This window comes from Phaseolus vulgaris, chromosome 1 (genome assembly GCF_051622355.1).
Source record: "Phaseolus vulgaris cultivar YP4 chromosome 1, ASM5162235v1, whole genome shotgun sequence".
NCBI classification, from domain to species: domain Eukaryota; kingdom Viridiplantae; phylum Streptophyta; class Magnoliopsida; order Fabales; family Fabaceae; genus Phaseolus; species Phaseolus vulgaris.
In genome coordinates, this window is record NC_143498.1 from 38,663,367 (window position 1) to 38,735,455 (window position 72,089).

General features: G+C 32.5%; 6 protein-coding genes and 3 pseudogenes across 7 annotated transcripts in view; 6 read left to right on the forward strand and 3 right to left on the reverse strand.

Annotated features, from left to right (window-relative positions):
• Positions 1-6,275: 6,275 nt before the first annotated feature.
• Positions 6,276-12,655, forward strand: SSL2 (strictosidine synthase-like 2). Its single transcript, XM_068616500.2, has 3 exons — positions 6,276-6,723; positions 10,501-10,803; positions 11,924-12,655. Exons 1-3 carry the CDS (start codon positions 6,440-6,442, stop codon positions 12,498-12,500), a joined length of 1,164 nt encoding a protein of 387 aa, XP_068472601.1. The 5' UTR covers positions 6,276-6,439; the 3' UTR covers positions 12,501-12,655.
• A 1,314-nt stretch (positions 12,656-13,969) lies between these two features.
• Positions 13,970-14,728, reverse strand: LOC150029611 (secreted RxLR effector protein 161 pseudogene; annotated as a pseudogene).
• Positions 14,729-16,785: 2,057 nt separating this feature from the next.
• LOC150029612 (uncharacterized) lies at positions 16,786-17,680 on the reverse strand (annotated as a pseudogene).
• A 1,932-nt stretch (positions 17,681-19,612) lies between these two features.
• On the reverse strand, positions 19,613-23,326 carry LOC150029613 (uncharacterized; annotated as a pseudogene).
• An 11,810-nt stretch (positions 23,327-35,136) lies between these two features.
• Positions 35,137-35,769, forward strand: LOC137815939 (uncharacterized). Its single transcript, XM_068619047.2, has one exon. It carries the CDS (start codon positions 35,137-35,139, stop codon positions 35,767-35,769), a length of 633 nt encoding a protein of 210 aa, XP_068475148.2.
• A 1,797-nt stretch (positions 35,770-37,566) lies between these two features.
• LOC137815940 (uncharacterized) lies at positions 37,567-39,045 on the forward strand. The gene is made up of 2 exons (XM_068619048.1): positions 37,567-38,569; positions 38,789-39,045. Exons 1-2 carry the CDS (start codon positions 37,567-37,569, stop codon positions 39,043-39,045), a joined length of 1,260 nt encoding a protein of 419 aa, XP_068475149.1.
• A 5,822-nt stretch (positions 39,046-44,867) lies between these two features.
• LOC137813988 (peroxisomal nicotinamide adenine dinucleotide carrier) lies at positions 44,868-50,140 on the forward strand. Of its 2 annotated transcripts, XR_016520895.1 has the most exons (12): positions 44,868-45,159; positions 45,223-45,324; positions 45,405-45,479; positions 46,186-46,316; positions 46,446-46,500; positions 47,007-47,159; positions 47,371-47,425; positions 47,637-47,705; positions 47,789-47,896; positions 48,039-48,107; positions 48,517-48,571; positions 49,407-50,140. XR_016520895.1 is itself a non-coding variant. In XM_068616501.1 (11 exons), the coding sequence occupies exons 1-11, from the start codon at positions 45,073-45,075 to the stop codon at positions 49,595-49,597; spliced, it is 1,095 nt and encodes a 364-aa protein (XP_068472602.1). In that variant the 5' UTR covers positions 44,868-45,072; the 3' UTR covers positions 49,598-50,140. The 2 variants fall into 2 exon arrangements, 1 of the variants encoding a protein (XP_068472602.1); XM_068616501.1 differs by lacking the exon at positions 47,371-47,425.
• A 5,186-nt stretch (positions 50,141-55,326) lies between these two features.
• Positions 55,327-59,482, forward strand: LOC137813989 (Haloacid dehalogenase-like hydrolase (HAD) superfamily protein). Its single transcript, XM_068616503.1, has 6 exons — positions 55,327-55,712; positions 55,828-55,934; positions 57,192-57,300; positions 57,406-57,567; positions 58,137-58,310; positions 59,256-59,482. Exons 1-6 carry the CDS (start codon positions 55,485-55,487, stop codon positions 59,283-59,285), a joined length of 810 nt encoding a protein of 269 aa, XP_068472604.1. The 5' UTR covers positions 55,327-55,484; the 3' UTR covers positions 59,286-59,482.
• An 11,349-nt stretch (positions 59,483-70,831) lies between these two features.
• The window catches only part of LOC137813990 (transcription factor ORG2), a 2,277-nt gene continuing 1,019 nt past the window's right edge, over positions 70,832-72,089 (forward strand). Inside the window, exon 1 of the mRNA XM_068616504.1 lies at positions 70,832-71,174. Within this exon, the coding sequence (XP_068472605.1) occupies positions 70,866-71,174 (309 nt within the window). The 5' untranslated portion in view covers positions 70,832-70,865. The remainder of the gene's footprint in view (positions 71,175-72,089) is intronic.

The window sequence follows — 72,089 nt, forward strand, 5'->3', positions numbered from 1 at the left end:
ACCTTAGGTTGCCAAGATCTATCAAGACACTTGAGAATCTTGATGTTTAGCTCCTCTTTATCAAAGTTTTTTCCAAGGCTCATTAGATGGTTGATGATGTGAGTGAATCTCTTTTGTACTTCAGCAACTGATTCTCCCATTAGCATTCTAAACATCTCATACTCTTGTATTAGAGTATGTTTCCTAGCTCTCTTTACATCATTTGTTCCTTCATGGGTGACTTCTAGAGTATCCCACATTTCCTTAGCCGATGCACATTGTGAGATCCTGAAAAATTCATCTGAATTCAAAGCAGAGGTTATGATATTCTTGGCAATGCAATCAAACTTGGCCTTTTTATTTTCAGCATCAAACCATTGTGACCAAGGTTTTTCAATAGAAGATCCATCCTTTTCAAATTTAGGAATAAAAGGGCCATTTTCAATTGCATCCCAAATTCCTTTACCAAGAGATTCAACAAAGATTTTCATTCCAAATTTCCAAAATTGATAATTCAAACCACAGAACAAAGGTGGCCTGTTAATTGAGGCACCCTCCCCAAAAGGTAGTTTTTCAGCCATTGAAAAAAGATTTTAGGATCAAACTTGAATATTTTTCAAGTACCAAGCTCTTGATGCCAATTGTTAAAATATATGGCCTTAAACGAGAGGGGTTGAATTGTTTAAGAGAGGTTTTTGAAATCTTTTTAAAGTTTAACAAAATTCTTTGTATGAATCCAGAACAAAAATCAGGTTAGCCAAGAACAAGAGCAATAAAACAGCAAAGCAGCAGAAAAACAATCAGTTGTTTCTGCGAAACAATCGGTTGTTTATACCAGTAAAGCTAAAAGCAGAATGTAAATGAGTTTAAGGGTAAGAGAAAGATACACCGACAGTTCATACTGGTTCACTCTTAAACCAAGAGCTACATCCAGTCCCTAGAAAACCACTGGGTAATCGACTAAGTAATCAAACCATATTACAACACACAATCCACCAAAGTAGTGACCTTGAACCCTTCAAGAATCACACCCACTTTGGCAAATCACACACCAAGAGTATTGATCTTGACCACCTCAAGAGCACACAACACTCCTTGGAAACACAACACCAGAAATAGAGAAGGTTGAGAAGAGATTACACTTGTTTACAGAACAATCTAAAATCAATACAAATGCAATCTTATTCCACTCTCTTAGAAAACCCAAAGCTTTGATGTGAATGTTCAAATCTTGAATCAATTCTTTCTCAACTGAAAAACTCAAATTTGTTTCTCTCCTTTCTTTGAAAACATAAACAAACTATTTATATTTTCTAAAGATTGGACAAAGCATTTAATGAAGGAGCGTATTCAGTTGGAAATCATTTAAAGAACATTCAATCACCAAAACAGAATTCTGTTAGGATTTTCAAAGAAACAATCGGTTGAAACCACGAAACAACCGATTGTTTGGTTTGGCAGTTAAGTCAACCAAACTTAAACAGTTTTCAATCTTTTCAAAAACTCCTAAGAGTAAAACAACTAGTTGATTCGACAAAACAACAGGTTGTTTTTCACTTAGTTGGAAAAACACTTTATTTCAAAAAGGATTTAAAACACATTAGCTTTAGATTCAACAAAGGAGTGGATTACAAATAAAACTACCCAGATCCCTCCCAAAACACAACAGCAACACAACCTTGCATCAAACACATAGGATTTGGATTCTTCAAAGCACAATTTGAATTCTTCAAAGCACTTGATCATTCTTGATCAACAACTTCCCCTAGTTGCCTTGACATGTGCTCCATCAGGGGATCCTCCTCCATGTTTTCCAGCCTCCCTTTGACTTTGGCGGAGAGCAACATCTTTTGTAGGAAGGAGGCTGGGTCTGAGGAGGAGTCCCACTGGTCTCCCTTTGAGGCACTCTCACCTCTGCCCTCCTCTACCACAATTTCCCGAGGAGAGGAGGTGCTAGGTGGGCAGTCCCGGTAAGAGGGAGCTCGGCCATCCGATTCAGAGGGGACAGAGATGGCAGCATCAGCTTTCGCTTCCTCTTGAAGACGAGTCCAGAGCAAGTCTCTTCGTCTTCAGAGGGGGCGACCTCAGCCACCGCTTTCAGCTTTTGTTCCTTAACAGAAGGAGCTAGAACGGATTTCTTCTGCTTGGCCAAGGCAGCTAGGTTCCTTCTCTTTTGGGCGTCCAACATACTATCTGCATGCAAAAGAAAGCAAAGAAGAGTTCAAAAAACACACACATGCAAGATATCACTAGCAGGAGTAAAGGGAAGGGGGATACCAATGTACGCCTTAACGCATGAAGGGTTGTCTCGTGCTTTATCAGCTCGGCAGTGCTAAACACTGTCTGGAGGTTGGAGAGGAAGTCACACCCCTCTCATTCTCGTGGGGTTAAGTCTTCAAGGCATTTGAGTTTTTTGAATTTGGGTTTCTGTGTCCAATACAAAGGGAACCCATCCAAATGACTTGGATCGTTAGCATTGCAGCGAATCTTGAAGAACTTACTCTTGAAGCCTTTGCACGATTGCTGGAAGAGGGTCAGCAAAACTCTCCCAGCAACCCCGTTAAAACTCACCCACAGTTTTCGACCTAGGCTTTTGGCTTCGAAGAAATAGAGGAATACATCCACTGACGGCAGATGGCCGAAGTAGTGGCACAAAATGGAAAATGCCCGAACAAACACCCAACTGTTTGGGTGTAGCTGGGCAGGGGCGACATTGACCTCAGTAAGGAAGGCTCTCTTAAAACTGGGAAAGGGTAGGCGGAGGAAGAGTTTTTTGAAGATGGTGGAGTAAATGAAGCAGAACGGGCCCTCTAGTTCCGATGATAAATCATAACAGACTGGTTCATTCTCCCTATAGGGTACAACCTTCACAAATTTGTCGTGTTCTTTGCCAAAAATGCAGTTTTTTTTTTTGGTACTCGCTCTTCCTATACGTTACTATGCTCGCGCGGGTGGTAAAATCGGAGGTTTCCCCTAAAAGGTCACTAGAAGCCTAGGGGTATAGGGTTTTGTAATTCGGGGTTGGGCGATCCATCTTATAGGAAATCTAAAACAGAGAAGAAAACAAATGCAATACTTAGAAGAAGAAATGCATGTTTTGGAAGAACGAAGCAAGCAAGCAGAAAAACAGAGAACAACGACAGATGCGAGAAATATAAACAGTCTCAACGCAGTTATAAACAGATTAAAAGCATTGAAATGATGGACCAAGGCAGTCACAAGATAAAAAATGTACCTTAAGTTGATTGATGAAGGAGGGCGATGAGGCTCATTTGGAGAGGAGGAAACAGGGAGTTCATAGCAGAGTGTGTGAAAGAAATCGTGAAAGTGGAATGGAACAGTGAAGGGAGCGTAAAATTGAAGGTTTAACGTATAAGGGGAAGTGCAAGCGACAACGTTTTCCAACCGTTGATGTGGCCACGTGTACGCTGGTGAGGGAGTATGGTGAAACGTCACCTCAAGGCACTGTGCACGTCGCGTCACTCACAAGAAACGTAGGTCGCCGTAGGCGAGCAGTTAGCCTCTTCATTAGAACAAGTTCTAGCTCGAGCCTGGGAGGCTTATGTACTGGACCAGAGCGCTGGGCTGGGTGCTTAGGAGATCGGACATCGGCATCTGTATGGAGCAGGTAAACTCGGTGGTCTGGTCGATATAATGGGTCACGTAAGTGGGCCCTCAAAGATACGTGTATTGAAACCCGTATATGTAAGGGTTGATCAACGAAAGTGCATGTCGTGTGTATACTACATTCGGGGTCTAGCACAAGTAAATACCCACTGAAGACGCCTAGGCCCAAGAGCGCTAGGGTTTCCAGGGGTAAGCTGCATGCATGATACGTAAAGACTAGAGCGCCTACAGTGACAAATGGGCCCCATAATGCTGGTACATGAGTTGGTACCCTGGCGACCATGCTATTAAGATTATGCACTCCATGGAAGAAGATTTTGTGCGGTTGTTACACTAAGATTGTGTGACAACGTAACAGAATGTCTTCCCATCAAACCTACTTTCACTCGAGATAAGGTTCTCGTGAGAGAGAGGTTGTTACAATGAGGCAACCTAAATAGTCTATAAAAGGGACTTGAGATCCCTGGTAAAGGTACACCCTTTCAAAAACTGAAACTATTTACTTACTCATTGTTTCTTAGCCCAGTATTGACTTGATTGTCGAAATGCAATTAACAGGTAGGATTCGCGTTCCAACATCCCAAGAAAAGAGCAAATTCCAGCATTGACAAACAGAATCACGACCTGCTCCCAGAGTCAATCGACGACCAGGTCAACCGACAAGAACATTAACTTTAGAGAAATAACAAATAAAATTTAGTTATTATATATAATTTTTTTAATAAAAAATATAATTATATTTTTTTTATCAAATTTAAAAAACTGTCTTTCAGGACCCATGAAACCCGGTCCAAATTGGTGTTTTCTCAATTTCATTGGTTTATTGTGTTTTAGTGTCTCGGGGAATGTGGTCCATGCCAAACTCAAACGTAATTCCATTCCATGATTAGTAAAATGATTCACAAATCTATTCTGAACACATGTTGGCCAAAATATTAATTTGTTAGTTAAACCTCTTATCAAACATGACTACTAACAGCACCAACTGCGTCTTCTTTCTTAATCACTCAAGACACAATCTAAATTCAGGGACGGGTGGCAAGAGTTTTATGATACAAGAGGCTAATTATTAATGAAAATTAAAGACTTAATTATGATTTATATTTTTTTATTTTGATCATTTTATCAATTTAAAGAGAAATTTATCTCTATTATTTTAATTTATAGGTTAACTTGAAATTTAAGGGTTAATAAGAATACTGGCAAATTCTTATATGAAGTGTAGTTAACAAGTTACTTTAATAGTTTATAAACTAGTTTAATTAAAATAAATTTATTTATTGTACAAGTTTATTTTACTAATCCATTTTGTGTTGCTTTTTACTTGTTCTTCAATATTGAATAAATAATAGAATTATCTAGCAATTCAATATAATCATGTAGAAGTCATTTTCCATTTCATGCTTAAAATTAGTTCGAATGATTAGAAATAGTTATATATATATATATATATATATATGGGAAATATGTTACTGGTTGGTTTTGTATTATATGAGTGTTAGGTTGGTTGTTCAAGCAATGTTGAAGATGTGATATTTATTATAAGCTTAGAACATTATATTTGAGATAGAAAAAAAACAAATTTAAAATAACCAAAAAGGGATTATCATAAGAAGTTTTGATATAAGAGAATTTTTAATTTTTTCAAAATTTTAAAACTAGAAAATTATGTTTCTTCTAATTGGTTTATCTCTTTAAAAAACGGAATATTTTAAGAAACAAGGTGTTTTTGGAATGAATTTCTTGTTAAATTTTATATGAGAATATTTCATTGAAGTAAATTATATAAATTTTTATTAAAAGAAACTATGTTACTCTTATCTCATAACACGGAAATTACTAGGCATCCTCATATTTGTTTGTTATAAAAAGAAAAGAATTACTACGATGTTGGCTCATAGGTTAGGCAAAGTGGACGCATCATGTGTTAGTATTTTATTTTGTGTAAAATTATATTCAAAATAAATAAATAACTAAAATAAAACTATTAAAATAACAAAAAAAATTAAAAAAATGATAATTTATTTTACTATATTTTTATTCTGAAATATATTTTTTATTCATAAAAATTTATAATAATTTTGTATTTTAATTTATATTTATTTTAACTTTAATTTATATATTAAATTTTTTAATTTCTATATCAAATTATTTAAAATTTTATTTCATAATTTTTTTTAAATATATTAATATGCAACTAAATTTATTTTATCACATAAATCGATACAAATTTTCACCTTACTTTTCACTTATTTGTTTACTCACTTTTTCCTATCTTATTCTCCTCTCCATCTCACCTAAACTCCAACCACCCAAATATAATCTCTCCAGCCTATAGGTGAATAGAGTTGTAAACCAAACTACAATAATCACAAAATCTATAAAGATAGGTATTATACGTGGATACAAGACAACCTTAAAAACATATTGAAATTAATTTCACTGTATAGACATAAAATATATTTTCGAGATAATTCTGAAACATGTTAATGTACAAGTATTATAGTTCAACATATTTAAAAGGAAATTTTATTCCATGAATAATTTAAAAACAACTATTCTTTTTCTTCGTCTTTTATTTTTATGTAAACTAATATAATTCTAAAAAAATCACTTTAAATCGGACAAAAAATAAGACGTAAAAATAGATACTTAAATTTTTTTTATCGGAATAACTTTATTCTGGCTTATATATAATTTATTATATACATGCTTAAATCCAAAAAGAATGTAGTGAATTATTTTGGCATTCTATCTCTGAATTCAATGTTAAAAAACCATCAGTGGCACACAAACCAAAACTCATCTCCCACATCTTTTTCTCTTCTCTCTCATGATGAAACTTCCCCTGCACTTCGCGGTGGCCATGGCGGTGATTGTGGTAACCGTTTGGGTGGTGAACGTGCGCAACAGTGTTCGAAAGTCGGAGAAAGATGTGGAAGGCATGAAGGATTGGCAGTACGAAGTTCTTCCAATTGATGGTGGTATTGGACCGGAGAGTTTCGCCTTCAATCATCATGGTGAAGGACCTTACACAGGCATTTCTGATGGACGAATCATCAAATGGCAGCGTTCTGAGAATCGTTGGCTCAATTTTTCCTTCACTTCCCCACACAGGTGCGCTCTCCCTCTGTCTCACTTCATGCTGCATGTGTACAAATTGGAGAAAATTCAGCTTTATCCAAACTCTTTCATCTTCTAAAATCAAACTTTTATTATTATTATTATTATTATTATTATAATTATTATTATTATTATTATTATTATTATTATAATTATTATTAGGGATAAAATATACCCAACATGTTTCTACAAGCTTCAGCTGTAGCGATTGGTTTATAGGTTTGCGAAAATGTCAAATCTTGTGTTTAGGATACGAAGAAAGTGAAATAAATACGTGAGAAAGGAAAAATAAATAAATGAGAAATAGAATAGTGCTCGTTTGCTTTAAGGGAAATATAAGCAAAATATTGTAAAAATAAAATTATAAACTTATTTGTTTTAACAAAAGGAAATAAGAGAAATAATTATTAATGAAATCAATGTGTTTCTTTTTTCATGTAATCAATCAAGCTTTAAAATTGATTATTGATTATCCGTGATCAGTTATTGTTTAGCAAAAATTATTATACATATTAATTAATTATTTAAAACTTAAAGTAAAGCATAAAATTTGGCTGTTTAATACTTATTTAGTAAATATATTGTGATCAATTTGATTTTTTTCAAAACTATTTTATTTGGTTCTAAGCACTATACATATATTGTATATTTAGTTAAAATATTTATCAAATTTAAATTTAGTTAAATGTTTTCTTTGTTATAACTAATTAAAATATGAAATGGAATTTTAATTTTATTAAAGTGTAAATAATGTGCTTTAGTCAAACACTAAATTAATATCTGTATGAATATGTATTCAGAAATTACTGTTTTCCCTAAATACTCATACACAAATAAGTTCTACAATAATGATGTGAGAATCTTTTACACAACCACTACTAAAAAACATTCAAAATTTTAATATATAATTTACATTAAATAATTGGAGAAAAATAATAATAATTCTATCCCATTTTATCAAAAGCACTTCCCCTAAATTAAATATGTAGCTTCTATCTAAAGTAAATCCCACCTAAACCGTATTCATCATGGTCCAAAATTGGAGAAAAATTAAAAGGTATCATTAAAATTATTTAGTGCAACCGAAACTTTTATCCATTATGGTCCATTTTAGAGAAAAAAATTGAATAATTGCAATCGGTCGTAGAAAAAGTTTTTTCCATATAACATAGATTGATTTTTTTTCCCACATAGCACATTGTGACTTATATTTACACTCTTTAGGTTAGAATTCGCTTCCTAAAGAGTCTTATTCTAACCCCGAGGAACTGAATTTTGAAAATAAAAAATTATAAGAAAATAATGAAATGTATGTGATATAATGAAATTCATTGAGTAGCATAAAATGTATTAATTTAAAAAAATAAGTGTAGTTAACGTATAAATTCAGAGAAATAAATTGTTCATAAACAATAAATTTAAATAGTACACATATTTTAAGAAAATATAAATTAAAAAATATGTAAATAAGTATAATTTATGAATAAGTAGAGGAAAAAACTTGTAAAAAAATATTGGAAATTTTTTTATATAGTTGAAATTATTGAGTCGTGTATAATCAACATTTCAAATGAAATATTGATGAATTGAAAAAATTATTTTAAAATATTGATATAAAGGAAATTAGAAATGAATAGAAATAAATTTTGAAGTAACAAATACTTGAAGTAACATTATTATATGCTTACATTAGTGAGGTTGATGAAGGTAAACTAAATTGACATTTGTATAATAAATAAATTAAAAATTGGGTAAAAAATATATTATTGTAAGATTTAATTTAATTATATTAATAATTTTTTCATGTAAAATTTTCATTGTCTTGGGTAATTTAGTCATTTGCATACAAAGTAGTGAGATAAGAATTGAAATAATTTTCAATCTATGAGATGTTTAAGTGTTCCATTTGAGGATGAACGAAGTTCAACGGTGATGATATGGAGAGAATGTATTTGTTTTGATTTTCTAGGAAAGTGTTATTGTATCTTTATGGTATTAAATTGGTATATGACTTTTTCGAACTTGTACCTCAAATTTTTTTTTCAAACAACCCTGTCATAGTCTTCTTTGACAAAATTATTATGTGAAATGCACTTTCGTAAGACCCATTTGTGTATTTAAGTTCGTATTTATATGCAACAAAAGTGATATGATTATAGGTTAGACAGTAATGACTTTTTTGTGTTTTTGATCATGTGTTTTGAAGTTGTACCTCAATATTTTTTGTTCAAACAACTTTGTCATTGTCTTTTTAACAAAAATATTAAGTAAAATGCATTTCCGTAAGATCTATTTCTATATTTAAATTCAACTTTAGGTGCGATAAAGAAAGACACTTGACAAGATTTTGGGTTGGAAACTAATAATTTTGGTGTTTTTAACCAAATTTTTTGAATTTGTACCTTAGTTTTTTTCAATTACCAATGTCAGTCCCCAATGACAAAATTAGTATGTGGAATGCACTTCCTTAATACCTATTGTATATTTAAGTTTGTCTTTATGTACGATGATGTGAGACCGTTAACATGACTATGAGTTAGATAATAATATTTTTTTTTATGTTTTTTACTAAGTTTCTTATCTGTATCTCAGTTTTTTTTTAAACAACCCTGTCATTATGTTTTTTGCCAAGCATACTAAGTTTGTTAAGTGGAACGAATTAGGATACATGATTCTAGATTCTAGACAAAACAGTAATAAATTAATTTAGTGTGTTTTTGACCAATTTTTTTAACTTGTACCTCAATTTATTTTTTAAACAACTCTTTCATAGTCTTTTTTTTAAAAAAAAAATATTAAATGTGATGGAATTTCTTAAAAGTCCATTTATGTATTTAAGTCAGAGGATAGATGTGACGAAGTAAGATATTTAACATGGTTATGGACTAATCAGTAATGATTTATTGTATTTTTATTAACCTTTTTAAACTTTTAGTTGAATTTTTTTTTAAACACTGTCATTATCTTCTTTAATAATAATATTAAATGAGATACAGTTCCTTAAAGTTCGTGTATTTAAGTCTGTCGTTATATATAACTAAATATGTTGCCGATTAAAAAAATAAAAAATAAAATAACTAAATATGTTACTTAACATTATCATGGTTGGACAAATGCACTGTGGGAAAAAAAAATCATCACTCATAATTCAACTTTTAGGTTATTTGTTCGTACCACGTATTTGATGATCAGGAGTGGAAGCGTGAATGGTTGACGTGCATTTGAATTGTCTACAGCCGTGCACCCGCTACAGCAGCACATCAAGCTTTCATAATTAGTTATACGATCACCTTTTTTCACATTCTCACTTTTAGTGACCATTAGATGTAAATGTATGGCTAAGATCACTGCTGTTGACGTAGTATGACTGTAGAGGATCCAAGCACTGGTTTGGTGGGAACATTTGGTTTGGTAGGGAATACTGTTGTACTGCCTGTTCAAGATACCGTGGGCCAAACAAAAGCATTTTACGATCAAATTGTTATCCAAAATACCATATATATATATATATATATATATATATATATATTTTATTTTATTTTTTTATTTTTAATAGCAAATGATTATTAGTTCAAATTAGTTGAAATTTCACTGTAACTGAGATATGAGATATTATAATAATACCTAACATAAAATTTTTATTTAAAAAAAAATATAATAGCTATATATAAAAAAAAAAGTAGTGAGATTGAAGTGAAAAGATGAAATATGTGATTAAGAAAAGTAGTAAAGAAAAGAGCGTTTGAAGGTTGATAAGGTTGTGTTTGGCAGGAATGAAGAGTGTGGAGGAGCATATGAGGAGCATGGGAAGAAAGAGGAGGTGTGTGGGCGTCCTCTTGGGTTGTGCTTTAGCATGGTATCCAATGAACTTTACATTGCAGATGCTTACAATGGCTTAGTTGTTGTTGGCCCCAATGGTGGCACTCCCTTAAGACTCATATCAACTCTAGTAGATGATGATGAAGAAGAAGAAGAAGGAGAAGGTGAACCCTTGACATTTACTAATGGTTTGGATGTTGATCAACGAACTGGAGCAGTATACTTCACCACCAGTAGTTCTAAATATCAAAGGAGGTATTATATTCTCAAATTATATCATAATAATCTTCTATACATTTTTTAATAAAACGGTAAATTTTTTATTTTTTTACGAATGAAAAAAAAATTATGGTAAAATTATAAAAATAAATGTATTTGAAAACACGATATTTTATTTTAAAATCATATTTTCAAATATAATTTATTCATATCAGTAAAAAATAAAAAAAAATTAACCAAATATGATTTACCCATATCCATAACAAATAAAATAAAAATTACCATTTTGATAAAATCACGAAACAATTACACCCTTTTATAAAAAAAAAACATTTTCCATCATCCATCACTTAGATAAATGATATGTTAGACCATCCACTGTCCCCACAATATTTAAAATATTAAATAAATTTTGTACTATTAATATATTTTGTACTATAAATATGTTAACTAAAAAAATATTAAATAAAAAATAAATTTAGAAATAAAAAATAAATAATTATTATATTTAAGGTTAGTAGTTAAAATTTTAATAATTAATTAAATATTGATTTAAAAACTATTTTTTATTAATAATAGAAATTAATCTAGATATTAATAATTTTTTTAGTATTAAAAATAATATCTATTTTACTAAATATAATAATTAATTATATTTTTTAAAATTATTTTATAATTAATGATTTTTTAGCAGTGATTATTTCTTCAAATTAGATAGAAAGTTAAGTTGTTTTTCTTGAATTTCCAATGTTGTTTTTGTTGTTTTATTTTTTTTAGTTAAAAAAGGTATCACATAATTTAAAGTGTGAGAAAAAATAGATATATTTGATTTCTTCTATTACTTATATTGATAAGATATTTTATCATACTATGAAAATATATTGGTTATTAAAATAAAATAAAAACATAAAAACATAAAAAAATCTAAAAATCTTCCGAAATTACTTTAAAATATTTGTTTCAAGGACTTAAGTAATAAAAATTATAATTTATTATATATTTAATTTGAAAAGAAATTGAATGACTACTCAACACAAACTATATTAAGAATTCAAAACTAATGAAATTCTAAAAACAAATCACCTTTCCCTTCTATGATATTGAAAATATTTTATTTAAAGTTTTAGCATTATATAATTTGAATTGTGAAATGCAGGAATTACATCTCTTTGATCCTGAGTAAAGATAAATCGGGGAAGCTAATGAAATATGAGCCAGAAAGTGAAGAAGTTAGCATTGTTGTAAACAATCTCTCATATGCAAATGGTGTAGCATTAAGCAAAGATGGTGACTATATTCTAATAGTAGAGACAACAACATGTAGAGTACTAAGGTATTGGCTACAAACACCAAAAGCTGGAACATTGGAAGTGTTTGCAGAAGTACCAGGTTTCCCAGACAACATCAAACGAAGTCCAAGAGGGGGGTTTTGGGTGGGAATTTACTCAAGAAGACAAAAAATTGTCCACTGGATTCTATCATATCCATGGATTGGAAAAGTTTTGCTTAGATTTCCTTTGGACATCACAAAAGCTTATTTATATTTGGCTAAGCTAAAAAGGAGTAGTGGATTGGCAATTAGGCTAAGTGAGAATGGAGATATATTAGAAATTGTTGAAGACAAAGAATGGAACAAAGGGAGTTCTATTAGTGAAGTGGAGGAAAGAGATGGAATATTATGGGTGGGATCCATAGATGCACCTTTTGTTGGTAAGTATACTAAGAACAAGTAAAGAGGATTTGAAGATATACTCTCTTTTTTCACTGTTTTTCACTTTGTTCTTTCTTGCTTCTCAATATCTTTTTAGTGTGTGTGTTTTAGATTTCTAATTTGAAATATCAATATTCAATCCTTGCACTAAATTCCAACACTCTTGTCTTATTGGAATATGATTTTTTTTTTGTCATTCACCAAGTGGTGGCCATACCATGGCTACACTTCTCTTCTGTTTATCTAGTTTTTTAATCTTTAAGAACTTTAATAAATATTTTTTATCAATTAAATTGAAAACAAATCTTAAATTAAAAAAACACATTAAATTAAAAGCAATGAAAAATAGTGATGTACATTTCTACTTTCAAATTTCTTGTCATTATTTTTTTAATTCGTTTATGTTTTAGGAACGAAATATGTACTTTTTTTTACATTTGAGAGATTTTTTTACTTAATTTATTAGACTAAAAATGTATTTTTAATTTCAAAATTGTGTCGACGGTTAGAGCATAAAATCTTTTTTTTCGAGTTTAACAACATAAAGAATTTCACCATATAATACCGTTAGAAACAAATGATACCAATTTTACAAAAAATTTATTGGTGCGTCAAGAGGTAGAGTAGAGGTTTTGCCATTCACGTTTGTTTAAAAAGTCCATGCCTAAACCAAAACGTGGACGTGTTAAATGAAGAAGAAAAGACATAAAATTTTAAAAGAAAAAGAAAATTAGATTAGATTAAAGTGAAACCTTTCTTCTTTACATCATTTCTTCTTTACATCATCTATAAATGAGCACTACTAAAAAAAAGGTACAATAATGACGATTATAAAAATATATAAAAACAGTTCTCAAATCATCTTTATTACAGATATCATTATAAATAAACCACTTATAACAACGGAAAATCATCGTTATAAATCAGTTATAACGACGATCTTCAACTGTCTTTGTTACACTGTAAATAAGTTTTTTTTTTTTAAAAAAAAATTAAAGATTGTCGTCGTTGTAAGTGTGTCTAATTTAAAAAAAAATGTTTTTGAAGACGGTTCCCATGTGGAACTGTCGTTATATGTAATTTGTTTTTTTTAAATGTTTTATATATATATATATATATATATATATATATATACACTTCAAACCTGCATAAATATCCAATATTTAGAAAATAAAAACATTTAAAATCATAATTTAAATATAGAAAATATATATACAACAAATTATAACATTCTGCAAAAAAAATTACTAATATATGAAAAAGTTTTATCTCATTCTAATAATTTATACATCTTAAGGTGATATACATGGTTACTATTAAAGAAAAAGAAAGAATAAGGTAAATTCCTTGTGTATATTGAACACATAAAGTTATGTTTATATAGGAAAAGAAACATATGGGCTAAGCCCATTACATAAATATGAAATGTCTAACAATATTTATAATATCTCATAATATCAAATAATATCTAATAATATCTAACACTCCCCCTCAAGCTGGTGCATATAGATCATATGTACCTAGCTTGTTACAAGTGTAATCAATCCTAGGCTCTCATAAGGGTTTAGTAAAAATATCTGCTAATTAATTATTTGAATTAACAAACTCAGTCTTGATATCTCCCGATATAATCTTTTCTCGAATGAAATGACAATCAATCTCAATATGTTTGGTCCTTTCATGAAGAACTGGATTTGAGCTAATATGAAGAGCAACCTAATTATCACATATAAGTGTCATTTGAGTGACATCTCCAAATTGCAATTCTTTAAGTAATTGTTTAAGCCAAATAAGCTCACAAGTAGCCGAGGCCATAACTCTATATTCTGCTTCTGCACTAGATCTTGCCACACCACTTTGTTCCTTGCTCTTCCAAGAGATCAAGTTATCACCAATGGAGATATAATAACCGGAAGTTGATCTTCTATCAGATGGAGATACTGCCCAATCAGCATCTGAATAACAAACGAATTTAGTATGGTTATTATGACCATATAACAAACCTTTTCCAGGAGAGCCTTTAATGTACTTCACTATACGAATGATTGCATTTCAATGATCTTCACATGGAGAATTAAGAAATTGACTCACCACACTGACTGCAAAGGAAATATCAGGACGAGTAACAGTGAAATAGTTCAATATTCCAACTAATCTCCTGTACTTCTCAGGATCTGAAAGAGGTTCCCCCTGATTGGGTAGAAGCTTGACATTGGGATCCATGGGAGTATCAACAGATTTTGAATTCATCAACCCAATTTCCTTAAAAATATCCAATGCGTATTTTCTTTGAGAGATAACAATACCAGTATTGGATTGTGTTACCTCAATCCCCAAGATATATTTGTGTTTGCCAAGATCTTTGGTCTAAAAGTGTTGACAAAGGTGTTGTTTTACTTGTGAGATGCCATGGTGATCACTGCCTATAAGAACAATGTCATCAACATATACAACAAGATAGATACACCCAACACTTGAGTGACGATAAAAAAACTAAATGATCTGTTTCACTGCAAGTCATACCAAACTATTGAACAACATTGCTAAATTTTCCAAATCAAGCCCTAGGAGACTGCTTGAGGCCATATAAGAATTTGTGAAGACGATATACCAATTCAAAAGACTCCCCCTGAGCAACAAAACCAGGAGGTTGTTCCATATAAATTTCTTCCTGCAAATCCCCATTAAGAAAAACATTTTTGACATCCAGTTGATAAAGAGGCCATTGTTAAAGAACAACCATAGATATGTATAAGCGAACAAAAGTCATATTTTCCATTGAAGAAAAAATATCACCATATTCTAAACCAAAACTTTGGGTATAACCCTTAGCCACAAGACGAGCTTTGAGACGATCAATAGTACCACCAAGACCAACTTTGATAGCAAAAATCCACATGCAACCAACAACAGATTTCCTAGATGGTAAAAGAACAAGTTCCCAAGTTCCATTATTCTGAAGCGCATTCATTTCATCAAGCATGGCCTGACGCCAACCAGGATGAGCTAAGACATCACCTAGAGATTTTGGAATGGATACAAAAGAAATATACGAAAGGCAGGTATAAAAGGGTTGAGATAGTCTATGGTAACTCAAAGCAATATAATGTGGAGAGGGATTACGGGTAGAACATATACCTTTACGGATAGAAATTGGAAGATCAAGTTCAACTGTCAGAGGTTCAACTGTAAGAGCGGGATGGGGATGAGGTGTTGGCACCAGAATAGAGTTAGCTGATGGATGATGAGACAGTTGACGACGACTATACACCTAAAGAGATGGTGACGGTGGTGAATCATTAGGTGCACTAGACACAATAAGAGGAATATTAACTTGATTAGATGAAGACATTGAAAAAGAAGGACAATACTTAAAGTAAAGGGAAGAATCACTGAAGGTGACATCTGCTGAAATAAAATAACAGTTTAAAGAAGGTGAGAAACATTTATATCCTTTTTGTGATCTAATGAACCCTAAAAAGACACATTTGTGTGACTTAGGCGATAATTTATCAAAACCAAGACTACAATTATGAACAAAACATGTAGACCCAAAAACTTTGGGAGGTAAAGAGTGGAGAGGGTCATGTGAAAATAAAATAGCATGAGGAATTTTGTTATCTAAAACTGAAGATGGCATGCGATTAATGAGATAACATGCACTAAGAACAACATCACCCCAAAAACGCTAAGGAACATCACCTTGGATTAAAATAGTACGAGTTTTTTCAACAAGATGTCTATTCTTGCGCTCCGCTACCCCATTTTGTTGAGGTGTATAAGCACACGAAGTTTGATGAAGAATACCATGAGAGGCCATAAAATTTTTAAAAGAATGAGAAAGATACTCACGTCCATTATCACTGCGTAAAATTTGAATAGAAATTTCAAATTGATTTTTAATTTCATTGTAAAATATTTGAAATATATAAAACAACTCAAAATGGTTTTTCATTAAAAATACCCAAGTACATTTGAATAATCATTAATAAAAGTAACAAAATACTGAAATCCTAAATTAGACTTAATACGACTTGGTCCCCAAATGTCATAGTGAACTAAGGCAAAAGGAGATGAAGCACGTTGTGAGACATTACTAGGAAAAGAACTATGAATGTGCTTCCCTAATTGACACGACTCACACGATAAAGTAGATACATTAGACAACCTTGGAACAAGTTGTTGCCTCTTGGCAAGACTAGAATGACCCAACCGAGCACGAATGAGAGATAGAGAATCCATAATTGTGCCAACATGTGCATAGATCTATAGTTGATAAAGTCCATGAGACTCACATCTGGTGCCAATCATCCATCCCGAACTCCGGTCCTGTAAAGTAACAAAATCTTTGGTAAAAGAAATAACACAATCAAGGGAACAAGTGAGACGACTAATGGATAATAAGTTAAATGGAGACCCAGAGACATAAAGAACATTATCAATAGATAAATAAGGAAAAAGATTAATAGTACCAGCACCATGTGATGGTACCCTATATCCATTGGCCATGGTAACAAAAGGTAAATAACCTGTAGTAGATAGGGAAGAGAAAAAAGATTTATTACCTGTAATGTGATCTGTGGCATCTGAATCTAGAACCCAAGGGCCAAGGGAAGTGGAGTGAGTGAAGCCAACAAAAGTTGTGCCTAAATGTGCAACAGAAGTTGTGGAACTAGGGTTCTGATGATCCTCATACCATTTAAGAAATTCATTGAAAATAATAGGTTGGCCTAGGGTATCAATTGAAGTATGGTCAACAATAGAAGGTTGCACAGGGTCAGTTTGAGCAACCACAACAGATTTAGGAGGACGACCATGTAAGGCATAACATCTGTCAATTTTGTGGCCAAGTTTGCCACAATGGTCACACTTGTGACGCCCTTTGCGTGACTTGTGAGGGCGAGTACGATTATTATGCTGAGAGACAAAAGCAGAAGAGTCATCAACCTGAGACGTTATAGCAATGGTGTGTTTACTTGGCATACACAAAAGGGTAGAACAAATGTAAGTAAAACTGGGCACGATAGGAGATCCCAAAATTTGATCACGAACGTGAGAATAATCATCAGGAAGGCCATGTAAACCCAATAACATGAAGAACTTAGATCTTTGTTCTAGTTCTTGAGAAGGATTGGGGGCAGGAGGTAATAACTCATTAAAATCATGAAGAAGAGCATGACGTTTACCCATATATTCCGCCATTGTACCATCAAGACGTTTGGGAGCAACAATTTGAAAAGATTTTGACACACATCATAAAGACGCTGCGTATTGTTTATTTTTCTCAACAAGTGTACCGAATCAACTGGAATATAATACTCTTTAAAGTACGAATGTCGAACCCACAGGGAACAATTCTAATTAATATGTTCTGTTATAAAACTCATTAAGTATAGAAAATAATTTTGATAAATTGTTCATAACCAAATTAATGATTTTCCAGAAATAACTCAATGTTAAGATTTGATTCAAGACGTAACAAAACTAACTTATCAAATATAGATAAAGATACTTGGGATTGATTTGTGTCTATCTCAATCATTTGTATTTTGGAATAATACAATATATAATACTCAAAACTACTTATTTTTTATGCTTAATTTAAAGTCATTCACCTTGATTCCTCACAGATGAAATTCATAAGATAATTTCTCAAACACTGATTCATTAGATATTTAACAAATCATCTAGCTTTGTGAACAGAATTTTGATGCAATTAATAACTTGAAATCTATTCCTAGCATTACAAGTTATCAAGTATTTTCGTCTATTTCAGATCCTTAAAAGTACTTTCCAGTTAAATTGAAGGATCAAAATCAAGACTCCATTGGTCAAATAGAATCAAGCAATAAGCATGAAACGAAAATACCAAGAACAAGTAGAAAAGAGAATATTACACACACACACACACACACACACACACACACATATATATATATATATATATATCACCAAGAATACATTTGAATATAGTAGATTAGATTCAACCCCAAGTTAGAAAGCACTTAGCCACTCATGACAACCCCTCCAATCTTCATTCTTGATCTGATTTGCATAAGAAGGGCTGATCTGAGCAAATTCTTCTCCTAGAATAGAGTTCTCTTCTTCTTCTGGATATTTATAGCCTGAGCTAAATCCTCTAGCTTGAGCAAGATGCTTCCTTTATATTTTTCTTTTTTACTCCTTCTTGTGATCCAATTAAGTATTTGCTTTCTTTCTTTTAATGCTTCATATTCATCTGAAATTTACACAAGAATTGAGATTAAATTTCTTCATTTGTTTCCTGGTTCAAAATATATAATCGGATTCAATAATTCTTAGATTAGGGTAATTTTCTTATATTAAAAAACAATTAAGTTTCAAAGTGTTCAATTTTCTTAATCATAAAAACTACACATTGACACTTATCAAGTATCATTGGTGTATAATAATTTTGCTTGTTCTCAAATTTCTGAACATGCCTCATAAGTACGAAAAATTTGTTTTAAAAATGAGTGAATGGTAGATTTGATAACAATGCATAATTGAGCATCAATTTTCAACCAACGGGAAACCTCATTTTCAGCAACAGTAGGATGAGTAAGACAATCAACATAACCTTGACTCTTAAGCCATAATTTAATATATGATGCCCAAGTGTCATAATTGGTTCCATCCATTTTGTCAATGGAAAGATGAACATTGGCATAATTAGTATAAATAGATGGATCCAGCATAATGATTGCAGAAGAAGCCACAGTGGTAGCGGCAACAGAAGAAGCCATAGTGGCAGCGGAAGCGGAAGAAGCCATAGAGGATAAGGACAAATCCCTTGTGTATATTAAACACATAGGGTTATGTTTATATAGGAAAAGAAACATATGGGCTAAGCCCATTACATAAATATGAAATATCTAACAATATCTATAATATCTCATAATATCTAATAATATCTAACAGTTACAAAATACTTTGACCATGTTGTCCTCACGTACTACAATGCTTCCAAAGTTAGCAGTTGTTGGTCATTAAAAAACTGTGACATTTGAATTTTTTTAATTAGTTCATGAATAATAAACCCTGGATTTTAAAGTGTTTATTGTATTGAGGTATTTACCTGATCCCAACCTCTATCAATTGTAGCTCACGCAATAGTTAACATCCATTGCATAACATAATAACCACACTCATAACTTCCAGATTCCCTGTTGGACTGCATGTGAAAATAAATGTATTAAATGAATGAATGAGACACATTAAATTGAGTGAACATATATACTTTAAATACCTTAAAGTACATCCAAGTGAGTTTTTGTGTGTTTGCACTTCCCCTCCCACTCAAAGCACTGGAATAAAAATATTTCATGTTAGAATACATAACATTATATAATATATAAGTAATAATAAATGTTAAATGAAATTTTCGTACCTATCTATAATGTGTTTAAAATAGGTAGGGGGTTTCTTATGCAAAGAGCAAAACCATGCAGCGGTATGATGTTGAACAAATATAATCAATAGTTGCCAATGATGTCTATATAACAAATCAATTAGTTTGTCTTATTTCAATAATTTAGTACTTATTTAATAAATATGGACTTACTCATGGATGTACGGAGCAAAATAAATTTGTTTTCCTCCATTCTTTAAGGTAGTGATGATGTATGTTTTGTTTCTGACTTCTTGTTTCCAAGTGATTGAATGAGTTGAAGGTCTAAAAACCCATATATATTTTGTTTCCTCTCATTGAAGCATAATCCACAAATATACCTAAATTTAAATAAGTTAGTACTAATATATTTAATAAATCAAAAGTATAAAGATTTTAATATTTGAACTTACATCATCCATAATTGCAGAACTGTTATGTTAATCTCTTGATTTCCATATGCAAGGTCCAACAAATCAGACATGTGAAAGTACAATGGTACATCACTATGCCTTCCAAAAACATTGACATCCCATGGAACCTCTACAAAGGTTGTATCTAAAGTTGTAGCAACTTCCACCAATGTCGCCACATGATCATCAATGGAGAATTTTTTCTTCTTTTGCAGAGGCAGTTTTGTCTTAGATTCCTGTTACTCATCAACAAACAAACAAATAATTAAATTACTTAGAATGTAATATATTTGATATATAATCCTATTAGTGCAAATATATACCTTAGAGTTTATAGGTCTGATGAGATGTCTAGGCCAGGCAACGAAATAATGTAATGTCTCTGCTACAATTGTCACCTCTGATGTCAGCACAGGAACTGCAACATCACCATAAAGGACCTTCTCCACCGTGACCTTTATGAAATTAAAAGGAAGAGGCACATTGTGTAACATTGTGACCCCTTCATAACACTTACCCAGGGCAACGAATCGGGTCAAAGAATTATACTCAACATATAACTCGCATTGGCTAGTTGAGCCAAAGTCATCCCCCGAACAACTCCCTTTAGTGCTGACTTTCTTAATAGGACGCGGAGGTGGTTCATCTTGTATCATAGCAGATGGTTGCTGCGAGAATCCTAAACCCTCCCACCGCTTTTCAAACTCCCAATCCATCCGCTTATTAAATTCCTCCATTAAACTTTCTCTAATCTCATGACTTACCTCGACCTTTATCTGTTCACATAATTGTAGTAAATACTCCCGGCTAGGTTGACTAGACAATTGTTCCTTTCTATGTGATGAAGGTCCAATGTATGACCGAATCCCAACCCCATATCTAGCTACACGAACACGTCCAGGGTGCTCAGGTCGATCGATAGCAACAATAAGAATATATATGCGACCAAATGGAATAAAAGTCCCCTATGTTGATTGCTCAGAAAGAGAATCCTATAACAAATTAAAAGAAATTGTCAAACTTGAACACGTTGAATTTAAAATAACATAGAGAACATATTTCTTACAATTCGTTCAGCTGTTTGTTATGAAGACTTAGAACTCCATGTCCCTAATGGCTTTATACGGGCACCCTTCCACATCTCACGTCGGGGTGGTGGGGATGGACTCTGTAAAGAATCTACACTATTCCCTTCCTCAATGGAAGTATAATGATGTGATTCCACTAGCACAATTAGAATGATTCTTGACATTCTTAGGAATCATCTTGAGTTGGTTATAAGATAGGCACTTTATCATAGAATTGGATCAAGGTTCTATGAACAAGAACTCACCAAAACTAGTACCAAAACACAAACTCATATGGAAGTTCCAATTATTGTCAAATTGAACCGATTAAAGTGTAAGAAAAGGCAAATGCACCGAACATAAAGCTTAAGAACTGAATTGAACCGAACAAACAAGCTAGAAATGAAAAGGAAACAAGATGAATCGGCAAAAATTCAAAGGACCGAACCAAAACAGCAAGAACAGTAAGGACACCGAACAAAAATTCAAATGAAACAAGCTAATACATGAACCACTAAAGAGAAGGAAGGAAGGAGAAGAGAAAGCTCATGAAGATGGAGAAATGGTTGGATGATCACGCCACTAGGAGGATGGAAACTCCAAGATAAGTGTGCAAGCCGCCACTTGAGGTAACCATGGAACCATCAAGATAAGACTAGTGAAGAAGGCACAAAGCTCTCCAATGTTCTCTCAAAATTTGAGTATAGTTTCTCTAATTAAAATTCAAATCTGAAAAATACAAGGGCAGCACCTTAATTTATAGCCTAGAGGTGCTGAAATGCAAGCTAAATAAACTCAAAAACTCCCCCCCAAATTCAAATGAAAGTGGCGCCTAAACCAAGTCATGAGGAAGGTGTGATCTCTTCTCTCACTTTGGCACCTCCTTATTTACTCCTACACCTATCTACTAACGCACCTCCCCTAAGACTCCTAACTAAAGACTTAAAGATGCTTTAACAAAAGAGGTTTCTAATGTTTCCCTCTTAAGCACCTTTCTAAACAATATTCTTTATTATTTAAAACTTGGCCTTGCCCCTCATGGGATGGACTTGGGCTCTTTGGGCTTTGGCCTTCTTGGGCTTGGGCTTGGGCCTCATCTTTATGTTATGTCTTCTTTTAATTTTTGAGAAGACTAGAAGGAAGAACTTTAGATGTGAAGGCAAATGACCTCTTCCTTCATCAATAAAAGCCTCCTTTACTTGATTCTCATCATATAATGTGCTTTAATATTTTTTTCAAGCATCTTCTGCTCTAACATCTTATAACCACCACGGGGACAATAAGTGTGGGGTCTCATTATGTGCCTGATTGGCTTTTGCTTTCTTTCCAACATCCTATCATGAACATTCAAAAGTTAATAATTCGTTAATATAAACTACATCCAAATATAAGAAGTGATATTAACCTGCCATTTCTCAATTTCTCGAATCTTCACAAACTGCTGCCAAGTTTCTTCATCAAGGGATGCATATAATGTACAAGAATTTTCTTCTTTCCTTTCAACATATATAAATTTTGTTGTCAATTTTGATTTAAAATGATGAAACTTGACACTCACATTAGAAAGAACCTTCGCTCTCAAGGTTTCCACATTCGGGATCTCGTAATGCATCTACATTATTTGGTATAATTAGTTCATAAACAAAGTTCAGATTGAACATAGTATAAAAGAACTTCAGATTGAACAAAGTAAAAAAAATTACATACCAAAATATCTTGCCAAATCATGTTTCTCTCGTGCTCGGTCACGTGATCCCAGGAATCAATTAGGATAGAGATCCTTTCGCGAGCAAGTACTCTAAGATAATTGCTAAACTCCTTCGCATATGGCCCAGTGGCCACTCCAGTGTTGACATCAATAGTCAATGGTTTTTTTATCATCATCTTTCTTCTTAAACATATTCTTTAATCTTGTAGGTCCTCTACTAGTTATTGAATGAGGAACTTTATCATCTTCCATTCTCTTGTTATCAAACAAATATGATAAGCATCAAGAATATGAAATATAATAAAATTATCTATTGTAAAACTAAACATGAAACACATGCACATACAAATATATATTCCTTCATCATGATCATTTTGAGTTGCATGTACAATATCAAAAACATCCTCGTACTCTTTATTGATCACCGTTCTTGTAAGTGATTCAATCTCACAAATGTCATTGTTTGTATCTTCTGTGTCACAATTTTATTATACTTATTATTATTAATAACATAAATAATATAAATATAATTTATATTATTATTGTTAATATAAATATTATTAATAAAAATATAAATAAAAAAAATAAAAAAACTTGAAAAATATAATAGAAAATATTATTATGTTAAATATAAATAAATTTATTAAATATACTAAATAATATTAACAATATTTAATAATATTAATAATTTAAATAATATTAATAATTTTAATATTGTAACTATGTTTTACATACAGATTTTTGGTCTTACATATGGATTTTGGCTGTATGTAATTGTACCAACCAGTTCTCGGACATCGACGTCAGGGATCGACATCGAACCTCGCCAACAGAGGGAGAGATCGGACGTCGGTGGTCTGAGCAGCTATGATTGGCCACATAAGGTGGGCCCCAGAATTACACTAGTTATCAGTTAAACCATCAGATATGGGAGGAAGTCCTAAGACACGAGGGATCCATGCAGGTGGTGTGTATAGCGCATTCAGGCACGACACGAGTAAATAGTCCTTGGAGGCACTAAGGCCCATTAGGGTTAGGGTTTCCAAGGAAGCTTTAACCGTATTCTGAAACACGGAAAAAAATCATTGGCTTATCAAATTCTCTATCGAGCTATGAAAAATATTCAACAAAAGACAGAAACAAATCCACTATCTATTTTACGTCAAGCAATACGTGGAGTAACTCCCGATAGCAGTAAAAGCAAGACGCGTAGGCGGATCAACTCATCAAGTTCCCGTTGAAATAGGATCCGCACAAGGAAAAGCACTTGCCATTCGTTGGTTATTGGGGGCATCCCAAAAACGTCAGGGTCGAAATATGGCTTTCAAATTAAGTTCTGAATTAGTGGATGCTGCCAAAGGTAGTGGCGATGCCATACGCAAAAAGGAAGAGACTCATAGAATGGCAGAGGCAAATAGAGCTACATGTATGACACATGAATACTTAGGGCACCCACAGAACAGATGGCGCCAGAGATTTGGTGCACAAGTTGGTACCCAGGCGGCCATTCTATTAGTCGTTGCACTCCAGTTAAGGGAAGTCCCATGTGCCAGATTATGCTAAGATTATGTAATAGCGACGCATGGACGTTCTCTAATGAACCCTAGTCATGGGTAACAGAACAAAGGTAAACCCTAGTTTCAACCTATATAAAGGGGACTAAGAACCCTAACAAGGTACACAGTTTCTAAGACTGAAACTACTTTATACACTTGGTGTTTCTTTGCCCTAATACTGACTTAAGCGTCGAAGTGCAAACGACCATCAAGGCGCCCTTTGTCTTTGCAGGTGAGAGATTCTTTGGCCAAGGAAGTTTGATTCTTAGGCGGAGATAGGAGGGTCAGGGACTGTCGTTCGAGTCAACCGGCGAGCGAGTCAACCGGCGAGAACAATATTTCCAATTTTTCTTATAGTGTTAAGGGAGTCGGACAAATATCATGTTCTTCGTATCCGTTAAAAGCTTTTTTCAATTTACAATATGAATGGTATTTCTTTAAAAATCTACGATGCCCAAGATACACAGTTCTTCTTCCATGTTGCAACTGCTCATAGGATGTCTTATCTTCAAATATTGGACATGCTCTATGGCCTTTCACACTAAAACCTGACAAGTTCCCATAAGCAGGGAAGTCATTGATAGTACAAAATAACATCGCATGCAATTAGAAAGATTCATTCTTAAACGCGTCAAACGCATCACCCGCTTTCATTCCACAATAATTTCAAATCTTCAATCAATGGATTAAGATAAACATTTATGTCATTTCCAGGTTGTTTTGGACCAGAGATCATCATACATAACATCATGTATGTGCGCTTCATAAACAAAGCAGGAGGTAAGTTGGAAATCACTAAAAAAATGGGCCATGAACTATAATTACTACTTAAATTTCCAAAGGGTTCATTCCATTAGTTGCCAATCCAAGTCTTAAGTTTCTTGATTCTTTTCCAAATTCAAGAAATTCTTTATCAATCTTCTTCCACTGCAAAGAATAAGCTGGATGACGAAGTAGTCTATCACATTTTCTATTATCTGCATGTCACCTAAGGTTTTTAGCATCATCTACATTTGCAAACAAATGCTTAAGCCTTGAAATTATTGGAAGATACTAAACCACCTTAGTAGGAGGACCTTCCTTTGTGAATTCATCAATTTCATTATTTTGACCAACTTTAACCTTATAACGTGACAAACCACACCTGGGATATCTTCTTAAATCTTCATACTCATTTCTGTATAAAATACAATCGTTAGGACACGAATGTATTTTTTTAAATTCCATACCCATCGGACAAAGTATTTTTTTTGCCTCATAATTTCGATTGGGTAATGTATTTCCTTTTGGAAGCATGTCCTTAAGCAATTGGAGCAATTATGTAAAACTTTTGTCGGTCCATCCATTCATTGCCTTCAAATTCATAAACCCTAACACTGAAGATAATCGTGTGAAGTTAGTTGAACCAGGATACAAAGGAGTCTCTGCAACATTAGACATATTTTCGAAAACTGCATTAGCAAAATAATCTACTCCCACATCACGAATCATGTCTTCTAATCTATCCTCCACTGAGAAATCAACTTCCTCCGATGCTCCGCGCACACTTGGCAAGTTTACCAATTCACCATGCCAGGTTCATGTTGTATAATTTTTCAAAAATCCATCACAGAAAATATGTTCTCTAATTTTGGAAACACTCAATATTCTTCCATTCAAACAATTGACACAAGGACACCTTATTCTTACTCCATTATGATTACTAATAGCATTATGTTGCGCAAACTGTAAGAATTCTTCATTTTCATAAGCATCACTTATCCTTGGTGTATTAATCCAACTCTGATCCATTGAACTGGTAAAGTAAGAAAATCTAAATCAAAATTGACAAAAGTCGAACACTCCCGGACTCAGAATCAAAATATTCCATATAATCAAATGTAATTTAATATATTATTAAATAATAAATTAAAACATACTAACCTGAAAAGTGGAGAGAAGTTGAAACAGCGAAGAAGCTCGCGCGTACGCGCGGGAACTTTGTTAAGAAGCGAGACAGCAGGGAAGAGATGGTGGCGATGAAAGAGTGCACCGAGAAAGGTCTTCGAAACGCAAAAATAGAAAGCGGGAGGTGGGGCACAGTGGTAGGCGCGGGCTCATGGAGAAGACAAAAGGCGCAGCGGCAGCTGGTCGTGGCGGCAGCTGGTCGCGGTGAGTGAAGAGAGGGCGATGGTCGAGGCATCGTTGGTCGCGACGGCAAGCTCGCGGTGGCACTGGCTCACGGAGAAGACGACTGGCGCGACAGTTGGTTGGTGCATCGCTGGTCACGGCGACGCTGGTTGCAGTGAGTGAAGAGGGCAACGCTGGTCGCGGCGACAAGCTTGCGGTGGGGCTAGCTCAAAGTGAAAGAACTGGTGCGACAATAATGGCAGTGCAGCGTCGTGGCGGTGACAACATGTGAGGAGAGCGGAAAATTTAGGTGAGAAGTGTGGGGCGACTGTGGGTGAAGTGAGTAAACAGTAGAAACGGTGGTGAGTGAGTGAAAATAGAAAATCAGATAGTGAAATGTGAGTGAGAGAAAAAGAGAAGGAGCATGGGCTAACATATAAACCGTTGTCGTATCTACACACACCAACTTATAAAGACGGTACCAAAGGTAACCGTCGTTATAAATGACGAAATTTGAAAAAAAATAACAAAACTGTCACCGCGTCGGTTATGACGACTGTTTTTTATGAACCGTCTTTATAAGGTAGTCGTAAATTACGTATTAGTGGAATTATAATTAACTAAATATCTTCCATTTATAATATGATATGTCTTGTATATTTTTTATTAATAATATTCAAAAAGCTTATAAAAAAAAGAATATAAGATTTGAAATTGATTTATAATTAAATATTTACATCATATATCAAGTTTATATATATAATAGTATTATTCACATAATGATTAAGTACTATTACAAAATAATATCTCTTTTTATAAATATTTTTAAATATGTACATATGTACTAAAAAGGACAATTAAAAGAAAACTAAAACTTAAGTTGTAGAGTTCTATTACTTCTAACATTATCTATTCTACACATAATCTTCCTATCTTAAACAAACACAAAATGAAACAATGTAAGTTTGAGGTCTTTAAAACATATAATCATAAATTTCAATTTTAATTTAAAAAAGTCACCAATACATCTCTTATAATATACTAAAAATTAAGTGTTTACAAATAACTCATATTCAATGTCACTCATTCCAGAAATTATTGATATACATACATAAACACTTTACTCTACTTTTAGAAGATACGTGTGTTGAATTTGACTTGGAGATCTGAACATGTCATACTATCTTCATTGTGTTATTTTTTCACATAGCTACATGAACATAGGAAATAAGTCTTCTCATATGACAAGGTAAATCCATGACCTACTAGACCAGGTATCTTTTAAATCGTAGACTCAACATATGAACATCCCTCAACTCTCACCACCTAATAATTTTCATATATATATATATATAGTACCGGTCGAGGTCGGATAATTCTGGGATGTCTTAGTACCCGATGTCGATTGACTGACATGTTTAAATGCATTAAGGTAAAAAGATGATTGACAAGGATGGACCGTACCCTTAATCATGGTGTGTGTGCTAATCTCGACCCAATAGTAATAGGGTTCATGTATAAATAGGCGCAACAACCAAGACAAAGGTACGTCATTATTACCGCATTTATTGCACTGAATACTGAACACTTACTTGAGCGTTGAAGCAACTTTTGCAGGTGCACTCTCGATTGAAAGTCAAAGGTAGCAAGTTAGGAGCGAATAAAGGAGTCATAGGTACTTTCAACTCCTCATACAAGAACAATTGGTGCCTGCCTGTCGTGGGGCTGATAGGGTAGAAAGAAGAAAGGTTGAAGCAAATAATATCAACTAGAAATATGTTGAATAAGAGAATCTTAAAGGCTGAGCAGGTGGCCTTGCTCATGTCCCTTCAAAAGGAGATGACTTAGATGAAACAAGGAGGAGATTTTAGTTCTTTGAAAGGAAAATGAAGATATAAAGTGACAACTGACTGAGGGAAAGCTCACTCCCAAAGAACCACAACCTAACATGTTTGAAGGCAACCCGTAACGAGAGAAGCACTCGATCCAGCGTGTTGATCTGCCAACTACGACATGCCCTTAAAAAACCACAGATAAATTGCGATACAATCGGTCGTTCTATACAACCATCACCTTGAAGATCGCGCAAAGATACCCATTCAGTGACTAGATGAGTCTCACCACCTAGATGAGTCTCTACACATCTGAAGACTAGATGTTGTGCCAAGTCTTCCCCACAACGCTTAATGATGATGCACTTAGTTGGTTTTTTAGGATTCCCCTAACTTTGTCGACTACTCTGAAACTCTGATGTCCAAATTTGGAACACAATTTGAAACAAGCAACCACATTACCTAACATCTATTACACTCGTGAACATATATAATAAGAGAAAGGAGAGTCTCTCCAAGTGTTTATGGAAAGACTCAGCAAGGTGTCATTGAATATCCATAATATATGTCTGAAGGTGGTTATGCACCATATGGTCACAACCCTCAAACTGGGACCATTCACCGACAACCTATGCAAAAAGTCGACCGCCAACATGGACGAGTTCTAACAGCAAGGCGACGAAGTTCATTTAATTAGAGGAACTTCGCAAATACCGAAACCAAGCTGGGGTCGACATGAGAGTGGAAAAAAGAAAAGAAAAAGAGAAGAATGATCGATTGACGTTCGATAAGAAGGACAAGTATAGGGAGGGTCATATAATCTCGACCCAACAATAACAAGGCCAATCAAAGTCGTATAATTAGGCGGAACAACCAACACAAAGGTACGTCAGTATTACCGCGTTTATTGCACCAAATATCGAACACTTACCTAAGCGTCAGAGCACCTTTTGCAAGTGCACTCCCAACCGAAAGCTGAAGATAGCAAACTAGGAGCGAAGAAAGGAAGTAGAGTTCGACTGAAGTGAAAGAACTAATTGTTCAACCAGCAGAAGATACTCTAAGCCCCTCATACAAGAACATATATGATTCCAACATACCAGTAAAGTCATTATATCTTATTCTAAATGAATTCTCTAATTCAATGCATATACTAAACAATCTTAATATGATATTTTTTTTTCCGGAAAATACGGTCTAGATCACACTTTCTCATGATTCATAATTCATTCAACACCTTAACATACCACACAATCATATAGAAATTAAAGTTTTAAAACATACTAGATCATCTCACAATCACAATTCAATGTGCAGAACACACATTCTCTCCCATCAAGTCTCAAACTCACTCAATAACCAAGCCTTAAAACCAAATTTGCCAAGTGAATGTCAGACCCACCCAGCAACCAAATCATTAGGACCAATTTATCCTAGGGAGAGTAACTCACCTAATGATGTGAGTTGATTTTAGGTTTGTTCATTTAGGTGACACTTTTAGAATTAGAATTGAGATTGTTAAACAATTAAGAGTGAAACCTAAGGAAAATCCCCACTGGACATTAACTTAACCAAGTGGTTAAGTAGATGTGAAAGTTCATTTCACAAAGACAAAAGGAAAAAACACAATTATATGGTGAAGATGACGACAAGATATGAAGCAAAATTTAAGCATGGAAAACAATAATAAAGACAATGGTCGAATGTAATTCAAGACAACAAAACAAGAACATGTTTATGAATAAAATGGAATGATAATGGAAGGAGAAGATGAAGGAAGAGGAAGCTTATTGGAATTGAGAATGGTTGCACGCCACTTGGATGGTGAAATGACTCCAAGATAAGTGAAAGATGTCGCCACTCAAAACTCACAAGATAAGACTAAGACTAAGAGGACAAGCCTCACTAATCATTCACACACAAAAATGTGCAGAGTAACTTTTCTCTATTTCATTCAACTTGTAATTACAAAGAGGGAGGCCTTCTATTTATAAAATGAGGAGCCTTGGAGATCAAGTTGTGGGGTAGGAAGGGAAAGACAAATATGGTGCAGTTTAGGGTATTGACTCTAATCAATGCCGCACCATTATGCACATTCTAGAAGGTAGGGTTTCCTTCCTTCCCTAATGGACTTCTCACAGGCTCAATCCTATAACTTCACCTCCTATTTATGCTATATAAACCTATTCTACGGAAATTACAAAAAGGGAAACCAACTGATGCTCAACACCCAAAGTCTGTGCTTTGCTTCTAGTAATCCTCTAAGGTATGGTGGGTGCTGAGGTCATGGGTTGGGCTTGAGTAGTAGGTGCCCTCTCTCCTTGGTCCTCATCACCTAACGACCAACAGTATAGAGTTTTTAATTCCTTGAATTTCACTCAGCAAGAATATTTCTGACCAAAGCACTGGGACTAAATTCGCCCAATGATAGTGGCTCGCCCAACGACCAACACTCTCAGACTTTTAAATTTACGAATTTCACCCAACGACATATGACTCGTCCAAAGAGTCTCCATAATTTTACACAATTTTGAAATGGTCCAGATGACTCAAGAGGGATTTTCATATCTTTTTTACTTATTTTTGAAGATTAACACCTCTACTCAAGTCACTTAATCTTATTTAAATTCCTAGACTACTCATATAAGCATACATGTTATTCAAACAGTTCAATCCAATACATGTCCACATCACAGGCCAATTATCAAAATAAACTTATACACATATCAATAATGACCACAATTAATCAATTTGTCTTGTGCAGTCTAAACATGCTTAGCTAATATACTACAACATACTCATTGACTCCAAACATTAATCAAATTCATAATGTACCTATCAATTCAAAACAACATCTGTTTCACTCAATAAAATAAACCTTGGAAGTGAAACTTTGAAACTTGTGACCACGTCACCTTCATATCCAAATAATCTAACCCTAGGGTACTATTGAAAGATAAAATTAATTTTCCTTAATTATTTGATTAGATGATTGAATAAAAAAAAAAACTCAAACTCCCAAAAGAAGCAAAGAGGATATAACTTGTATTCTATTCAATTATCTGAACACTTATGCTTAGGTGAACATGAAATTCTAAATTTGGCTCAAGGAGAAAATGAGCAAAATTAAACTTGCTCTAATCAAAATCTGATTGAATAACTTTACTTACTCACTGTCAAGAATTTCTAATAAGAATATCTTATCATCAATATGATGAATGATGAAATTATATTTTTAGAAAAAAATCAGAAGATAAAAGAAAAAATATTTTTAGAAAGATGATGATTATTTTAAAAATAAAACATAAATAATTAATTTTTCTATTTATATAAAATTTTCACTTTTATAATAAAATATTTAAAATATTATTTTAATTATACTAATTTTACTCTAAAATTATTTTCTCATCCTTAAAATTAAACATAACCGTAAATTATTTATTCTGACACCTAAATAAGTCTTCTAAAAAACATCAACACTTTTTTTAAAAAAAATAATGAAAAAGTAAGCTATTCTTAATAGACATGGGTGAATCAAATTAGTGATACGAAACAACTACTAAGAAAAATGAGTGGACATAAAAAGAAAATTTCTTAGTGTAACATAAGACGTTATGGTTAATATCACTTCCACTGTACAACCATCATTACAGAGGGAAAATAAAGTTTTGAATTCAATAATTTAGAAACGAAAAAGAAATTAATTCCTAATCCTAAAGAAGAAAATATTAATTATGTATTATTCAGAAGTAAAAAAATAAATATTAAATGATATAATTTAAAATATATTTTTAGATTACATACTTTATAAATAAAAATTAATTTTTGACTATGTAAAATAGAATACATTGACGACCGCTAAATTTAAAACTACAAATTATTTTTAAATTGTGTAATTCAAAATTTAATTTTTAATTTTTAAATTTTACAGTTCAATTTTACTTTTGAAATATTCCTTTCAGACTCCTCTCAATTAAATCAATGAATAAAGTGTAATGAAGAAATTAATTACCCTATTTCTGGCTGAGTATGTAAGCTTTTGTGTTATTTTTTTTTTTCAGAAATTCTTCCTATACTTTATCAATTGTTACATAATTCGAAAATCAAAATTTCATTCTAAAAATGAAGAAATACTTTCTAATAAAAAATTTCAAAAAAAATAATTTAAAAAACGTATTCTAAAAAGTAATGAAATTTAAAAAAGTATTTTGCAAATCTAAATCTGTAAACTTGTTCAGAAGAAAAGATTTTAGATATATTTTGTTAAGGGTGTTTTTGTCATTTCTTACATAAAAATGGATGCGGGTTGAGTTTGATTCGGTGCAGAAAGTAATTGCCGCAATTGAATGGGTTAAAGAAGGTAGGTTAAAAAAACAGTACAAATAGACGAAGGAAATTAGGCATGTTCAGACGAAAACATGAACAAATTTAAGGAAATATAACTCACTTTATTTAATTAAAAATATATTGTAAAATTTTAAATTAAAAAAATTCTACTACATCTTATCTCATGTCTAGAACATTTTTATTGTCCTTTAAAATTAAAATGTTTTATTAATACTAAACTGATAATTTATTTTTTTAGAAAAATTTATAACAAATAGAAGTAACTAAGTTACACTTAAGCTAAACAAATTAAAGTCAAACTTTATTTTTTTAAACAAATTAAACTCTCACTCTATAGTTGGATTATATATTATTTCATTTTTTAATATTTTTTCACACCATAGTTCGATTAAAGATTTATAATGTTAATAAAATAGTACAATAAAGAGTTATTTTAATATTAATATTAATCATACAATTAATAAAATGAAAAACATATAGTGGAATTATAATATCTAACAACAACATCAATGTACTATTTCTCAATATTGGTTAAGTTTGTAACCTTTTTAAAACTATTAAAATATACTATAAACTTCTAAGTTGCATAGGAGTCTATATTTATAATACATACTTTACAAACAAAATATAAGAATAAAAAAATATTGAAGAAAATATAAAATGGGAGAGACTTATTATTTTTCATAGATATTTTTTAAGATATGGTCTAATATGTATACAAGTATAGTTAAGATACTACTAGACATATTATATTGTTAGTCTAAATGTGACTATTGTTAGTTATAATGATTTAATATTGTTAGGTATGTATTTAGAAATAAAAAAATATAACATGTATTGTTGGTCTTATTATGTATATTTAATATATACCATTATAAATTTATACCTTAAATAAAATATAAATTTGTTTCTTAATTGTACTGATAGGTCAAAACCGAGAGGTTAGGCTGAAAGTTAATACCGAAATAACCTCTCGGTTATAACAATAAAAATATAAAATAAAACTAAAATATATATATATAGCAAGGCACAAATTTACATAAGAAACCTATGTTAGGGGGTGCGTAAATAATAAGATGGTGTAGAAAGAAAGTCCAAAGGTAAAGTGAAAAGCCCATTAAGGAAACTATCTATAAATAGGAGATCAACCTAAGAGGTTGTAAGAACATTTTCGCGCCCACCGTGGGACCGAGAAGTAGCTGAAAAAGGTTGAAGACAAGATGAGTCAAAGAGAAGAACAAGGTGAAGAGCATGCAGACAATGTTAATATGCCAATGGCAATGTTGGTACAACTATAAAAAGAATTTGAGACGCTAAAAAAGAATAATAAAGAAGAGTTAAGTATGTCGAGAGCCGAAAATGCACATATGAGGAGAAAATTACAAGAGGAAACAGTTTTGAATTCATCCTTCGAAATCGTTCAGCCTAGAGCACAAATGAATGAAAGGCTATATCACAACGAAAGTTCCCAAACCAAGAGAAGATTGCTTGAAAACTCTGGGGTTTTTGCAGGGGCATCTTCTAGAAAACATCCGTTCTATGATGTTATAGTTGATACTCCATTACCTGACAATTGGAAAAATTTGACCATTGACAAATATGATGGAAGTACAGACCCTGATGAACATATTGCAACATATACTACTCAAATCAGCTTATATACATGGAATGATGTTGTTAGGTGCAGAGTATTCCCTACAACCCTGAAAGGAGCAGCATTGAGTTGGTTCACACGCCTCCCACCTTTGAGTGTAGATTGTTTCGATACATTAGTGGAAAAGTTTGGTGCTCAGTTTGCAACTAGTCGCCCTCATCATTTAACATCGATTGCCTTAGTAAACATAAGACAAGAGAAGGGAGAGTCATTAAGAATGTTCATGGAACGTTTTGGAAAGGTTGCCTTGGGGATTCGAAATCTCAGCCCAGAGGTTACCATGCATCACATGATAACAACACTAAAACCGGGACCATTTGTCGATAGTCTTTGTAAAAAACCCGCGACTAATATGGATGAACTAAGGCAACGGGCATCAAATTTATGCAAATGGAAGAACTGAGAGAGTTCCGAAACCAAGTAAGGGTTGATGAAGGTGAGAAGAGGGTGATAGAAAGAGAAAGTGCACTTGTGGCTAGAATAGCCCGAGAAGAGTTTAGGAGTCGAAAATTCCAACAATACACACCTTTAAATACAAATAGAGCTAGAGTTTTACAGGAAGCCATGGCAGCAGAAATAATACCACCACCAAGAAAAGCAAGAACACCGGAGAGAGCAGATTGCACCAAGCATTGTGAGTATCATAAAAATCATGGTCATCATACGGAAGAATGCATTGGGTTGAAAGACATAATAGAAGAGTTGATTCATGCGGGGCAGTTGAAACGTTTTATCCGAGAAGGAAATGCAAGAGTATGGTTAAGCCCTGAGAGAGGTTTGAGAGGGGGAGAGATAGGAGAAAGAAGGGTGGAAAGGTTTGAAAGAAGAGAAAATAAACGAGTAGAAAAAAGAGATGATAGAAGGGTTGGAAGACTAGAAGAAAGAAGTGATAGAGTTTATCAAAACACACAATTAGTAAGGCGAAGCAGGGAGCGAAGTTTGGGAAGGCCGGTCAGGGGGTTTATAAATACAATTTCAGGTGGCTTCTCTGGAAAAGAATCTTCGTCAGCAAGAAAACAACATGGGAGAAGTATCAAAATTGTTAATCATGTTTTTAAAAGAAGAACTTTGCCACCGATGCTCTTCACAGACGAAGACTTTCAAGAAATTGATCCTGATCATGATGATCCTATGGTGATAACGGTGGAGATAGCCGAATACACTGTCGTGAAGACCTTGGTTGATCAGGGAAGTTAAGTTGATATCTTGTTTTGGGATACTTTCAAAAGGTTACATTTGAGAGAGGAAGACATAGTACCTTTCCGAGAGCAAATCATTGGTTTCTCGGGTGAAAGAGTTAGCACCAAAGGGTATGTTGATCTAATAACAACGTTTGGAAGAGGCAACAAAAGTAAAAAGATTAAAATCAGATATCTGGTGGTGGATGCATCCACGTCATACAATGTGTTGTTGGGACGGTCTTCTTTAAACAAGTTAGGGGCAATAGTATCAACACCACACCTGGACATGAAGTTCCCGACAGAGAACGGGGAGATAACAACAATTTATGTCAATCAAAAAGATGCTCGGGAGTGTTATGCGGCAGGTTTAAAGATGAATTTGAAGACGGATAGAAATACTGAAAAAATGGTGGCCATGGTGGATTTGGATCCCAGGTTGAATGATGAGAGGTTGGAGCCGAAAGAAGAAACAACAGCGGTGGTGTTAGGCCAAGACGAGAGACAATGTACTTACATAGGTGGAAGTATGCCTGAAGGATTATTGAGCAAACTCATCACAGTGTTGTGTAACAACAAGGATTTGTTTGCTTGGAAACCGTCTGATATTCCTGGGATTGATCCAGAGGTAATTTGTCACAAGTTGTCTGTTTGCCGAGAAGCAAGGCCGGTATCTCAAAAACGAAGAAAGTTAGGAGAAGAAAGACGAAAGGCAGCAATTGAGGAAACCGAAAAGTTAATACAAGCTGGTTTTATCCGAGAAGCTAAGTATACTACATGGCTGTCTAATGTGGTACTTGTTAAGAAACCGAATGGAAAATGGAGAATGTGTACATATTATATAGACCTGAACAAAGCCTGCCCAAAAGACACATATCCACTACCCAACATAGACTGATTAGTTGATGGGGCGTCTGGCCAAGAGATGATGAGTTTTCTTGATGCTTATTCGGGGTATAATCAAATACAGATGTATGAACCTGATATCCCGAAAACAGCTTTCACCACTGATGTTGCAAATTATTGTTATAAAGTCATGCCTTTCGGTTTGAAGAATGTCGGAGCAACGTACCAAAGATTGATGGATAAAGTGTTTAAAGAGCAAATTGGAAAGAACATGGAGGTTTATGTCGATGACATGGTTGTTAAATCAGGTGAGATACAGAAACATTTGGAAGATATTGAAGAAGTGTTTGCACGAATAAGAAAATACAACATTCGTCTCAATCCAGAAAAGTACGTTTTCAGCGTAAGAGGAGGAAAATTTTTGGGATTCATGTTAACAAACAGAGGAATTGAGGCAAATCCTGATAAATGCGAAGCAATAATGAAGATGGGAAGTCCGAAAAACTTGAAAGAAATACAGAGGCTGGTGGGAAAACTGAACTCATTGTCAAGATTTCTACCAATATTGGCCCAGAAAACTAAACCGATAGTAAACTTGTTAAAAAAATCCGAAACCTTTAAGTGGAATGAGCGATGTGAGCAAGCCTTTTCTCAGATCAAAAGTATAGTGGCCGAACCCCCAATCTTAGTTAAACCTGTGCCAACCCAACCCATCATAGTTTACCTAGCAACTTCAAATGAAGCCATAGGAGCTGCCTTGACCCAAGAAAACCCATAGCAAAAACCGATATATTTCGTAAGTAGATCCCTTCAAAATGCCGAAACCAGATATCCCAAGGTTGAAAAAGTTGCCTTAACACTGGTGTATGCCGCGAGGCGTCTTCGACCATATTTTCACAATCATCAGATAATTGTGAGGACAGATTATCTAATATCTAAAATTTTGAGAAAACCAGAACTTGCAAGTAGAATGGTGACATGGTCGATGGAGCTTTCAGAATATGGAATCAAGTATGAACCAAGAGGACCAATCAAAGCCCAATCCCTTGCGGATTTCATTATTCAGATGCCGACAACAACACAACAAGAGCAGTGGACATTGTATGTAGATGGCCCGTCAAGCAAAAGAGGAAGCGAAGCATGGATAGTACTTGAAGGACCAGATAACTTCCAAGTGGAGATGGCGTTAAAATTTGAGTTCAAAACATCCAACAACCAGGCCGAATATGAAGCTCTTGTTGCAGGGTTATTATTGGCCAGAGACATGGGAGTTGAAAATGTCGTATGCAAAACTGACTCACAGTTGTCGGTGGGACATGTGCAAGGGGAGTATCAGGTAAAAGACCCTTTATTAATGAAATATTATCATAAAGTGTTAAATATTATGCAATGTTTTAATAAGGCCGAAATGAAATATATTCCGAGAGAATTAAACATGAAAGCTGACTCGCTATCTAAATTAGCAAGCCAACAACGACAAGTGCAACATAACTCAGTCATACAACAAACCCTCAGCCATCCGACAGTCAGCCTAGAAGAATGCTTTAATATTGTGACATCCAAAGATGAATGGATAAAAACATACATAGAAGTTATAAAGAGTCAAGAGCAAGGTGTTGAGCCAGATGCAAAAACAGCGAAGAAAATGGCTAGTTTCATTTTAATTGGTGACGAGCTGTATAAAAGAGGATATTCTATGCCCCTATTAAAATGTCTGACCAAAGAACAAGCTGAATATGTAGTTAATGAGCTTCATGAAGGAATTTGTGGACTGCATTGTGGAGCTCGAACAATGGCAACAAAAGTCTGCAGAGCTGGTTATTATTGGCCAACAATCCGAGAGGATTGCGAAATTTATGTTAAAGCATGTAAAAAGTGTCAAGAGTTTGGAAGTTTAAATCATATACCAGCGCGGGAGTTGCAAGAAATTATTTCTCCATGGCCATTTGCAAAGTGGGGAATTGATATACTTGGTTCGTTTTCGCTTGGACGTGGCCAAACCAAGTTCATGATAGTAGTTGTAGACTACTTTACAAAATGGATAGAAGCATAAGCATTGACTAAGATAACCGCTCAGCAAGTTCAAACGTTTGTATGGAAAAATATAATATGTCGATTCGGAATCCCACTCACTATTGTAAGTGACAATGGCCGACAATTCATTGACAAAAAACTTATGGAATTTTATGCAGATTTGGGGATCAAGTCCACAACCACTTCAGTTGAATATCCGCAAACGAATGGACAGGCTGAAGCTGCAAACAAAGTTATTCTTGGACAATTAAAGAAGAGGTTAGGGAGTGTTAAAGGTTTATGGGCCGAGAAGTTGCCAGGGATATTATGGGCATATCGATGCACACCACAAACGTCAACTGGTGAAACACCGTTCAATCTCACCTATGGAACAGATGCAATGTTACCGGTAGAAGTTAATGAACCAACGTTATGAAGGCAAATAGAAGACTGGAATATCAACAATGAATGTTTGAGGACTGACCTTGATCTTATTGAAGAACTTAGAGAACGAGCAAAAATAAAAGAAATAGCAGTAAAGAGAAGAGCGATGAAGAGATTTAATGCAAAGGTAAAATTAAGATATTTTAAAGAGGGGGATTTGGTATGGAGAATGCGAACTGATGCTCGAAAGGATCCACGACATGGAAAGCTGGCATCCAATTGGGAAGGTCCTTTCAGGGTACTAGAAAATTTGCAAAATGGAGCCTATAGATTAGAAACTCCGAAAGAGAAAGTGATACCAAGAACATGGAATGCGAGTCATTTAAAGTTCTATTTTAGTTAACATAGAAGATGTAAAAAGACGACTTTTGTGTACATACTTGTCGTTTAATGAAGAAGCATTACCAAGTGACAAAATTCATCTAGTTAACTTTCATTTTTTCGGTCTTGGATGTTTTTTCTAGGTGAAATCCCACACGCAAAAACATCTACTTAAAAATTCTTTCGGTCTTGGATGCTTTCACTTCAGGTGAAATCCCTCCCGAGAGAGTATTTCCTTATAATCCTTTCGATCTTAGATGCTTTCACTTCAGGTGAAATCCCTCCCGAGAGTATTTCCTCATAACTCTTTCGGTCTTGGATGCTTTCACATCAGGTGAAATCCCTCCCGAAAAAACATTTATATATAATTCTTTCGGTCTTGGATGTTTTCAATTCAGATGAAATCCCTCCGGTCAGAATATTCCCTTATAACACTCTCAGTCTTGGACGCTTTCATTTCAGGTGAAATCCCTCCCGAGAGAATATTTCCTTATAAAAACCGAAAAGTCCAAGTCAATAAATACTTAATAGTTTTATGCTTTCAAAACCACAAGGTACAGATAATAATTTCATAATTCAAAAACCGAAAGGTAGTTAATAATTATTTAGAAATAAAAAAAATATTATCTATAGTTCTCATGTTTGTCATATTAAAACTCATTAAACTAATATATATTCCAAACATGCTAAACAGAGGTCTTATAAAAAAAATCGAAAGGTTTTGCTACAAAACCGAGAAGTCCAACTACACATTCGCATATCAATATCATAAAACTGTTTACGATTCAAACTCAACAATTGAAGGGTTCAGGATTAATAATTTTATGCCTTAACAATTCAAAGATCTAATTGAAGATGTATTAAATCAATTTTTTATTTTATTTTTTATTTTTTTCAATAATAGTATCGATCTCATCATCATTAAAGGTGAAAACGTAAGCTGAATTTATACTAGGTGGCAAAAATAACATCAAAGTTAAAACTGCAAATGTTATTTTATTAGCTAAAACCGAAAACATGGAACCGGATGCATTAGTCACGTATATGTTGATATTAAGCTTTTAGTCATCCAAAGCCCAACCGAAAGATCCCAGTTCTGAATTCATTAATAATTTTATGCTTTTAGATTTTAGAAATCGAAAGATCCAATTAGGATTCGTACTCAAAAGACAACGTTTCAAGCATTCAAATTTAAGTGACCAAAAGATCAGCACTGAGCGGTTAGGATCGAAAGGTCTCTGATAACATTTGCTTGTAACCGAAAAATAAAATTAATTATTCAAATCATGGAAAGCGATCAATAGTGTTACACTTAAAAACTGAAAGGCCCAGGTTACAAGATGCTCAATAATTTCATGTTTTAGAAACCGAAAGGTACACTTGAAGATATATCAAATTAAATATTTCCCATAATGTAGTTCTCATGATCACTAATATCGAAAGATGAGCTCGAACATATCTGATACATGAAATACAATAAATTAAGATATCTTTTAAGTCAAATATTAAAACCGAAAGATATGAGTATAAAACCAACAAGTATAACTAAACTGTTAAAATCCAACGATTATTATAAAAAATAATTATAACCGACAACTTTCAAAAGCTATAAAATTATAAAAAATGCTAAGTTTTCAAGATTAGAAAACTGAAAGGTTAGCAGAATTCTCAAAATATATGGTTATAACTGAAAGAAAATATTGAGCAGACAGTCAGATAACTCGAAGGATAGAAAAAAGAAGTTAAAATCTTGATATTTATAGTAACAAAAAATCAACTTAAAGACAAAGGAAAACAATAAACTTTATACGTGCTAAAATTCCAAAAAGGGATTACATTAAGAATGCAAATATCCATACATGGATTAAGACGCCATAGCATTCCAAAACAAATTCGCTTCTCGTTAACTAAACCGAGAGTTATAAACAAAAAATGAGAGCACATGTCAATCTAGCTCTCGGCATCAACATCTTCGGTATCATCTTCAGGAATTTCGTTAATAGGCACTAACTCACCATTATAAATATCTTTCTTAACATCAAAATTGCCTTCATCAATAGGAATGTTATAAAAATACTTTGCTTGTTCCAAAGCTTTCGCAAAACCTAACTTATGTTGTTCCAAAAATGAGTTTTGGGCTTCGAAAACATCCACCTTCAATTGCTCAATCTCGTCCTCCATAGCTTTGATGGTGTTGGTGTTAGAATCCTTCACGGAAGATAATTCCGAAACTCTTTCATCAAGCAGTCGATTCTCGTTACGAAGTTGAGTGATCTCCTCACCAGTCTTCAAACTCACGGCTTTTAAATCAGAAATTTGCTTTTCAAGACTTTCTGTTTCTACCTCTTGCTGCTTTTTCTGCAAACTCATCTCTTCTAGTTGCGAAGATAAAGCGACATTTTTCTCCTTACTCTCGGCAAGCTCACTCTTTAACTTTTCAAACTCGGCAAGAGACACGCAACTACCATTCTTTGCTTTCACCATCTTTCCAATCAAGAGAGTTCTACTCGAAAGCTCGATGATAGAATCAGCCAAAGAAGCAGCATCCTCAGCTTTCAACATATTATAAGACGACTCAGTAAAGGAAGTTTGGACAAACTTAGCATATTTCGTAGAAGCACCAAAAATAGATTCAGGAAGAGGTTCCGTTGAGCCACCTTCACAATGACGGTGGCGTCGAGAAGAGGAATGTGATTTTTTGCTACTTCTAGCATGTTTCTTGGACTTTTTTGAAGGTCCAGCATCGTGATCATCTTTCGCAGGTTCAACGGCTTCAATACGAGAAAGAGGTTCCACAATTCCTACCTCCACTACCGGGTTGACCACATTTTTCCGCCGAGGAGTAACATCACCAGCTCTGTTAAGAAGTTTTGTAAAGTATGAACGACCTTTCGGATTTGTGGCCGCCATTAATGCTGAAAATCAATGAAACATTTAGCAAAGTTAAAAATCTCATGCTATAAAACGAGAAAAAAGCGAAACAATCACATACTAATGAGATCCTCTTGTGGACTTTTTGAAGTATACAATTGTAGTAAAGCGCGAGTGGGAATTCGACATGAGATGTGACCAAAAACTTCAATAACATGACGATCAGCAGCATTCATTGCGTGGCAAGACCACGAATTGAACTTTAATGGATCTTGCGTCCAATACAAAGGAAATTTTGGAATGTCTCCATCAAAAAAATATTCTCTTCCTTCAAGCTCTATTAAGATCTTGAAAAAACTCCCTTTAAAATCCTTATACGACGACGTAAAGGGCTTAAGAAAACAAATATCAGGCTTACTAATAAGAGACAACCAACTTGGTCGTTTACCTGGCCGAGAGCTATAATAATACAAAAAAGATTTGGGGTTGGGAGAAAGTGACAATAATTTACACAAAATGCTAAAAGCTTGCATCGATGCCCAACCATTAGGATGAAACTGGGTAGGAGCAATATTAAGAATATTAAGAACGCCCATTTGAAAATCATTCAAGGGCAACCGAATATGGAGGTCCCTAAAGAAACAAGCATAAAAATAATAAAAAATTCATTACTATCACCCTCTCGGCCATGACAGACATTATCAACATCACCCACACGCCGAAAAGAAATTATATCATTCTCAACATCAGAATAATAAATCTGAGAATTAGAAACAAAATCACGAAGCTCATTAGCAGAGCGATACCGAGAGAAGAAGTCTCGGACCTTAGAATTAACCCAATTGTAACCTGGACGAAGTTTCTTCTTTGGAGAAATCACTTTGACTCTTTCGACAACAGTCACAGTAGCAGCTTCATTTGAATCTTTCATACAAGAAAGAGTAGCAGAAGAAGATTTTGACTCAAGATCTTGTTCTTCTTGTACCACTCGACCGGTGGATTCACCACCCGCGCTTGAAAAACCACTCACACCATCGGAACTAGAAGAAGATTTCGAGATAGACATTATTACCTTTAAAGGAAAAAGAAAGCTTCAAGCGTCGTAGCTCTCCACAAGCAATAAAACTCGTATAAAATGATAAACAATTTGAATGGGGTGCCTATTTATAAACAAAACAAACCCTAGATACTGAAAAGTCAAAAGCCATTCCAAACCGTTCAAAAAATTAATCATCTAAGGGTTCAAATAATACCTATGTCAAATCATTCAGTCTGAGCAGGCAAAACATGGTTTATGAGGCATTTAAATCAGATCAAATCATATCTTGAAATTCTCACATTATATCAGACATAAAAAAAAAATTATTATTTTTTTTTTAAAAGAAAAAACTTTACGCCAAATTCTTTATGCCTAGGGAGCCAGTGTACTAATAGGTCAAAATCGAGAGGTTAGGCCGAAAGCTAATACCGAAATAGCCTCTCGGTTATAACAATAAATATATAAAATAAAACTAAAATATATATATATATAGCAAGGCACAAATTTACATAAGAAACCTATGCTAGGGGGTGCGTAAATAATAAAATGGTGTAGAAAGGAAGTCCAAAGGTAAAGTGAAAAGCCCATTAAGGAAACTCTATAAATAGGAGATCAACCTAAGAGGTAAGCAAGAGTGATTATTGTCTGATGATATATGAAAATATTTCTGACTTTGGCATCGGAGCGCCTTGCAGGTACCCCCCCCCCCCCCATTTGTGTGAGGAAGAAGCCGATAGCTCCTAACTGAGGAAGAAGCCGAGAGCACCTAGCTGAGGAAGAAGCCGAGAGCTCCTAGCTGAGGGAGAAGCCGAGAGCATCTAGCTGAGGAAGAAGCCGAGAGCTTCTAGCTGAGGGAGAAACCGAGAGCACCTAACTAAGAGAGAAGTCCAGAACATCCAGCCCAAGCAAAAACCAAGAGAATCCGGCCCAAGAGTGGAAGATTTGTGTAAAGTTGAATCTTGTCAATCTAATTTCAGTATTCTTGGTCCTTGTTGTAAGAACATTAATTAATAATTTTCTTATAACAAATTTAACATAATAAGATCCACAAAATTATATTCATATTTACTTTAAAATGTTAGTTTGTTAGGTCTTAAAAATATTTTAAACAACAAACCACATAATTTTTTAATCAAATAAACTTTTATAAAAATTTAGGTTTGAAGTATTTTCTCAAAAAATCAAGTTTAACCTAAGTTTGGTATAGACATATCACATGTTAATATTGGATAATTTGACCTAGTTCCGCTCTCCCTTCCTTCTTATCACTAGAATTACAATAGTTATTATCACCACCACTTGATATTACTCTCTCCTACATATATATATATATATATATATATATATATATATATATATATATATATTGCTTCTATTCGTTCTTTAAGATTTTTAACCAATAAATACATTCATTTTCATAAAAAAAAAAAATTGAACATTTAGCTAATAAACTTCACAGTAAATTAAAAATATAATAAAAAGTAATAATAACATATTTAAAATTAGATACATATTTTTATAACTAAGAGAAAAAAAATTAGCATTTACTTCTTATATATATAACACTAGAGGTAGCATTATTTGTTTCTTCTTCTAATTTATCAAGATAATTAATTAACTAATAAAAAACCGTTTCACTAACAGACTTTACTTGTGAAGTCAAAGTCTTGGCATGCGCCAACTATTCTTGATATCTTCTCTTTGGAACAAGTATGTGAAGTGAGGCTAAAAGAATAAAGATTTTAAGACACAAAAACAAGGAAGAATTGAACAAGAGTTGCAACGACCATGTCCGAATCAAACGCAATTGCAAATGGATTGGCTGGTGCAGGAGGTGGAATCATTGCTCAAATCATGACGTATCCTCTTCAAACGGTATTCTCTCTCTCTATGCTTCTCTCTTTGGCTGTGTGACTAATTTCCCTTGCAATTTTTCAGGTAAACACGCGCCAGCAAACTGAGAGAACAATCAAGAGGAACAAGCAAAGTTTGCCCACCAACACAACCACTTCTCCTGGCACTCTTCTTCAGATCTTTCAGGTTCAAATTTTGCTCTTTTTGGTCATTTAGATGGTTTTGTTTATGATGGTTTCTTGATTATATTTGTGACCCTTTATCAGGTCATTAGAACTGAGGGTTGGGGCGGACTCTACAGTGGCCTCAAGCCTTCTCTTCTTGGAACTGCTGCTTCTCAGGTTTTCAGTTTTCAACCATACCACATATGGGAAATCCTAGCAATACACCCTTCTGAATACTCTAGTTATTATTGACTCAACCTTTTAGGAAATTACATAATTTTGTTGGTTTCACTTCTTATTTAATGAACTTCACTCATGAATTTGTTGTTTTCAATAAAATTTGACCAGTAAAGAAGAGTTTGTTAGAAAGAACTTTAGTTTATTGCCAGCACTCTTCTACCCTATAATAGCTTTTGTTGATTATTCAGTTCTCACAAGTATATAAGATGCAAAATTCAAGGCCTAAAACGTGATTGTAATTTTGTTGGTTTCACTTATTTAATGCATTTCACTCATGATTTTGTTGTTTCCAATAAATTTTAACATGTAGGTTAGAAGAATTGTTAGAGTACATTGCTGACACTTCTCTACAGATGATAGCTTTTGTATATTATACAGTATTCACCTGTTATAAGATGCAAAATTCAAGCCTTAACACACTGTGCATAATAAAGGAGATTGGGTCTAGCGAAAGGGGTTAATCTCCCATAACGTGATGAATTAAGATTCAAATATTTATTGAAAGAGGTCTTGGATAATATTACATCTGAAGGAGGATATATGTGGTGTGGGAAACCATTAAACCAAAAAAAAGTAACATGATTACTTAGTGGGTTGTGGGGTACGTAGTTATATCTAAAAGGTTATTTTTCGATGTTGTCAGGGTATTTACTACTATTTCTATCAAGTTTTGAAGAACAAGGCAGTGGCGATTACAGCTGCACGGAAACTGAAAGGGCATGGAGATGGTACTGTTGGGATGTTTGGTTGGCTTGTTGTGGCTGCAATTGCTGGGTGATTATTCCATCATGCCAGTTTTATTTGACTGTTAATTGCATTTCAGAATAGTCATGTTTGTGTTGTGTTTGTGATAGTGACCCCAGCTTCTCTCTCTTATTCTTGTTGCAACTGTCTTATTTGCAGGTCCTTGAATGTGTTGCTGACAAATCCAATATGGGTTTTAGTGACTAGAATGCAGGTTCTTTCAGATGCTTTTATTTTCTTCCTGGACTATTTTCATGATTACATTTTGTCAAACATAATTCTGGTTGCTTTTCATTTGATCTTTTTCTTTTCTATTTTATGAAGGTCACTTACAGTGAGACATTATTTATATTAAGTTAATTTTAGTTTATAGAAATGTTAATTTCAATTTTCCTTCTTATTTTTCTCTTCTAAAAATATTTATGAACAAGTTTCTCTAAACATACCCTTAACCTTTAACCGAGTCAAATGGTGTCGTGTAATATATGTAGTATCTTGTGTTTAAAAGTTGTGTGTGCACTACTTATGTCTTTTTAAAGTTCAATAATTTTCACATGAAAGTGCCAGGATGTGGCATAAAGCCAAAAAGGGTTAGAATCCATAGACTTTGAATGCTTAAAACTGGCCACTATTTGATTGCCCTGTTGCTACACTCAAACCATGCATCCATGATTTTGGTCCAGTGTCAATGATGTGTGACATTTTATATTTTGATATTAGACTCATACTCAAGCAGAAAGGAAAATTATGGAGGAAAAGAAAGAAGCTTTAAGGAAGGCTGCTTCCGAAAGCACCATAGCAGACTCCACATTGCAAGATAAATTGGATGAACTGAGTTCTACAAAACCTCGACCATATGGAACTATACATGCAGTTAGTCTCTTATTTCACTTTCCTTCTCTCACTACTGCTTATTCTTTACAATGGTCAGGGATTGTGTGTGAATTTTCTTCTTGTTCTTGTTCTTGTTATTTTTGCTGCTCTTAATGGCTGGACAACTGTTCAAACCTAAATTTGAATTATAAGAACATCAATCGAGTTTTATTTTTCCAAATCTTTAGAAATGTTAGTTTTTTTATTTCAGGAAATGATCTATCGTTTGACATTCTGCATGCTCCATTTGTCAGAAACAAAAAATGGTTGAGTTACATCCTGCAATTACTATCACGATCTTTCATGTTGCATTTTTTATATGTTATGTTGTTAAAAACAAAAGGCATGGAATATTCGTAGAGTTGTCCTGGATGGAAATATAAAGAATACTACTATACCTAAGATTGTCATATTTTCAGCTAAATTACCACTTTCACTTCTTTTCATTCTGATATGAATCTTTGTTTTGGTTAAAAGGCTAATGAAGTCTACAATGAAGCGGGTACAGTAGGATTTTGGAAGGGTGTCATCCCTGCCCTTATTATGGTCAGACTCATCATTTTTTTTATGCACCAAGTTCATGTGTAATATTTATATAATCTGCATATCTCTGAGAATTTTCATTACAGGTTTGCAATCCATCAATTCAGTTTATGATTTATGAAAGCTCATTAAAGCATCTAAGGGCAAAACGTGCAGCTAAGAAGCAAGGGGATACAAGTATATCTGCTTTGGAGGTATAAAGTACTTTTAAATGAAATAAGTGGAAAGCATATATATATATATATATATATATATATATATATATATATATATATATATATATATCTTCCCATGCTTTGAATATTAGTGAATAAGCATCGTCCTATCATTCAAAAGGTCTTTTTGGTGGGAGCAATAGCTAAGCTTGGAGCCACTGTGACAACATATCCATTACAAGTTGTGAAGGTAAATCGACCAATAGTTCCTTCATTTTCTCCTCACTTATTATTTATTATCAAGAAAAAATCTCATCAAGTGATCATTAGTTATTAAGATAAAACCTCATCAAGTGATCATTAGTATAGGGCGTACTTATCATCCACTTAAAAGTATATATCCTACAAATCATCAATCATTGGTCCACTTTTGTATTAGATAACATTCGAGGAAATGAAACCATAGTTTTCTCTCTTTTCAAGTCTTGGTTGTTGTAATCGATATGTAACTGTTTAGCAAGCAAATAGTCATGACAACAATGAAGAGTTTGATATTTTGCAGTAGTTTTCTGCAGAGTCTGATGTCTTAAAACACACTTCCATCATAACACTCTTGTATGCCTTATGACTCATACCACTACATGTTTCTCTGTACACAGTCAAGGCTTCAAGCAAAACAGGAGATTGGTGGAAGTAACTCATTAAGATACTCAGGTTTGCTTTTAGATAGATGTGCCATAACTTAATTTTCCTTTGGACGTTTTGAATATATTTTTCTTTTGTTTTAACCTTATTCTTTCCAATATCTGGTTGAAGTGATAATTGATCGTTGATTTTCTACTATTTTCTAAATACTAAAGCTACGGAATCATTAAAACTGTAGCTGGAACTTCATTAGTTGCTGTTCAAAGTGGCTTATATTTTCAGTACATAAAGAGAGGAATTAAAGGGAAGAAAAAGTGTGCTATTTTTTATTTTACTAAAGAGGAGAGTTAGCAACACTTGAGATCTATCTAACTAGTGATCTTTAACCAATTTTAACTAATATCTTAGAAAATTCTCATATTTTGAGTTTGGATTTAATTCAATTCTACAAAAATTGAGTTAGGAAATAAGGATTAACTTTTCATTAAATACTTTGTTTGGTCTTACTTCTAGTCATAGGACTTTGATTTTTTTTAAATACAAGCCTCTGATATAATCCGCATAAAGATTGTCTTAATCTTTGGCCATAAAGTTCAATTTTGAATTTAAGTCTAATTTAATATTAGAAAACCAATTTGTGAGATAAAGATTGTCCAAACCTTTGGTCATAAAGCTTTTTGAATTTATTCTAAAAGTATGTCTTGCATACAAACTATTGAACTACTTTTGTTCATCATCGGCATATTCTATGACAATTGTGGTGAACTTTTTCTTCATTTTAATTTAGAACTTCTGTATCTTTAAGCCTTTCACTTACTATAATGAACAACCATAACAAGAAAGAAAACAAAACAATTCCACTTTGTCAAGGTATGTCTTCCCTTTTCTAAAGCTATAAATGCAGGTACTTTTGATGCAGTACTTAAAATGATCCGTTATGAAGGAATAACTGGCTTCTATAAGGGGATGAGCACAAAGATAGTGCAGAGTGTTTTTGCAGCTTCTGTTCTGTTCATGGTCAAAGAGGAGCTTGTTAAGGCTTTTATAAATCTATCCGATAAGAGCAAAAAAGTTGCATCAAATTTAAGTAGTTGACTTCTTTACCATATGAAAGGGATGATAACTCTCACTTGGTTTACCTCTCCCTATTGGTCATTCACAGATTGTGGTGAGAGAGAGATGAAGTCCTCACCAAATAATAGATGAAATTAACTCCACTAGTTTAGATGACCATCCTCTCTGGACACATATTATCCCTTTGGTATGGAGTACAGCAGAACTCTTTGGAATTTCTCATAGTTCATTTCAAGAACCAAGGAACTGACAAATTCAACAAACATGTTACATGAGAGTGACTTCTTCCAACAGCAGTGATATGCAAGCATTCTTTGCCAAAGAATTAAAAACCAAAGTTCTTTGTGTATAATTCTTGAATAAATGAACAGACAATTATTATGCTGAGCCATTGAATTGCATGTATGTTGGTATGGTATGGTAAGAGAAGTTAATATTTTTATCATGCATAAATACACTACAGTGACAGATAAGGTTTTTTTTTTTTATTTCATCTGCAATGAGTTGTTTATGTACCTGGATCTTGAGTGATGTATATGAAAGTTAGGAGTATGTTTGGTTGAATTGAATGTGCTTGATTGAGAAGTGGAAGGAGGGTATCCATTAATATATCTCATAAGAAATTAAAATGCCAAAGAGATTGAATACACTAACGTGAAGTAAGTGATTGAAAAACTTTGTTTGTCTAGAGAGTAATGAACAAACCTTTGTTTGATTTGAATAGAAGATTTGGTTTCAAACATTAGACAATTGTATTATTGGCATTTTGGATTTAGCTAATATTAACTCTTGTCATGTAATTACTTATAAATTAATTTAATAATTAATCAAATATATACTATGCAAAATATTTAGTTATATCCATAACATTTGAGATCTATTATAAAAATTTCAAATTTTAAGTCTAGTTGAATAAAATATGTGGTTTAAGGACTTGGTGGATAAAATTGAAGTTCTTAGAATGAGTTGAAATCAAGACATTACTAATAATTTTTTTTATAAATATTTAAACTAAATCTTATGTTTAAATTGAGATATTAACTCATTGTATGTAACTAACATTACATAAAAACTTTTAAAGTCAATTTTTAAGCTCTTACAACATACATATCTTAAAGTTTACATTTAATTATGTGAATATTTAAATTTTAAATGGTAAGTTTGATTTATAAATGATGGAAACAAAAGTCAAAATGAACCACATGTGTGAAAGGAAAATCAATACGATAAATAAGAAAGAGAGGTGTGAAAAAATGGTGATATCTTTACTAGTAATTTATATAGTAATAATTAGCTGAAAATTCGAAAGTAATTTATGGATTAAAATGAAAGTAAGTAATTAAGTTCAATAACAAGCTGTAGGATAAGATTGGGGTTTCTAAGGCTATTTCGATAATTAAAGATTTAACTTGTCTAGTGGGAAATTCGTCTAAAGCTTCAATGAAAAATGATATGTTGGACTTCAACGTGATTAAGTTTTTCGGTATTAAGACTCGTAGTGGTAAAGTTCTTCGTCCTCTTCCTATTAGATGGGAATTTCCTTCACCAGGCTGGGTCAAAATTAATACTGATGGGGCTGCTAGGGGGTATCCTGGTCTTGCTACTTGTGGAGGTATTTTTCGTGGGAGTATGGGAGAATTTATTGGTGCTTTTTCAGCGTTTCTTGAAGTTCAAACTGCTTTGGTTGCTGAGTTTTATGGAGTTATACATGCTATGGAGGAAGCTCAAAAAATGGGACTTACTAATGTCTGGCTTGAATGTGATTCTGCCTTGGTTTGTGCTGCGTTTACTGCTAGGACTAATGTTCCGTGGATGCTTCAGAATCGATGGAATACTTGTCTTAATTTTTGTGGGACAATCAGGTTTAGGGTAACTCATATTTTTCGTGAAGGGAATGCGTGTGCTTATAAGTTGGCTAATTTAGGATTTATTCGTAGAGAATCTTTTCATTGGTATAATAGACTCCCAGCTAGTCTGTTCTTAGAATTCTTTATGAATAGGTATAATCTACCTATGTATCGTTTGTGTTAACATATGGGTTTTGATCTAGTCCCCCCATATTTTTGTATTTTCTTTCTTTTTTCTTTTTTTAATAATATTTTTTTTTCATGTGATGGCAGATGATTGTTGTTACTTGAGGTGTCAGCTTAGCTGAGATGTCAAGTTGCATAGTGATGCCTAACACGAAAACTTTATATAAAAAAAAAAGTCTTGAAAAACTTAAAAAAGAAATCAACTTTCACTTTAGGTTATTTGATTGAAGTGTGAGATGTGTACAACATCATTGTCAAGTAGACCAATAATGTGCATGTAGGCACAGGTATTAACTTTAACTAGTCAAATTTAAGGATAAGAACAAAATAAAACATATTTTCACCTCTAAAGATTTTTTTAAACAATTTCTACTTTTAGAGATTAAACTGTCATAACCTCTACTTTGAGCAATGATATTGATTATTTATCTATTTTAATTAATAGAAATTATCTTTAATATATATATCAACGAAAATTCAAAGTATTAAAAGAAATAAACATCCTAATTTACAAATTTATAAAGTTATAAAGTTCTATACTTTTTGGTTCATATTAAATTGGGTTTGGTTTAGTTAACTGACTAATCCATCTTGCACCATATCAATTTTGACATTCACCCTATCATTTTTACAAAATCCTAAAACTACCTTTGTTCCGGATTTAAAAATATAAAATAATAAATAAAATTCAAAAATAAAAAAAATACATTATGAAAAGAAAATTTGAAACACAAAATTAAAAATTTATTTCGGATAAAAATTTTCCAGAATTTAAAAATGTGTTCCGGATATTAAGATCCAAAATATGTCTGGATAAAAGGTTACACTCTTTTTGTGTAAGGTTATTTTCGTCATTTATGAAGGATATTTTTGTCATTTTTGATAATGAATTGGGTGCATGTTGTAATTGACATTGTGCAGAGAAAAGAATGCCTTAATCCAATCCTTTGAAAATGTTGGGCTCAAGTTAAATAGACTAGGCAATTTCTTCCTTCACCTCCACCTACATAATTTCTTGTTGCACGTTCATAAATGTTTTCAATTTCAAAATTATCCTTAAGAGAAAGTGTAGGATTTGTTTTTTTTTTTTTTTTACTTTCAAATTATACCTTCTAAATTCTAGAATTTAGAATACAAAATTGTTCCACAGTTCATAATGCATTTTCAAACCCAGAAAACACTTATGAACTTTAGAATTTAGAATACAAAACTTTTAAGAAATTAATAATATTTTATAATATTTTTTTAAAATAGAAGAACATGATTTGAATTATTTTTATATTATTATATTTATAATTTAAACTTGTTCTATTTTTTATAAATAAATTACATAACTTTATAAATAAAAATTATAATATAAATTTATTACTTTATTTAACAAGTATAAATATATTACAATAACTAAAAGACAACTTTCAATAAACATGTTGATGAATTTTTTAGTTTATTTAACTATAAATATATAATATTATAATGAAAAAAAATATCTGTTATTGATTTTTCATTTTGAAATATAAACATAATCATTTGATTTTAAAAAAAAGTATATGAAAAAGTTTTAAAAATTGATTTCAATCATGTTTCAATTATTTTATTAATTTTTAGTTATTTCTTTATCCATTGGATTTTAAACACATGCCCCTTTTACATCCTTGAAGATGGATATCAAATATTCACATCTTGAATAAGAGTTCATTAAATATTAATGTAACTTCTTCATTCTTACCATAAAAACGAGAAGAGATTATTTCAACTTCATACTTTTCTTTAATTGAATGAAATATCTATCAATCTCCACTTGTTTGAACCCCTTTTACACTGCAAATACTACTGCCACTACAATGCTTTAGGAGATGGTTGCACTTTTACGACTTCATAAAAAATCTAAAATATTGACATAAGTAAATTTTATTAAAATATCCAATGTAACCTTGTAGTAAAAATAATTACCAAAAAATGTGAAAATTATAGTTTTAATAAAACCACTTCAACCATTAAAAACCTAAAAGAAGGAGATACAAATTCTTTACCCTAATTATGTTTCAAGCATAGTAAAAAAGAAAAGGTTTTTGTGTTCTGGGTGATATATAAATTAATGAAAGGCAAGATCCTATAGCAGAATGTTCCATAAATAAGTGAAAATCTGGCATTGTTGTCCACACGAAGCGTTGTTCTCACTCCACAACCAATCATTTCATTGCCTAAGAATAATGGTGAAATTAAGAAAGTAAGTGAGTAACCGAACCAAAACAACCTTGAACAAGTTTATAGCTGTCAGAGAGAGGTTGGAGTGAATATAAACCTAAGAAAAATTGTCTTAGATAGAGACCCTGACGTTGTAGCGTGTCTCTTGGGGGTAGAATTTGATGACAAAATGTTGAAAGGGTCTTGAAAATTTGAGGAGGGGAGAGAGTGTGGCATGGGAAGTGGGTCCCACCCGCACGTCCTTCGATGATATTTTTGAGGTCGCGGTTGCGCAACACAGAATTGTGGTGAGGAGGATTTGATAATGATGCGGGACTTATGCGTGCTCTCTCATATATGTTTCTCTAATTTCTGGTTTTTCGTTCCGTCCTGCCACTGCTTCCTGCCAATAATTATTAGATAATTTTACCATATTCATTGCTTTTCTTCTCATTATATTTAAATTTATTTAAACTTATTGAGATTAAAAATAATATTAGTTTTAATCAAATCATAAATTTAATATGTTATTTAGATAAATTTAAATAAAAACATACCATAAATTTGTGGTGGTTTGATACCTCAATTATTATCAAACTCAATATTTTTAATGGATATTATTAAGGGTAAAATAAAATAAGTAAACTAATACCATTTTTTAAAAATATATAAAAATGAATTAACTTTTCTTTTTTACCACGTGATTCAATTAATGGTGTCTTATACTGTGTAAATCGATTGAAAGTAAATAAAGGTGCATGAGGATAGTAGAGATAAATAAGACGTGGTTTTCCCATTTTAATTTGATTATGATTTTGTAATTTTATGGTTTTGATTTGTTTATGATTTTGTGCTTTTGATTTGTTTGTCATTTTGTATTTTGATTGTTTCCATGATGTGCTAGTCACTTTCATACTATTTGTTGATGTGTACTTTTTTATAAAATAAAAAATTATATTTTTAAGGAACATTATTCTAACAAGCATTTTTTTTAAACTTCAATGACCACGTCAATGTCATCCGACACTAATAATGCATGTAATAAATATTTTTCACCAAAGTGTTCTAACTAATACAACAGAAAATCTAATGAAGCCACAAGACTTTCAGGTAATGTACACAAGATTATCAACTATTTATCTATATTAACTGCGAATCTCAATAAAATTCTAAAAATTTAAAGTTACTCGGTTGATAAAATTGGCTTAGGCCACCAGAAGAATTAAAATCATAAAAAGGTTACAATTAGGAAATAATCTTGCATAAAATTTCATAATTTAATAAAATCAATGATAAATATATGAATTAAAGACTTTATTATGAAGTAGGAATAGCTTTGAAATCATTATATAATTTTAAAAAATAAATGTAAAAGTTATTGGTGTTTGAAATTTTTTAGTGTATTAAAAAGGATAAGTGTCTTAAAAATAGAAGGAGTGGTTAGCGATTCAAAAAGTGTCAGAAAATGTTACTACTGTAGTAAGTAATTTATTTATTTATTATTAGTATTAATAAGATAAAAGGTTTTATGTTGCTCTCATTTCGCTAAGCACAGAACAAAAGTTTAATTTTAGTACTTTTAGTATTTATATATTTTTCCCTTTTCTGCATCACCACACCACTGATAAAAAGAACGAACAAACAAACGCGCGTCTCGGTTTCCAATGTGAAGCGAGCGATACCAAACAAACATGGCTCTAATCGCTGCCAGGATTCTCGGTTCCAATTCGCGAACCGCGCTCCGCCGCTGGTGTCGCTTCTCCTACTCTTCCGCCTCCGCAGCGGTGGCGGAAGTGGAGAGCACGGAGGTGAAGGACTACGCCGATTACCGGCGCTCCCTATACGGACAGATCACGCACAAGGCGCTCCTCGTCGACGCCGTTGGCACGCTCGTCCTCCCCTCGCAACCTATGGCTCAGGTACGTCACGTGTTTCGATTTGCGTGCCACGTGAAACTGAAACTGAAACGGAGTTTTTATTCAACGTGGAACGAATTCCGTCGTTTCAACGGCGTTGTTTGTGTGGTTTTTGTAGATATATAGGACGATCGGTGAAAAGTATGGTGTGGAGTACTCGGAGAATGAAATACTGTCAAGATACAGAAGAGCGTATGGGCAGCCTTGGGGTAAATCTCGTCTCAGGTTAGCTTCTTACTTTTTTTTTTTTACTTTTTAATCTTTCATGTGAAAATAGTTAAAAATATGGTTATGACTTTGGCTGAAAAAGAATTTTGTTTTTTAAGTTTTAAAAGTTTCGCATTTATTGATTTTGCGAGAAATTTCAGACTAGTGTGACTGCAACTGTGCTTGTGATGTGATTGCAGAGAGCAATTTTTTTTGACATTGTGACCGAAATGGTGGTGCTGGATCGTTTTTAAAAATCTTGATATTGATATTGGAGGCTGCTTTTTGAGTTGGTGTTTATTAATTATCATGAATTGCTTTCACGGGATTGAAAATTTCCTAGGTTGGATCTTTTTGTATATCTACCTTAAAAATGAAAAACAAAAAGAAGAGTTGTTAACGAATTTTTGATTTTGCCTGGTGGACTAAATTTTCTTAATGGGGTCCTTTGTATGTTCAAGTGATTCATTTGCTGACTGCTCCGTGACTTGTTTAATGAGTAATTGTACTATTGCACACGCTACTAATAAAAAACTTAAGACAATATTACATTAAAATAACTTCACCGACGGCTTTGTTATCTTTTAATATTAATATGTTGATTGAGTTTTTAAATGATTGGACTTGTAATATACTAGAGTTGCTCATGTCTGATTAGTTTGAAAGTCTTAGAGCCAAGCATCGGTCATTTGCATATAAATGTTGCCAAGGGAGTTTTCATTGCTTTTGAGATAGCATGATAGCTTATTTGTTCGTGACAATAAATATATATAGCTTGTAGTAAATGATCTGTCTTAGTTGCCTACTTCGTGAAAGAACTATGGTGTAAGAATTTGTTTAGCACAATACATATGAGCCATATTATCAAACTCCAATTTCTGGGGGCAGATTTATGATTTAGCTAGACAAGCATCATGTGGTTTGTTTTGTTTGCAGCTTTAAATGTCCATGCTTATTGCCTTTTAACTTTAAAGTTACTGTTTCCATATACACATTCTTTGTTATTTGTCTCTTAAAATGCTTGAATAGTATGCCGTTAGTTAGCCTTTAGGTCAAGATACTCTATTTTGTGGAAATAAAATTTGGAATGAAATGCTTCTCCTCCCTTTCTCAATCAACATCCAAAACCTTATCGGTGCTAGGTATATCCACAAGTTTTATGTTGGTCGTGTGACTAAATAAAGAAAAAGTAATCTCTTACACAACTAAAGAGACACTTTACTTCTTTTCATATTTAGTGTAATTTAGATTCCTTGTTTTTCTTTTATATTGCAGATATGTTAATGATGGTAAACCCTTCTGGCAATACATAGTTAGTTATTCCACCGGCTGTTCAGATCCTCAATACTTTGAAGAACTTTATAACTATTATATGACAGACAAGGTAAGACCACTTATAATAGTCATTTTCTAAAATGTATTATGCATTTTTCTTAAAAATAAATCGGATAGTTTTTGATTTTTTTTTTTCTGTCTATCATCCATACAGGCATGGCACCTCAATGATCCTGAAGCAGAAGAAGTATTTAGAGCTCTTAGGAAATCAGGTGTGAAATTAGCTGTTGTATCAAATTTTGACACTAGGTTAAGACCTCTTCTGCGGGCATTAAATTGTGACACTTGGTTTGATGCGGTAGCAGTGTCAGCTGAGGTAAGCTGATTGTTTTTTTCTTTCTGACCAATGGTAGCGTGTCTTTTCTCACCTTAAGATTATGGTAGCGGGTCTTTTCTAGCCATAAGCTTATCCAATCCGATTCTGAAAGTCACATCGGAGTAGAAAGCAACTCTACATGATTCTAGGCTTGAGAATCATGCTGCAAAGCTTCTTCACCGTTAAGCCTTACATTACAAGCTAACATTTGAAACAATGAACTTACGCCAGTATGACATTACCTTTACCTTTAAATTTGATGGCTAAAATTTACTGATAATTATAAATACTTTAGCGCAAACCATATTTTTTATGGCATGTATTATTGTTGCCTGTACCAACTTTCAGGAATTAGCCATTATCCTTTCAGACCTCGAGTCTTTGAAAATATTTTAGATGGTCAAGTTCTTGTATGATATCTCGTACATTTGAGCATCCATGTATTGGTATACTGGGCACATAAGCAATGTATTAATCAGGAGGTTGCATAATTATGTAATTTTCCTTTTGTACATGATAATTGGCTTATAAACTTCTCTCATTTAAACGTGTTTGTGCCTTTCAATTAGGTTGCGGCCGAGAAACCAAATCCAACTATATTTCTTAAAGCATGTGAACTATTGGATGTAAAACCCGAGGATGCTGTTCATGTTGGGGATGATCGCAGAAATGATATATGGGGTGCCAGGGATGCTGGCTGTGATGGTTGGCTTTGGGGAAGCGATGTTCACACTTTTAAGGAGGTAATTAAAACCTTCATCTCTTTATAAAACTGTACAGAAATTTCACCGTAGAGTATATAAGGTGATTATAACTGGGGGGTAGCATTATATATCATCCTTATCAAGGCATCTCCTTTGGTATATAATATCAGTGTTCTGGGGCTTCCTTTTGGGTGGGGGTTTGATAATAGCATCCATCAACCCCGGCCCATTCGATCCATCATCAAACCCAAATGTTACAAGGAACCTATTTTATAGGTTTGACTAATGTAAGCTACAGCTGTAACATCTCTGTCCTAAGGAATAAGGAAATAAGATAATATACATTGACAACCAATATTTTTTATACAATCTGGTTACTAATATTATTATTTTAATATTTTTCATATCATTTAATTACAAATTTATCTTTTATTATATATTTATATCTAAATTCATCCTATCAAGTTATATACTTTTTGAATTGGGAAAACACCACTTCCCACACTACGAAGATATTTTCAGTGTATACAAGGTCTTTATATAAGAGAAAATCTTTGAATAAAAGAGACAGAGAACAACGTTTATTTTGTTACCTTTTCTTTTCTATCTTTTAGTATCAGGATTTGATCCTCTATATGCAGTTTGCTCCTTCCCCTTAGATCCCAAATTCCGAGTAGAGATTCTCCGAGTTCCCTAGCAACTGCCTTGTTGGTACTCTTCTAAATATAACTTGTAAAATAAAACAAGGAATATAAAAAGGAAATAATCAACACTGACAGGTTTTTGTAACTTACGGTATGTTTGGGTTTGGACAAATTTATCTAAAAGTGTTCGAGAGAAGTTTGTCAAAATACACTTGATCTAACATTGATAAGATTTTATGAATGCATCTTCTGATATTTTTAACCTACTACAATTATTATTGTTGGCTCATTTTATTTATTTATTTTATTTTGAAATGACTTGAAAATATTGTTGATGCAGGTAGCACAGAGGATTGGGGTTCAGGTCTGAAAGATGATAGCTTTTTACAATAAGTTCGATGTTGTGCAAGTAGAGAGTCCTTTAGGCTTTTAGCTTTAAGGCCACAAATGTACATGTTGTACTATTTTTTTCAATGTGTGTTTTTGTATATATATGTATGAAAGATATGTGAACCTATAAATCTTTTATGGAAGGTTTAGGTTTAGGTATGAGCTTATTTCTTTTAACTGATCTGTGTTTTTTTCCTACAAGCTTAAAATTATAGAGAAAAAAAAAAAGAGGAAGCGTAGTTTGAAACTTTGTTTTTATCCCAAACCGTTAGTTTTCATTTTATTCAACTGACAAGGAGAGCACTAAAACCAGAAGTTTTTATGAAAGGGTGGTGAGATTAAAAAGATTAAAAGCTCGGAAGAATGCTAAAGATTGACTAACATAAACAACTCCATGTCCATGTGTTAAAATAAAGGCAGTTTCTTCCTCCACATGTACATTTTTCTTCCTGCTCCCTATGCAAAGACTAAATTGTTCATATTATTTTTTAAAAACCTTAAAATGCACTTGAACTATATTTATCTTTTTACATTATGGATTATGGAATCCGTAAAATTTCAGATTGACACTTCTGGTAAAATTTCGGATCCACCAATCCATAATTCAAAATATGCATTTCACATTAAAAAATCCATCATTCAAAAAAAGCATTATGGATCCACCAATCAGTAACAGAAATATGCATTCTGGATTCAGAAATCCATAATTAAAAAAAAGCATTCTGGATCCACCAATCCGTAACAGAAATAGGCTTCCGGATTCAGCAATCTGGAAATCAATAATTTATGCAAAAAATGCTTCTGGAACACCCCCTATCTGGAAAAAAAAAATTATTCAGTTCCGGATTGATGAATCCGTAGCACACTCTCAGATCCCTATTTCTGGTAACCACGGTGCCCTTTTTCAAATAAAAGATTAAGACCAGTTTCGGGATTTAGAAAATTATGGGGGTGTAGGAAAAAAAATGTAGGGGTGCAGGAAGAAGAAGCCTAAAATAAAATGGACTTGAAAAGGAAACTGGTCAGGTCCACTAGGGTGGTGGGTCAAAAAATGGTTTTCTTCTTCAGGATATGGAGTTTGAAGAGACTGTTTCTTCATGCACTTCCATATTTTCTTCTCCCACCTCCATAAATTTCGTATTTCCAAAAATATCTCTTTGTAATATTTTGGATTATGTAATTCGAAAGTCTTTTGTCAAATTTGTAATTAGTTTTTGGATTACATAATCAAGAAGTCTTTTTTTTATAGTTTTCAGATTACATAATTTGAAAGTCTTTTTTAGTTTATGGATTATGTAATCCAGAAGTCTTTTTTCAAATGTGTGTCTGGATTACATAATTCAAAAATTACTTTATAGGGGTGGCACAAGAAGGATAAAAAGATATTTTCACGTTTTGTATGGGGTGACAGAAGAACATATAGAGGTGTAGGAAGAAACAGTCTATTGAAGAACGTGAAGGCCTTAAGGTAGAATGCAAAGCCAATGTTGCCTCTTAGAAAGGCTTTTTCTTCCTGAACCTTCACAATTTTTAGTTGTGCCTCTATACCTTTTGAAATGATCATTTTGGCCTTTGTGAACGTGATTTCTAGATTATTTGTTTTGACAATATTTAGAACACGCCTTTTGGAAATATTCAGGAATAAGATTTTTGGAATTTTTAGAATATGATTTTCAAAACTGGATTTTTCTGGAATTTTTAGAATATGATTTTTAAAATTGGATTTTTCGGAACAAATTTTTCAGAAAACATTAAATATATTTTGAAATAAGTTTTTTTAGAATAAATTTTCTAAAATATATTATACCTTTTAGAATGAGTTTTTTAGAACACATAAAATGCATTCTAGAACTAAGTTTGTAGAATAGAATTTCTAAATATAAATCATTGCAGAAGCCGCAGTGATGGTGGCAGTGATAATGGCATAGTACGTGATAGAGGATATTTATATTTATTTCTCTTAGTATGAGTTCAATTAGTAATTATGGCGGTGCAGAAAGCAAAACGCATTAGAAAATACATGTTGATGGGTATTCAGACCATTTGGGTCTTCAACATAAAGCCTGAAATACAATGAGATAACAAGTGGTAGTTGGGGTGGTAAAAGGTCTCTGATATACTCACCCATTGTTTGCTATTTCCCCAAAAATACCTCCTAATATGTTCTTATTGTTTTACGTTTCCAATATAGTTAAAAAATATTACAATTCAGATATATTTCAAAAACAACTAATAACAATATATACTTATAATTATACGAGTATCAAACTAAAAGATAAACAATATCATTAATTACCGAATAACTAAATACATTTTGAAGTTATTTAAGTTTTTATTTTAAAGGCTAAATTTTTTATAAATATATAATAATGTTATAGAAAATGCTTCTTTCATTTAATATTCATATGTATATATAAGTCTTAATGTCTACGTTATAGAAGATAAAGTTCCAATAAAAAAAACCTTTTAGTATAAATTTAAAGATATAAGGATTAAATATGTTTTTGGATAATGAACTGTAATATTAATATGATTTTTTATTTTTAGTTTAAATTTTAGATCATTCAGTATTCTAGAATAATATAGAAATAATTGAATGAGTCATTTTATATGTAGAATTGGTTCAATTGGAGATTACATTTCATTTTAAAATAAAAACAACAAATTTAAAAAAAAAAGCTAATCATCTTTGAATAAAACTAATAATAATTTTTATAAGTAGAATTAGTTCAATTTAAAATTTTATTTCATCAACATATTAACAGTGAACATCAGTCTAATATCAAAACAATAATGAATTTTTTTAATTTTTTTTTAATAAAACTAACAATTATTTCATAAATAATTTATTTTAATTATTTTCATACTGCAAATATTTAAATGATTAAAATCTGAACAGAAGAAGATGAAAACCATTTTCGGAACTAAACATATTTAACAATATAAAAGAAAAGAGTATGTAATACCACCAATAGAAAAGGAAAAGAAGAATGGGACGTAGAATACCCTGTATTTTAATAGTAGTGATCTTAGGTAAACGATGTAGATTGTTACTAACTACAGAAGTGCTTTATTTTTAACTATAATTCTAGAAAGTTAGTAGTTTTATTATTTATGGGAACATTATGTGGTATAGTAGACTCTACTGTGTCTTGCATCATCATATTTCATTTTTAATTTTCCACCCTTAATTAATAAACCCGTGCAAACCGTAGGCAAGGAAGCCAAAGGCTTGTGTATACCATGCATCACCACGTGCAACTAAAACCACCATAATCTGCGTTCACGTGTCATTCCATTGCATATAACACCAATCACCACCATTCATTCTATATTTCTCTTACTATATTTCTCTATATATATTACTAAAAATTATTACATTATAAAATCTCAAATTTATTTAACCAAATTACTTCCTTTCAAAAGGGTAAATGAATGATTATTTATAAGACTTTTTACCAATTTCTCTCTCTTTTTAATTTAGTTTTTAATAAATATAAAAATAGTCTTTCCTACTTGTATCTCTCTCTGTCTCTCTCTCTCTTTCGTAACAGCATACAACATTACTCTTTATTAAATAAGAAACCTGACCTGTTTAGTTTCATAAATCTTGATAAATTAATTTCAATATATATTCCAGTCTATAATTAAGAGTGGGTTTGACATCATCATATTTTTCAAATTATTGCATTTTCCTTTACAATTATATTTTATAGACGATAACTTAAAAATAAAACTATACCAGGTCCCATCGTAATTCTGACTAATTTCTATGTTAGACATATTTAAATTTTTAATTTATGAAAATATGTTTTTTTTATCGGCAAACAAAATATGAAAATATGATAATAACATTAGATTACGTGTCATGTAAAAATTAGTTAGATCATAATAATCTACCACCTACTTTTTTTTTCATAATTTAAGGCCATGATATATTTTAATATGACATCTAAATATATACTTAATTGAATCTAAGTTTTGAAAATGGTAGTGTTTTTCTTAAAAACTTTTATTATGATACATTGGATATAGGATTGACTTTTGTCAAGTTTTAAGCGATGTTCATCAAAATTGGAGGATTTTTTGACGTTGACACAACTCTTCAACACAAATGAGACATTATGAACAAATTAAAAATGATTTTAACATTACAGCATTATTTACTAAGTTTATATGAATTATAAAAATATTGATTTTATTGCGGAAATTTTAATATGCTTTATAATTGGTTGTATTAATTCATATATATTATTTGGTATTACCAATTGAGGTTATTTTTTTAATTCGTCAAGATACAACACTCTAAGTAGACATAACCTGGGACATGTCTTTTTGAATTGTGATACTAACTGAAGCCTATAAATTGTTTCATTTTTTTTTCTCTCAAGTGTTCATTTGGGTGAAGTACGAACAATCAATGTATTTTGGTGGCTTATCTGCAACGACAAGAAAACAATAACTATACACTTATATCATCAACCACGGGAAAAGTTTATCATAGATTCTATTCAAAAGATACCTTATTCTTTCACACTACCACATATGACGGTTATTGGTAACATTTGCATAATGGATACTCCTAAAACCATGTTGTATTTGTATTCGGTATGTATTCGTACTTGTTGCTTTTTATATGTATGTAAGAACGTTCGAGAAATATTACAAATTTAAGTAATGGAGATGATGTTGGTCAACTTGATTTCTTAGAAGATAGATGGAACTTGAAGTCAAAGAATCGTGATCATGTATGGTGTTTCAAATTCTTAGGCTTTAATAAATTGTTTTGAAACACTTTTCGAAACTGTGATTTGTGAAAGGAATTAGAACACATATCCCTTTTATTAATTCTATGAAAAGAAATAGGTTTAATCCTAAAAGAAATATAATATATTTTAGTTTGTTCTAGGATTTTGTTTGTACTTATATATAAATAACTTCTAATTATTTTGTACCAATTTATAAAAGCAGTATATATACATTTTTGCAAGAGAATGAGAGACATTGAAACAAGCATCAAACATATATGCAATAACGCTTACTAACATATATATGTAATAACACTTACTAACATACATGTGATACAATTTATTCTTTATAACTTTGTTCTTCTTTATTCTATTTTGTAGTTAGTCTCACTCACTTTTATTTCTTTCTTTGTTCTTGAACTTTTTTGTTGACATTTTTTTTTATCACAATACTAGATTTTTTTTTATTAACAATGAATAAATTAAATAACTAGACTATTTTAGGAATATTCCAACTCTTATATAAGATTTGTCTCTTAACACACCTTGAACATATGTCAAAGAAAACTTTAGCTTATAGGTGTATTTAAACCAACCCAAAGTATAATACCAACAATCCTTAACATATTACTCATATTACCCTGTACTTATATCCACCATGAGTTGATGTGTCATTACCCATCTTACCCGATAGTAGGTTCTTGTGTATCTCTTTGACGACCTTTTCTTTCCTATACTAAGCCCGATTGAGTGGGAGAGGGTGAAAGGAGGGTATGATGTAGGTCTCCTTGGAGATTGCAGAATCTATCAAGTCAAGAAGGATTTGAAGGAAGCAAACTCCACGAATGTTAAATAATAAAAAATACAAAATACGTAGGAACAACTGACTCCAAAAAGTTGGCGGGGGCGTGGATGGAGTCTATAACTCAAATCACAAATAGAAACACCACACAAAATGAAACATCTAAAAAGCTAAGATAAGATAAAAGCAAAGCACAAATTTAAATTGGTTCACCTTAACTCTTGGGCTATGTCTAGTTCTCCCTTAAACAAATTACTTAAGAGGTTTCATTAATCACAAAGGATTACAAAGCGATTACACCAACCTCTCCAAGTTACACAAACTTGGAGAGGTACAATAAGTAGTATGAGGACTTTTATGTGCAGAAAATGATTTTTTGATCGTTTTTATTGTCTTCTTCAACTTCAAGTCCTTTATACGATATTTATAAATGTAAATGTTGAAGCTTAAATGTGTAATACTCGAAATACTATAACTTCTTCATTTTTCCATTAGATGCTCTATATTAAAACTTCTACTTTGAGATCTTCTACACATCTTGAATGTTTAATCTACTTCTGGAATTATTTCAAATGTGATTGGAATATATAATAATCATTTTGAATCATATAGTTTGAAATTAGAATATTTAATATTAAGAAATTTCATATTAGATATCTAGTGGTAACATTATTTAAAAACTTTCTATTTTAGTACAAAAGCATAATCTTCAAATTCAATAATCTATAAAAGAAATTTCTTTTTGTTATAAAAAAACTTCTTATTCGGAATCTTAAATATAAAAAAACACTGGTAAGAACTCATTTCAATAGTTTTCTTATTACAAGTATCCAGAAACTCTAAAGTTTGGACTATGAAAAAAAAACAAATTTTGCGTTATAGTACAGGGATGAAAAACATATTTAATCCAATTTAAAATAATTTTTAGTTGTGAATGAATTTGATTATTTTTTTTTGGTTTGCATATATAAAAATGGTTGCAATTTAAAATGTTGTCACATACTCCATAAAGATAACAAGAATTACAAATGAAATGTTCATCAAAAGTTTAATATAATGACACTTTCTAGTAGTTCAAAGTTTAATATAATGACCATTTATAATTGTTTGTAAAATCCTTGTTTTCAACTCTAATTGTTTGGATGTTAAACTTTTGTTGAAAATTTAATATCATGATGATTAATAGTTGTTGAAAAACTTTATTTTCAACATTAATTCCATTAAAAATGACTGATGAATTTGTGGCTAAAAGAAGTTGTATGGATGGTTAAAATCCATACTTAAAAAAAAAAAGTTTAGTCGTGCTTGAAGGAATTAAATCAAACTAATACACTTAGACTTTGTTTGGATGAGAGTGAGAGTGAAAAGGGAGAGGAAAGTGAGTGAAAATTTAGGTTATTTGGATGTAGGGAGAGTAAATTTAAAGTAGAAAGTTTGTAGATGATATGATTGATGTGATTAAATTATATAAATTTTTGAATTGTTTTATTAATTCAATTATCAAAATGCCTTGTCTTAAACTTGAAGTATTTTAATGAAAATAAAGATTAATGTTTATATATAAAGATTTATATATTAATTTATGTATTTGTGGTTGAAATTTGTAAGTAAAGGAAAAAATGTACTTTTATTATACATAAACCTATTAAACATAAATATTGTACAACCACGTCAAGTTTTAAAAAACCTTAAAAATAAAATTCATCCTATTTTATATGTATCTTAATTAACTAAAAAAAAACATTTTCATTTCAAATTCAACTTCACCATCTACCTATGTATCAAAATAATAATCTATATAATTGTCTCTTAATTACTTGTTATTGATACCCATATATTAAGCAATATTACCCTTTGCATGCTTAGAAAAAAATATTTTTTTGACCAATATGTCAATTTTCACATACATTTTTAAGCAAATTTTTAAGGGGACAAACCAAACAAAATACGTATGTATAGAAAAATACATTTGTTGGATCATTTATAGGTGAAAAAGTGAGTTATAATCGATTATCATTGAGAGCACAATCGATTATGCTTCGTATAGTAATCAATTAGACTTGCTATTCAAAATCAATTAAGCTTCAACCTATAATCAATTAGTCATTCAACCATAATTGATTAGGGCAACAAAAAGCAATTGTGCTCTTATGCATAATCGATTATGGATCCTAAAGACATGCATGTTGACCTCTAAACACCAAAAAGAGAGATATGTTTATGACACCATGTCTTATAGGTTACAACCACCCAAGAAATCATGCAAGATGTCATAAGAAACAACCATAATGAAAAAGAAATTTAATAAAATTGTACATATAATTGGAATACAAATTTTCAATTAATTATAACCAAGATAGTGGAAAAAAATTAATTAGAAGTATTAATAGATATATAATCAAACTTTGAAGTATTAATAGGTATATAGTTGTATTTTGTGTATTGTATCTTTGATAACTTTATGAAAAACATTATTAATTTGGATTACATCTTTGATAACTTTGAAGTCTCAAGTCTTATTAGTGTTGACCTACATGAGAGGGGTTTGCTGGATAGTGTAGTAGTAGCTAATGAAGTGTTGGATGAAGTAAAGAGAAAGAAGAGAAGTTGCATTTTCTTTAAAGTCGATTATGAGAAGGCATATGATTTTGTCAGTTTGGAGTTCATTTTGTATATGTTAAAAAGAGTTGGTTTTTGTGACAAATGGATCCATTGGATTAAAAGTTGCTTAATGTGTCAGTGCTTGTGAACAACAGTCCGACTAAGGAGTTCTTTTCCTAAGAAGGGGCTTCGCCAAGTTGATCTTTTAGCCCTTTTTTTTGTTTCTTATTGTAGTCGAGGGCTTGGCTGGAGTGTCAAGGATGACAGTCGAGAAAAACTTGATTGATAACTTGGAGATTGGAAGGAAAAAAATGAAGGTTAACATGTTACAGTATGCTGATGATACCTTATTCTTTTGTGAAGCTAACACTAAAAGTGTTTTTAATATCAAAGCGGCTTTGAACTGTTTTGAACTCTATTATGAACTTAAGGTTAATTTTCTGAAAAGAAGAATTGACGGGTTGGGGATTGACCAAATAACGTTCCAACATTTTGCGGCCATCCTTAATTGCGATGTGATGAGTACCCCTTTTGTTTATTTGGGAATGTTTGTAGGAGGGTGCCATAAGAGAGGTGCGTTTTGGGGAGGAGTGATTGAAAAAATGAAGGCTAGACTGTGCAGATAGAAAGGTAGGTTTTTGTCTTTGGCAGGGAGAATTTTTCTGATCAAGTATGTACTTACATCTATCTCGCTTTTCTATCTGTCTCTATTCAAAATGCCCTCTGTGGTGGCTAATGATTTAGTGAGTATTCAAAGGAATTTCTTATGGGATTGGGGTGCTGACGGGAGAAATATTGCTTGGGCTTCCTATAGTAAGGTTTGTGAGCCTCGTGAGGCTGACGGTCTAGGAATTCTAGACTTGCAGGTCTTTAACACAACTTTATTAGGTAAATGGATTTAGGGGTTGGGGTCAAATAAGGGCAGTCTGTGGAAGGAGATACTTGATTCTAAATATGGTGGATGGAGAAGCCTGCGAGAGGGTGTGAACATTGGTAGGACCTTTATATGGTGGAAATATTTGATGGTGGTTTGGGGGTTAGAAGGATGGGGAAGGAATTTCGAAGATGCTTTCAAGTGGAAGATTGACAATGGAGATAGTGTTTTATTTTGGGAAGATTGTTGGGTGGGTAATGGGGCTCTAAAGCGTGTTTATCTGGGGTTGTTCTCCGTGTGTTCTTGCAAAGATGCTAAGGTGGTTGAGCTTGGGAAATGGATTAATGGTTCTTAGGACTGGCAACTAACTTTTGAGGAGGAGTCTATTTGAATGGGAAACGCCTTTGGTGAGTATTTTTTTCCAAGATCTTCAAGGGTTGAGTTTTAACATGGAAGAGAAGGACAATTGGGTTTGGAAAGATAGGGAATTCCCTGTTTATAGGGTGAATTATGCTTACAATTATTTAAGGAGGGCACGCGAAGGGGAGAATGTCTTTGTGTACAAAAAGTTTTGGAGGAATAAAGTCGTACATTTTGCACTTGTCTCTGCTTGGAGGGTGCTGGAAAATAAGATTGCAACTAGGGCAAATTTAGAAAGGTGCGAGATTGCGGTTGAAAGGCTTTTGTGTAGTCTTTGTGGGGTAGAGGAAGAAACTTGTCGTCATTTTTTTTTAATGCAGAATTGCTTGGACTGTATGGAATCTTTGCTTGGCTTGGCTTGATGTAATGTTAGTGAGTCACAATGATTTACTGTTAATTTTTTTTCAGTTTAGGTTGTGTAACGCCTCTGATTCTATTAATGATGTTTGGGGAGCAATTTAGATTGCAGTAGTTAGCAAGATTTGGAAGCACAAGAATAATGCCATTTTCAAAGGGGGGGGGGTGGTTGATTGTTTAGAAATGTTTGCTATGATTCAATTAAAGTTTTGGTCTTGAGTTACTTCTAAATCACATTTTGATTTTTTTTCCTACTCTAACTGGTGTCTTAATCCATTGGTTTGTATGAAGTTGGTTAAATGATGTAATTTTGTCGGGTAGTTCTATAGTTGGTGTTGTGAGGGTTGTCAGGATCTACATAAGGGTTGAATCACCCCTAAAGTAGTCAATATTTAATTTATTGTTTATTACTGATAAAAAAAACAACATGAGAACATGCAATTAGTTAATGTGTACATGCAATAGTTTTGGAAAAAAAGTGAATGGAATCATAACTGATTATGGTATGACTCATAATTGATTATGCATGCAGTCATAATCGATTATGGACTGACAAAGATAAATTATAAGAAAGTGTAATTCCTCTGGAGACACTTGCATTGAAGGTAAAAAAAACCAAATGCATAATCATGTGAATGAAATAAAACAGAAAAAACTTTGTTATTGTACAAAATTGGCCAAACTTTCCTTTTTTTCTTCTTAGGGTGTCATCCATCCTTCCCCTCTTTCTTTTTTTCTCACCAAATCAGCACAAATCCATACAACCAACATGAAGAATGCAAACTCTTTCTCGACCTCCAAATTCACCGTAACACTCCAAATCCACCACAACACTAAAAACACCCAACCAAATAGAGCATTAAAGAAAATAGAGCATTAAAGAGATTATTGTTTTTGAATTTTGTTTGTCTTATTTTTTATGAATTAGGTTTGACTTTTTCTCAAAGATGATAGAAAGAGAAAATTATGAGATTAAATATGTTAAAGTGTGGTATCATAATTATGTTTAGGTATTGGGATATTTTTTTTTTGCTAAAATTTACATATTATTTTTTATTTATTTTGAGACATGTTTAAGTAATTCTGATTCCGTGTTGCATTGTAAATTATGTTTCTTACAATTTATAAAATTTAATTAAATTATTTATAATTAAAAAAATATTATCGTAACACACTCTACTCCAAATTTTTGAAAATGCCCTAACCATCAGTGTATCCTGTACAGGTCCTGTATCCATGGAAAATAATTGGTAATTAACATTTAATCCCATTTAGTAATAAATTAAGTTTTGTAAAACCTATATGTTGAGAGCATCACAGAGAATACACCACTTGACGATGGAAAGAAAAAGGAAGAAACACACATAGAGAATTAAAGAAGTAAAGAAATGCCTGGTGGGTTGGGTTTTCAACCACGCTCTCCCACCCTCTCTTCCTCTCTGCTACATACACAACGCATACATCCCACATTCCAAACACGCGTTTGCATGTGCTCCTATAAACTATCATCTCACAAAATTATTCATCCCATTGCTTCAATTTTTTAACATCTTACCTCATCCTTCATCAATCAACTTATATTTAACTAATCCAAAGTGACCAGGAGAAAACAATAATATTTTACTCAGTTTTTGCAGCCTCTTATTGTTTATTCAATTATCTTTACGTAAAGGGATAATGACTGCTGCATTATATATATATACTGAGAGGTCGAGATCATGATTTAGTTGTCAGAGAAACTTGTTAACTGCTCCCAACATGGTCGCATTGTTCTCTCCTCCTGTCTTCTCAGCCAAGGGGTGGCTCTTAGAGGAGGAGCCATTAGGCTATAATATTACCCAAAACCGCTTCTACCAAGATGATGTGTCATCGGAGTACTCCTTTCCCTATCAATTTTATCCATCGCAGCCGCAGATTGAGGTTGAATTACAAAGGTCCACTGCACCATCCCCTGATCCTGCCATGGTCAAGAAACTTAGCCACAATGCTAGTGAACGTGATCGCCGCAAGAAGGTCAACAACTTGGTTTCTTCACTTCGCTCTCTTCTTCCACTTGCAGATCAAACGGTACTTTACCTCCCTTCTCTCTCACTGCTACTGTTTCACTTTGCTAATACACAATAACATTTTAATTTCTTCTTATGGAATATGAAAACCAAATTTCAGTTCCGATTTCTATCTATCTGTACTTTCTTCTTCACATTAGCAGACATACTGATCCCTTTAGGAACCAATTTCATGAAATTAGTATTACTGTTATCAATAGCTTCCATGATGGTTTATTAGATTTATTCTTCAACTGGGATGTGTTCTTAGCTTCTCTTTATTTTGTGGTAAACATCTTCTATTTTCTATGCATCTAGGCTTATTCTTGGATCATAGTCAAATTAACTTTGCAGATAATTTTTTTGATTGATTTGTGAAGATAGAAGATAATTAGGGGTTAATTTATATCAGGCCTGTTAAAAGCAGCCTGTTTTATTGGTTAATTTTGAAATTTTCATCAAATAAGAAGCAAAGGGGATAAAATGGAGAAAATATTCCGCAGTATGAACCTATGTGATTCCTATCAAATTCTGTGAAAATTGACCGAATGAATGATGTAATAATTTCTAATAAAAAACTACTTCTAACAATGACGTGCTAGACCTAAATTACTTGGTTTACATTTAATTAGTTCTTTATTTAAGTGCAAGATTGAACGAGTCTATTCTTCATTTAGGTGGTATTGTCTTATTTATCTTTTTGATTTTATTTTAATTAGTATGATTATAGTGATAATATAAAAATGTTCAATTGATTAATATTATTTTATGTTTTTAAGTATATTAACAAAAGGTAAAAGCATGAGAAACAGATATGTGAAAAAGACAGGAATTTCATCGGTATTATTATCTAAGTAAGCTAATAATACGGCTAAAATCACAAAATCAATAAATCTTAACAAAAGCAAATGAAACTTCCCCTAAATTGTAATGTAAA

What these genes read in the sequence shown, in the direction of transcription:
- LOC137815939 (XM_068619047.2), top strand. Translation starts at nt 35,137, where the DNA reads ATGGCAGCAGAAATAATACCACCACCAAGAAAAGCAAGAACACCGGAG.
- SSL2 (XM_068616500.2), top strand. Translation starts at nt 6,440, where the DNA reads ATGATGAAACTTCCCCTGCACTTCGCGGTGGCCATGGCGGTGATTGTG. An exon ending in TCCTTCACTTCCCCACACAG is followed by an intron (nt 6,724 to 10,500) that starts GTGCGCTCTCCC and finishes TGTGTTTGGCAG; the next exon opens with GAATGAAGAGTGTGGAGGAG. An exon ending in AGTTCTAAATATCAAAGGAG is followed by an intron (nt 10,804 to 11,923) that starts GTATTATATTCT and finishes TGTGAAATGCAG; the next exon opens with GAATTACATCTCTTTGATCC.
- LOC137815940 (XM_068619048.1), top strand. Translation starts at nt 37,567, where the DNA reads ATGGTGACATGGTCGATGGAGCTTTCAGAATATGGAATCAAGTATGAA. An exon ending in GTGGGGAATTGATATACTTG is followed by an intron (nt 38,570 to 38,788) that starts GTTCGTTTTCGC and finishes AATTTTATGCAG; the next exon opens with ATTTGGGGATCAAGTCCACA.
- LOC137813988 (XM_068616501.1), top strand. Translation starts at nt 45,073, where the DNA reads ATGTCCGAATCAAACGCAATTGCAAATGGATTGGCTGGTGCAGGAGGT. An exon ending in TGACGTATCCTCTTCAAACG is followed by an intron (nt 45,160 to 45,222) that starts GTATTCTCTCTC and finishes GCAATTTTTCAG; the next exon opens with GTAAACACGCGCCAGCAAAC. An exon ending in CTCTTCTTCAGATCTTTCAG is followed by an intron (nt 45,325 to 45,404) that starts GTTCAAATTTTG and finishes ACCCTTTATCAG; the next exon opens with GTCATTAGAACTGAGGGTTG.
- LOC137813989 (XM_068616503.1), top strand. Translation starts at nt 55,485, where the DNA reads ATGGCTCTAATCGCTGCCAGGATTCTCGGTTCCAATTCGCGAACCGCG. An exon ending in TGGGGTAAATCTCGTCTCAG is followed by an intron (nt 55,935 to 57,191) that starts GTTAGCTTCTTA and finishes TTTATATTGCAG; the next exon opens with ATATGTTAATGATGGTAAAC. An exon ending in ATGTTCACACTTTTAAGGAG is followed by an intron (nt 58,311 to 59,255) that starts GTAATTAAAACC and finishes TTGTTGATGCAG; the next exon opens with GTAGCACAGAGGATTGGGGT.